Source organism: Ranitomeya imitator, chromosome 3, assembly GCF_032444005.1.
Source record: "Ranitomeya imitator isolate aRanImi1 chromosome 3, aRanImi1.pri, whole genome shotgun sequence".
NCBI lineage: Eukaryota > Metazoa > Chordata > Amphibia > Anura > Dendrobatidae > Ranitomeya > Ranitomeya imitator.
In genome coordinates this window covers 536,184,895-536,256,983 of record NC_091284.1, presented here as the reverse complement: position 1 = coordinate 536,256,983, position 72,089 = coordinate 536,184,895, and positions in this window count along the sequence as shown.

Here is a 72,089-nt window from a genome sequence, read left to right as displayed (position 1 = left end):
AATCACACAATAGACTACAGTACCTCAAAATGTGCAAGCTGAAGGTTTTACAATGACCCTCACAATATCTTAATCTAAACATCATTGAAGATCTATGGCTAGACCTCCAAAAAGCAGTGCATGCAAGACAATCCATTTTTCATTTTTTACATTCTTCACTCGTAATTGACAAGTGATTAATTCTTAACTTTAAATCAGTATTCCAGTTTTGTATTCTTAAATAAAAGGAATAAGGAATCATTTTGGGATGGTTTGTGACATAATTATTGCTACTCCATTTATCAAGGACCAAGGCTCACAAAATTTAGTTGTGCCTAAGAAATGCCACTGTCAGTCTGTAGTAAACAAAGATAGGAAGCTGCAGCCTGAGTTGATGTGGAATAGGGCAGTTCTGGATGGAGAAGACCAACCCCAAAAGTTTCTCATGTCAGGGAAAGGAAGAACATAGAGGTTTATGCCTATATGTAAAGTGTTCATCTAAGGCTGCTTTCACACATCAGGTTTTTCCTGTCAGGCTGGATCCGGTAAATTGTGAAAAATGGATGAAATGGATCAATTTTTCCTCTGGATCCGACTAGCGGAACTGGCAAGAAAACAGATCGGTTTCATCAGTTTTTCATCCGTTTCATCCGTTTTTTACGACAGAGCCTGTTTTTAAAAACACCCATGGGAGGCTCCCAAACGTGATTGGCTACTGGAAAGCTATATTGTGTATTCTACACTATACATGGAGCTACGAGGAAAGCCTGAGAAATTTTTCTCATATGTGCGGATGCAAATGGAGAACTTTGATTTATTGGTGGAACAAATTGGACACCTCATCAGAAGAAGTGACACATATTGCCGTTCCTCCACTTCACCGGCAGAGCATCTGATGGTGATTCTTCGGTAAGCTATTTTTATTGTATCTCCTACTGTTCAAGCTGACTTATAACTGTAATGTTGTTGCTGGTATTTTGTACTCATTTTTCCATTTCATCACTCCATTTCCAGTTCAGACTTGGGTTTTCCACCATCTCCGGAATTGTGAAGCACACATGCCGTGCATTATGGCAAATTTATACCACATACCACAATGGAGAATTGGCTGGAAATAGCAGAAAAGTTTCAACAAATCTGTCAGTTTCCCAATTGCTTGGGTGCAGTGGACACGAGAAACATATCCGCATCGTCTAACCTGCTGGATTTGGATCAGTATATTTTAACAAAAAAAGTCTCCATTGTGCTCATGGCCATTGCTGCCTCTGAATACAAATTTATAGCGGTCAATATAGGGGCCTATGGCGTCATCTCTATGAAAACACCTTCCAATTTCCACCCCCAAGACCTCTGCCTGAAACTTCTGGGCCACCAATGCCATTTGTTTGTGTTGGAGATGAAGCCTTCTAACTCTCGAAACACCTGCTGAAACCATACTCCAGTAGTGGATTGGTGACAACTAAAAGAATTTTTATTTACCGCCTCACATGAGCACGAAGAATGATGGAGTGCACTTTTGGGATTCTGACAGCCAAATGGCGAATTCTATTGACCGCTATCAACCTGAAGACTGACACTGTGGATGCGATGGTAAAAGCTTGTGTGGTCCTGCACAATTTTGTTATATGCAAGGAACAGATTTCCATTGATGACCACTCTGAAGAAACCATCTTGCATGATTACCACATTAAAGGGAACCTGTCACCTGAATTTGGCGGGACTGGTTTTGGGTCATATGGGCGGAGTTTTCGGGTGTTTGATTCACCCTTTCCTTACCCGCTGGCTGCATGCTGGCTGCAATATTGGATTGAAGTTCATTCTCTGTCCTCCATAGTACACGCCTGCACAAGGCAAGATTGCATTGCGCAGGCGTGTACTATGGAGGACAGAGAATGAACTTCAATCCAATATTGCAGCCAGCATGCAGCCAGCGGGTAAGGAAAGGGTGAATCAAACACCCGAAAACTCCGCCCATATGACCCAAAACCAGTCCCGCCAAATTCAGGTGACAGAGTCCCTTTAATTATAGAAGTTCTGTGCCAGCTTCCAGAATGAGGGACAAATTTGCTGAATACTTTATTTCATCTCAAGGAACAGTAGACTAGCACGATAACAGAGTTTGAAAAATTTGTCTTGGGCCTTGTTACCCAAAGTATTTGACCTTATTTCCCCAAAGTGTTGTACCTTCTTTACCCAAAGTATTGTACATGGTTGGGTATTACCCAAAGTATTTTACCTTCTTTACCCAAAGTATTGTACCTGGTTGGGTTTTCGCCAAAGTATTTTATCTACTTTACCCAAAGTATTGTACCTGGCTGGGTACTACCCAAAGTATTTTACTTTCTTTACCCAAAGTATTGTACCTGGTTGGGTTTTTCCCAAAGTATTTTATCTACTTCACCCAAAGTATTGTACCTGGTTGGGTATTACCCAAAGTACCATGCTGGTACGGGGCAGGATGCTGGCATGGGGTAGGATGCTAGCATTGTCTAGGAGGGGGAGGAGGGACAGTGGCTGGAGGGGGAAAGGTGGTGGAGGAAGTACCTTGGTGGGTGGAGGGGCTTTGGAGCTAACATGCTGTAGAGCAAGCTGGCACGATTGCATTACATGCATCTGCTGATTAGGAGATAGCTTGTCCATGTGCTCGAGGACTGCCTGGAAAAAGGAGTGGTTTGGTGATTTACTTGCACCTGAATGCATCCTATCCAGGCGTGTGTGCAACTCAAGAATACTGTTGCTGAGCAAATTAAATCCTGCAGTCATTTTCTCAGACAACAGTTTGAGACAGCTCTGGAAGGCTGCATTCAGATGCAAGAACTCGGGTGCATAGCTCTTTTCCTGACACCTCTGGTGCTGCTGCCCAGAACCCACAGGTGTTCTAGAGGTGGCAGCAATGTCAGAGGGATGGGGAAAGGAAAAGCTATATCCTCACCAGCAGCTTCATCTAACGCAGTCGGCCACGATGCTCCAGCGCTTGTGGATGGGACCGAGGGATCAGATGTGAAAGAAGGCTGGGAACGTGCAGATGGGCCAGGACTGTCGAAGTGTTCCTTGGTGGCGGACTCCTGAGGGATCACCCCAGAAGGGTTCAACACTGCAGGCTCCCGAGTGCTGCAGATGGTGATGAGGAATAAAAAAATATATATATAATTAATATATTGATATTGCATGGCCCTGGCTGAATGCAACATGAACCGAACTCGAGGATATCATACCTAGTAGAAGAAACCCTTTTATAGGATGTGCCCATTGCACTCCAACAAGGGGACAGGGACAAAACTCCCCTATAAATACACCTATAAGCAAAAAATGGAGCAAAATGTCCCACAAATACCAAATATAAAATGAACAAATTTTATTGACACAATGACATACAAAAAATATATTAATATGTATAACAACAGTAGAAAAGTGAGGATAAGGTGTCTGACACAAGGACAAACACACCAAAAAATGCGCACAAACTACAAATACAGGGTGTAGCAAGAAACATAGCATGGGACGAGAGTATGCCCCGTAACAATATAAAATGAGGTGCAACACATAGTATGCGCATAGAGTCCAGTAGTGACACAAAAGGTCAGGGGATACACAATAAATCAGTTAACCCTTAATAGGGGTAAACCCTGCCTTCATGAACACTCCACCCATATTGCAACCAGCCCATAGGTGCTGCACCATGAGGAAACATCCCTACCCCAGCCTGCTGCTTACCCATGTGCGAAAGTTCCGGTGTGTACCGTCCCACGAAAAGCCCCGACGCGCGTTTCGCGTACTGACTGCTTCCTCGGGGGGCTGTGTCAATGGCCCTGGCTGAAACCCTAAAAACGTGTTAGACATGTAAACATTTTTTATTAAATGGGGTGGGTAATATTTACCTTCTGCTCACCATCATTGACCGGAGGAACGACAGGGCCCTTGCATACTTGTACTTGCTCCTGCGTCCTCCCGATCCACTCGGGGCCTGCATCTCCTTGTTAAACTCCTTCTTGAAGTGATCCCTGATTGACCGCCACCGCTTCACAACTCTCACGCCTGAAAAGTGAAAGCACAAATTGGTTAGTATACAACACATTACATCCAGCAACATAATTGAACTGTGAATACTTACGCGCTTGATCCTGGGCCCGAACATTGAGGTCCTCCCAGTTGTCCACAACTTCATGGCACACTTGCTCTCAGAGTTGATGGGTCACAATGATATCGGCGTGGCGGCAATCCCCCATGTTCCACAGCGGCTCCCGCTCTCGAATTTGATCGATGAGGAGGTCAATGTTTAGTCCGCCCTCCTCATCGTCCGAGTCAGGAGCATGCTGTGAATGAAGCCTGTTACAAAAGACAAAAAAGCAAAGACATTAAACTCAAAAAACAACATAAATTTGAAAAAAAAAGATACTTACTCGATGGCGACTGCCCTGATACTCACACCAACGACCCTGGGAGGCGCTTTGAGGACCTCAAGATTGAGCTGCAGAATCAGAAGAGTAAAAAAAAAATGTGCTTGGATGTAGGCTGGGTGTTGTGCGTACGGTAATAATCTGTTTTGTGTTGTGTGTACTGTGATGTGTGTTATGATGTGGTTCTGCGATGCATGTAAACTTACCAATTGCGAGCCCAGGTATCTCTCCACACCTTATGTAACATAGTAACATAGTAACATAGTTAGTAAGGCCGAAAAAAGACATTTGTCCATCCAGTTCAGCCTATATTCCATCATAATAAATACCCAGATCTACGTCCTTCTACAGAACCTAATTGTATGATACAATATTGTTCTGCTCCAGGAAGACATCCAGGCCTCTCTTGAACCCCTCGACTGAGTTCGCCATCACCACCTCCTCAGGCAAGCAATTCCAGATTCTCACTGCCCTAACAGTAAAGAATCCTCTTCTATGTTGGTGGAAAAACCTTCTCTCCTCCAGACGCAAAGAATGCCCCCTTGTGCCCGTCACCTTCCTTGGTATAAACAGATCCTCAGCGAGATATTTGTATTGTCCCCTTATATACTTATACATGGTTATTAGATCGCCCCTCAGTCGTCTTTTTTCTAGACTAAATAATCCTAATTTCGCTAATCTATCTGGGTATTGTAGTTCTCCCATCCCCTTTATTAATTTTGTTGCCCTCCTTTGTACTCTCTCTAGTTCCATTATATCCTTCCTGAGCACCGGTGCCCAAAACTGGACACAGTACTCCATGTGCGGTCTAACTAGGGATTTGTACAGAGGCAGTATAATGGTCTCATCATGTGTATCCAGACCTCTTTTAATGCACCCCATGATCCTGTTTGCCTTGGCAGCTGCTGCCTGGCACTGGCTGCTCCAAGTAAGTTTATCATTAACTAGGATCCCCAAGTACTTCTCCCTGTCAGATTTACCCAGTGGTTTCCCGTTCAGTGTGTAATGGTGACATTGATTCCTTCTTCCCATGTGTATAACCTTACATTTATCATTGTTAAACCTCATCTGCCACCTTTCAGCCCAAGTTTCCAACTTATCCAGATCCATCTGTAGCAGAATACTATCTTCTCTTGTATTAACTGCTTTACATAGTTTTGTATCATCTGCAAATATCGATATTTTACTGTGTAAACCTTCTACCAGATCATTAATGAATATGTTGAAGAGAACAGGTCCCAATACCGACCCCTGTGGTACCCCACTGGTCACAGCGACCCAGTTAGAGACTATACCATTTATAACCACCCTCTGCTTTCTATCACTAAGCCAGTTACTAACCCATTTACACACATTTTCCCCCAGACCAAGCATTCTCATTTTGTGTACCAACCTCTTGTGCGGCACGGTATCAAACGCTTTGGAAAAATCGAGATATACCACGTCCAATGACTCACCGTGGTCCAGCCTATAGCTTACCTCTTCATAAAAACTGATTAGATTGGTTTGACAGGAGCGATTTCTCATAAACCCATGCTGATATGGAGTTAAACAGTTATTCTCATTGAGATAATCCAGAATAACATCCCTCAGAAACCCTTCAAATATTTTACCAACAATAGAGGTTAGACTTACTGGCCTATAATTTCCAGGTTCACTTTTAGAGCCCTTTTTGAATATTGGCTCCACATTTGCTATGCGCCAATCCTGCGGAACAGACCATGTCGCTATAGAGTCCCTAAAAATAAGAAATAATGGTTTATCTATTACATTACTTAGTTCTCTTAGTACTCGTGGGTGTATGCCATCCGGACCCGGAGATTTATCTATTTTAATCTTATTTAGCCGGTTTCGCACCTCTTCTTGGGTTAGATTGGTGACCCTTAATATAGGGTTTTCATTGTTTCTTGGGATTTCACCTAGCATTTCATTTTCCACCGTGAATACCGTGGAGAAGAAGGTGTTTAATATGTTAGCTTTTTCCTCGTCATCTACAACCATTCTTTCCTCACTATTTTTTAAGGGGCCTACATTTTCAGTTTTTATTCTTTTACTATTGATATAGTTGAAGAACAGTTTTGGGATTAGTTTTACTCTCCTTAGCAATGTGCTTCTCTGTTTCCTTTTTGGCAGCTTTAATTAGTTTTTTAGATAAAGTATTTTTCTCCCTATAGTTTTTTAGAGCTTCAATGGTGCCATCCTGCTTTAGTAGTGCAAATGCTTTCTTTTTACTGTTAATTGCCTGTCTTACTTCTTTGTTTAGCCACATTGGGTTTTTCCTATTTCTAGTCCTTTTATTCCCACAAGGTATAAACCGCTTACAGTGCCTATTTAGGATGTTCTTAAACATTTCCCATTTATTATCTGTATTCTTATTTCTGAGGATATTGTCCCAGTCTACCAGATTAAGGGCATCTCTAAGCTGGTCAAACTTTGCCTTCCTAAAGTTCAGTGTTTTTGTGACTCCCTGACAAGTCCCCCTAGTGAAAGACAGGTGAAACTGTACAATATTGTGGTCGCTATTTCCTAGATGCCCAACCACCTGCAGATTTGTTATTCTGTCAGGTCTATTAGATAGTATTAGGTCTAAAAGTGCTGCTCCTCTGGTTGGATTCTGCACCAATTGTGAAAGATAATTTTTCTTGGTTATTAGCAGAAACCTGTTGCCTTTATGGGTTTCACAGGTTTCTGTTTCCCAGTTAATATCCGGGTAGTTAAAGTCCCCCATAACTAGGACCTCCTTCTGGAAGTACCTCTTCTGCTTCAGCTTCCTGTTATTCAAAAATGATATGTATATATATATATATATATATAGTGAGATAGCGCTCACTAACAGTGGGTAGGGGAATACTCGCTTAGCAACGGGATTCAAGGTACACAGGAACACTTTTTGCACATAACTGTCTATGTTGTTTATTACAGAGTCATAAATTGTACCATGAACAGTCCATTACACACTGTATCAGGACATGACATTAAGTGGTGGTCACAAAACATGCTGGACCTCAGTCCGTCCAGTTACCATGAGTGACCGCACAGTTCATAAAGCTTCTTAGTATTCGGCTTTAATACGGAGTTTCTAAATACGCCTGACTTCTCTGCCCAGTTCCCACAGTAGACCACATGCCAAACAGTTCATTATATCCACTGGAGAAACTGCCTAATGGGGATCACCAACTTGCCTGACAGACATACCCCAGTCGGTTCCAGACCCACTGAAGGACAGTAGCTTCCCCCACACAGTAGCCTTCACCGGCTCTGCAGATCCATGGCCTCACCTAGTGCTCTTCAGGGATTTGGTCCACACACAGGACCTCCCAACACAGAGGCCACAGTGTGAAGCGTGGTTCATCAAGAGGATGTCGTCCCTTTCTGGAGAATAGCTGCTGGACTGAGGTAACCCTCTGTGACCCAGGGCTGGGAGTAGAACTGTCTTTTCATGTGCAGGAGGCTGGGGTGCTCACTGACTGTGACCTAGTGGACTTGGCTATGACTACCACCCCATGCCACTTTGTTACACCAGACTTCCACAAGTCGTGGCACTTAGAAGCGTAGGAGGTCACAGCATGATGCGCACCTGTGCAGAACCTTTCCAGACACTATAGCACCTTTAAACCTGGTACAGTGTAAGAGGACCAAAGATTCCAACGTGAGTGGCGGGAGATCAGAAGAAGTTGAAAGGAACGAACAGGTGGAGTTGAGTATCGGAGGAGCCAGAGAGGTGAGCTGAGGATGAATATAACATTTTTATTTGATTTTTTACATATCATGTTTATTATACTCTGGGGTCTGGATTGAAACCAGAGCATCCTAAGGGTTATTAAATTAGCTGAGAATAAATACTCTGTAAATTGAATTTTGCGGGAAAAATCACTTGAACGGGTAAATTCAAATTTGCCTCATCTGTTCATCTGCAGTCATTAGGGTTCTTTCTGCACACTTTTGACTATATGTAGGAAAGTCATTAGTCTGTGGCTGACCTCACTTTTATTAGATAGAAAGGGCAATCCGAAACCAGTGAATGGGTACTTTTTAAATATCTTTGAATAGCATTTAGCTTACTTAATTTTTCTCTTTTTTGGACAAAAAAAAACATCCTTGAGTAGGCTTAGTGTTGTCTATCACACATTCAGCTTAAATGTAATATTACAGTGGAACTGTTGAGTAAGCTCTCTTTATTTCATCATTAAAACAGCTCAGATTATTTTTCTTCATTATTTTACTGGACTTTTAATAGAGAAATGCATTGATGGTTATAGTTTAATTGGAACGAACTATGGTAATGGTCTCACAGAGTCTCATATCAATAATTTTCTGCTGAAGTTGAGTTTGCCTTTCTGAGCACATCATTCATCATCATAACCAGCAAGAATCCTTGGGAAAGACTAGAATATTTTCCTAGATAAATTGCTCATAGTCCACAGAGATTTACAATTTATATGCTCAACTTTACATCTAGAGTTTTAATTACTATGCACTTACTGGCTACATTGCAAAATGTGTATTTGTACAATCATTTGTTTTAATTCAGCCAAATGAATTTTGCACAGTCAGTTTTATATGAGTTTGCTTATGGATTGACAGCAGGGTTCTGTTTGTTTATGCTGCCTTGGGCCTTTTTGGATGAATTCATTCTAAAATAGTAATTGCACCCTGCATGCTCATGACGCATTGCCTTACAATCATTTTGATTGGATCAACAGGCAGCTGGCACACTGTAAAAAAAAAATCTAAGTATTATTAGAAGCATTTTCCTCTTTTCCATGGCTCTGCAGATCAAAGGTTATACCTAAATATACTATTAAACAATCATGTATATTAAATGCATAATGTCAGGATTTGTATAAATCATTTTTATTGGTCACAGCAATAAAGAACAAAGGCAAACGTTACAAACTGGTAAATCTGTGCAATGATAGGCAGTAATTTTAAGTCGAACAAGAGGAGCATAGTTACACCATTTATATCATATGATTTAACTTTTCTGATTAACAATGCTCCTGGCTATCCCAAAATCATGAGCTGATAACAATAAAAAAAAAACAGCCGGGATAATTGGTACCAATTGTTAGATTTCTTTGTGAATATTCAAAATACAATATGTATAATCAAACTAGTTATGAGGAGGACAAACATAGAAAGTAAGGAAGGGGAAAGAAAAGAGGGTGGGAAGAAGAAAAGGAGGATGGATGAGGGTGTGGGGAGTTCAGGGAAGGAGTGTGGCTGCCCCCGCATCCCAGCGGACAGGACGCATGCCGAGGAACGGCCCGGAAGCACACGAAAATAGGCTATATAGTGTGTCGGGTTCTGGAAACCCAGAGATCTAGTTCAGGAGTTTCCCTAAAAGCGATCCAAGGGGCCCATATGTTGTAAGTTTTCTCTGCGTTACGTGGTGACTGATTTATCAACTGCTCCATTCTATAGATGTTATTAAGTTCTGCCACAAAATCTGTACGGGAAGGAAATTTTTCTTGTTTCCAAAACCGAGGGATCAGATTTCTGACTGCGGTAAGAAAGTGTCTGAGGATGCCCTTCTTGAACCTAGATATTGACAAGTCGCATAGAGACAGCAAAGCTAGACCTGCTGAAGGCTGGATCTGTGTGATAGACAGTTTATTATGAAGTTTAAAGACGGCCAGCCACAAATCCCTTATGGGGGGGCAGTCCCACCAGATATGCATGTATGTGCCTATTTCCTTTAAACATCTCCAACAGACGTCAGGAGTCGTGGGGAACACCGCATGCACCATGGAGGGGCATCTGTACCATCTTGCTAGAATCTTATAGCTCCTCTCCTGTGATACTGCGCATAATGACGATCTGGAAGAGAAGAGAAGAATTTTTTCCCTATCTTCAGATGACAAGGGTCTTCCCAGATCGCCCTCCCATTTTGAGAAAAACAATGGCCAACCCTGCAGCGGAGCCCTCCCCTCTTGGAAGATTTTATAAAGCAGCGAGACAGTATGATCTGGGTGATTTGCTAATATGCAAAGCTTCTCAAAGGGAGTTAGCGGCCTGTTGATGTTGGCTTGTTTAGAAATTGAGTGGATATAACTTTTAAGTTGTTCATAGAAGAACCAGTCAACAGAGCATGATTCCTCCTCTGGGAATAGTTCCCTGAGGGGCTTCATCCCCGTTTCATTTAAATAGTCGTGGATGATGGGTTTTGAATCTTTCCTCTTATTTAGAAATGTCTCTCTATTCAGCCCTGCCGAAAAAGCAGAATTATCGTAAATTGGAATTAAGGGGCCCGGGAGGGTTGTGATCTGAAAGTCTTTATTTCGATTTTTGATAAGAAGCAACAAGTTTCTCGTAAGGAAGGGTATGTAGATGTCTGGCCCTAGCCCCTTGCCTCCTTTCCAAAGTACAATTTGGGAGTCGCGTCCATTAAGATCATTTTCTAAGTTGACCCACTTTTTGTTGCTTTTACTGTGATAAAGGTCTAGGATACAAGTTCCCATTGATGCATAACTATAAATCGCGAGGTCCGGGAGACCCAGTCCACCTGTCGATTTAGATCTACTCAATGTTGTATATGAAATACGTGCTCGATTATGAGACCAAATAAAACGAGTAATTATTTGTTTGAGGCGGGAAAAGAAGGAAGCTGGTAGGTATAGGGGAATTGTTTGAAAAAAATATAAGAGGCGAGGCAGGAGGTCCATCTTCACTGCATTGATCCTACCCAGCCAGGACAATTGTAGCATGTGCCACTTCTCCAAGTCTGAGTTTGTTTTCTGTAGGATTGGCGCAAGGTTGGTTTCAAACAGTTTAGACATTTTGTTTGTAATTTTGATACCTAAATAAGTAAGGGAATCAAAGCTCCATTTAAATGGGAAAGCCCTCCTTAATTGATCCACCAAGGGAAGTTGGAGTGATATGTTTAGGATTTCGGATTTATGGGAATTCATTTTGAAGTTACTTAGGTGGCCAAATTTATGTAGCTCCGAAATAATGTTTGGTAGGCTCGTAGAGGGGGACGTAATATATAGCAGGATGTCATCTGCAAAAAGTGCTAGCTTATGTTCTTCAGAGCGTAATTTTATACCATTAATTGATGGGTTATTTCTTAGGGCCACGGCTAAATGCTCCATTGTTAGGATATATAAGAGGGGAGAGAGAGGGCACCCCTGCCTTGTACCATTTCTGATCGGGAACATTTCCGATAGTGAGCCGTTTACCTTGACCTGAGCACTAGGAGAAGAATACAGGGCGGAGATCCTACGCAGCATGTTTTCTTTTAGGCCAATTTCCTCTAGAGTCTGGGAAATAAATTCCCAATGAACCCGGTCAAAGGCCTTTTCAGCATCTATTGACATGATACACAGGGGGTCCCCCTCTCTGCCCGCTCTGTCAATTAGAGAGATAGTTCGGATTCTGTTGTCCCTCGCCTCTCGCCCTGGAACGAAGCCCACTTGGTCCTGGTTTATTAGTTTTGGTAAAAGGGGACATAGTCTATTGGCTAACATTTTTGCATATATTTTAATATCTAGGTTTATTAAAGAGATCGGGCGGTAATTATCGCACGTAGAAGGGTCCTTGCCCGGCTTAGGGAGAACTGTTATGTGAGCGATGAGTGCCTGTGTAGGGAACAATCCCCCAAGAGAGACAAAATTACAAGCCTTCAGAAGTATTGGACTAAGCAGTGTGTTGAATGACTTGTAAAAGCCTGCTGAGTACCCATCAGGGCCCGGGCTCTTGCCCTGTTTCAAGGCGCCGATGGTCTCAGATACCTCTTCCACTGAGAATTCCTTTTCAAGATCAAGTAGATCACCTTCAGGCAGAGTGGGTAATTTATGTTCCTGTAAATAAGATTTGATTTTATTACGGAGAGAATGTAGTGGAGCCTCTTTATAGTGACCCGCTATGTTATATAGAGATTTGTAGTATTCGCTGAAGTTGTAAAGAATATCTCTGGTATTAAACACTTTCTTCCCCTCTTTGTTTTTAATAAAAGGAATGTAGGTATTGGGATTACGTTGATTAAGTGCTCTGGCCAAGAGTTTACCACTTTTATTGCCGAGCTGGTAGAAGCGGCTCTTGAGTCTTTCTCTGAGGCATTTGGATTTTTGGTCTATTATAAATAGCAGTTTTTGTCTGGCCGAGGAGAGTCTAGCAAATGTGCTGGCCTCAAGGTCTCGTTTATGTTTGTTTTCTAATTGGTGGATTTGTTCTGTTAAGCTAAATATTTCCGCCGCTCTTTCTTTTTTTAACCTAGCGCCATGGGAGATGAGGACGCCTCTTATTACACTTTTCAACGCCTCCCATTTTACAGTGGGGGACGTGGTGTCTTCCTCGTGGTCAGACAGGAAATTTGTGATTGTTTGATCAATCTTGGATTTACATATGGGATCTTGTAACAGGTTTTCATTCAGGCGCCAGGAGAAACCTGATCTCGAGGCAGAATGAAGCGAGATTGTTAGGTAAATAGGAGCGTGATCTGACCACAATATCGACCCCACGTCCGCCTTTACCTGCATATCAAGCAACTTATGTGAAACGAAAAAATAGTCTATTCTACTGTAAGTGTTATGTATTTTTGAGAAGAAGCTGTAGTCCTTAGTTGTTGGGTTAAGAACCCTCCAAACATCTACCAGTCTCATGCTGCGTAGCTGGGATCTTATTTTTTTAATAGAAGATGCAGGATATGAAGACTTACCCGAAGAGACATCCACCGCAGGGTTCATAGGAATATTAAAGTCGCCCCCAAGTATCACAGGAGAGGAACCAGCAAACTCCTCGAGACGTCTTTTGCATTCGGCTCCAAACTTCTGTTGCCCTTGGTTTGGGAAATATACGTTAGCAATTACAAGTTTATGTGCTGCCCATGTGATGAGTAGGAAGATATATCTGCCGTGTTTGTCAATTTGTGAGTCTAAGATCTCAGGCACAAAGGATTTGTGGAAGGCTATTGAGACACCTTTTGACTTTGAAAATGGATTTGAGCAGTGATACCATTTAGGATAATTTTTTGTGATACAGTGTGGCACCACACCAGTTTTGAAATGTGTCTCTTGGAGCAGTAGCACAGAGACCCTTTGTTTGTGGCTATCAAATAGGACCCGCCGTCTTTTTTCTGGTATATTTAGCCCCTTAACGTTGAAGGAGCAAAATTTAATTTCATCCATTATCAAATACCTCTACGCCACTCCGCGATATCATGCACCCCATCCGCCAGAACACGCGACAGCCAAGGGTAGTAGGGAAAAGACAATAGGAGGGAAGGGAAAAAGGCAGGGTAGAGAAGAGATAATAGAACATGTAAAACATAAAGGGAAGTGCGTTGGGATTGACGCACCAGGTCAGACTATGCATCTGTGTAGTTAGGGCAAAAGAATGGAGAAGGAGAAGTCTCCTCCCCTCCCTTCACCCGTGCACCTTAGGTGGATAAGGGAAGCCAAGGGAAACACCGACCCCCCCGGCCCCCCCGAACTTGGTAGGTCCCACAAACGAGAACTTGCAAACATGTAACGTCTAGTTAAACATAGTAATAGTCCTTGCACCAGCGAGATGTCCCGCATGCCATCAGAGAACACAGGGAAAAAAAATAAATAAATAAATAAATTGAAAAATTATATATATATATATATACACATATACATACACATACATACATAATTCCCCCTCCCCCCCCTTTTGGGGAGGGGAAAGAAGGACAAATTCACCGATGACAGGCAGGACACCACGCGCCCGGGTGCTCAAAGAATAGGATCAAACCTCCAAGGCGAGCCCATGGTGAGACAGACCGCCCCGCCAGGAGACTCAGCCGATTAACAATAAGTGTTCATGAGACCACTCAACTGCAGCGGAGTATATGAGAATATTGCAGCAATGAATAGAAACTAATTGAAACTAAAAAGAAAATGGAACAAGAGAAGAGAGAAAAGCTTCATGGAGGATCTGAGGAGCCTTCGGTGGTATGACGATTCTTGGAACGGGGAACCTTGAGCCACCTTGGAGGAGCATCTGGAAGTGTCGGAGCCAGAGGCCAATCCGGAAAATCTACTAGTGGAAGTTCAAACGTGCCTAGGAAGTTAGCCAGGTCCCCAATCCGGCGAAAGTATGCGCTTTTGCCACCTTTGAATGCTGTTAGTTGGAACCCCCACCTGTAAGGGATATCTCTTTCCTTGAGAACCTCCAGCAGGGGTTTCAGAGCTTTGCGCAAGAATAGAGTGCGCCTGGATAGATCTGACAAGAGTAGGATTGGATGACCTTCAAACTGGAGGGATCCCTTTTTCCTAGAGGCCATCATGATGGCCTCCTTAATTCTGAAATAATGCACCCTGCAGATGACGTCTCTAGGGCGCGACTCAGACGTGGGTTTAGGACCAAGGGATCTATGAATCCTGTCGAACTCGATGGTGTTGTCCTCATGGTCGCCGAGAATGTCCATAAATATTCTTTGAACTGTGCGGTCTAGGTCCTGAGGACTGACAGATTCTGGGAGGCCACGTATACGGATATTGTTACGCCTATTGCGATTTTCCAGATCCTCAAGGCCAGATGACATTTCCTCCAGTTTTATGGTGTGGTCCATTAAGATTTCTCTGTGTGCCTGAAGTTCCTGAGAGATATCTTCTTGTGTCTTTTCCACATCCTCTATACGCGATGTGAATTCAGTCTGTAAATTATGTATCTCCTTTTTGTACGAGTTCTCAAGCCTACACGCAAAACTTTCCAGATCCGATTTGGTTGGAAGGGCTTTAATATATTTACTCAGTTCAGCTATGTTCATGTCCTCAGGCATGTCTCCATCTCCATCACTGCTGTCTATTTTTTTTTAGGAGAGATATGTGAGGTCTGTGGCTCTTTTGAGGAGGAACTATTTTTATGCGGGGTTTGCGACATTGTTGATCTGGTGTTCCTTGTTTGGAGTGGCTGATTTAAGAACCGTTCCATGTCCTCTGTAGAAGGCTCCTTATGTAAGCTTGTGGGTTGCCCAGAAGTCTTCTTAGTTTTACCCATATATGTCTGCTGCTATTAATTGCCCGTGGTAGTGTTCAGGGGAACATGGGGGGTGCAGCGATCACCACATTAGGCACAGTCCCCCATTAGCAAGCCCCCTCCGAGGTGCATTTGATTATGATCTTAAAGTTAGTGGGGCATATACAATGTCCTGAGCCAGGAAAAATGAACCTCTAGGTGTTATACCCGATCCCAGCACTAGGTGTCGCCAGAGGTCTGGGTTTGTAGATTATATGCTTGCTAAGTAGTATGCTGGGATTCTGTTCTCCAGCACCAATGGAGACCAGGCACTGTGACAACTCAACAAAGGGCAATGGCAGGGTGACTGTCCCACCTCTGCAGTAAGGATAATAAGCAGGGCAATATGCAGGAGTGCCTCTCCACGAGGGGATCCGTCCCCAAGATGGCGTCCACCCTCCCACTGGCGGGAAATGATCAGCGCTGGGGGCACTATGGCGGGCGGCCTGGGGGGTCCTCTGTCTCACCAGCCCCAGTCCTACCTTGTTCACCTTCCTCCTCAGTGGAGCGCAGTCTGCGCACTCCCCAGGGTTTTCCCTGCAGGAGTTCCGGCCGAGCGCTCCCGCGGATCTTGTTATAGTTTACCCTCCTTTACCCTCCTCTGTTATGTGCCCCCTCTTGGACAATAAGTGCCGATAGGTAGCGCCTCTCTTTCCACTGGTCCTCAGCGTGCACCTTTCAATATGGCGCCAGATTGTGGCGGGAAACTCCCAGCACCGTTGCAGCCCCGGGCCCGGCCAGCCGGCAGCCCGTCACGATCAGAGGAGAGAATGGAGGGCCATAATGTCAGGATTTGGTTGAAAATTATAACAAGTAATACCAATATATTTATACAAATATATTGAAATAATTTTCTGACCAAATTGTAGAAGATTTGAATATATTTATAGGAACATTAAAAATGCTAATGAAGATATCAAAGCAGTAGTAAAAAAATACAGTATTAGTGAGCAAAAAATAAAAAAGTGGTTATCAAACACATGGAGTTGAAAAGCAATCATCAAAATTTACGATACAATAAGAATTATCCATAAGCCATTTTTGTGGTGAATCTGGATTGTGAAAGGACTTACCGTATATAGTCGAGTATAAGCCAAGGCACCTAATTTTACCACAAAAAACTGGTAAAACTTATTGACTCGAGTATAAGCTGGGTATGTATTGCCCCATCGTCCCTATGCTTGTATTCGTGGCTCCTCATTCATTTCCTGGTATGCATGGCTCCTCATCCCTATCCTGGTATGCATGGCTCCTCATCCTTATCCTGCTATGTATGACAGCTCATCCTTATCCTGGTATGCATGGCTCCTCATCCCTATCCTGGTGTGCCTGACTCCTCACCCATATCCTTGTATCTATGGCTCTTCATCCCCATCCTGGTCTGCAGAGCTCCTCATCCCTATCCTCCTCTGCATGGCTCCTCATCCCTATCCTTGTGTAAACATATAACCCAGACCCATAACCACACACTAGGGATGGGTAAACACTCGACTCAATCACTAAACATACTGATCCGCTAAGAAGGCAAAAACTGCATGCTGAACCAAAGAGTGTTTAATAAAAAGTTATAATTTTATTAACACAAAACAATACAAACGATAAAACAATGCCTCAAAACCATGCAGGTAAATGATGTTAAAGCAGACAGGCGTGAATAAAATTCTCATAGTTACGAGAAAGCACCAGGTAATAAACACATTCATAGGTTTATAAACTTTAGCACTAGAGCATGCTGAGAAAATACTTCTACTAGACTTTCATGTGAAAAATCACAATATTCAATTTAGGTATAGTATAACACACTTAGGTAGATAAATAATGGCCACTTTAACCAATCAAGATACCAAAGATCACAGTATAATTTAATTACACTATTAAAGAAACAGCTGCTCCAAGTTGCAATTCCAGTTAGTGCCGCAGCGGCTGTAAATATGATAGTATATTCGTTACGCTATTATATGACCAACTGCTCAAAATCATAAGCCGCAACCGCTATATATACTCAGTACTGTTAATTTACACTTTATACTATGCGGAATAAATACTCATAAGATATCTGTTAACCGATTTTAGCCACATAGCATACGAGAATATTCTGTGGAATCAATCCAACCATCAAAGTACCGGCACGTCACTCTATAAAGCCAATATACATAACCGCTACAATAATTTACTAAGCAAAGCAAATGGTATCTATGTCAGGACTCTATGCAGTAAATAAAAAATACAATCTATGCCCGGACCCTATATAGTGCTACAATACCAGCCTCGCACATTAATTAAACCTGCAAATACATTCCAAGCAGCTGATACCTGTGTATATACGCGGAAATGGTATGCGCCCAAAGATTGGTCTAAAGCAAGCCCGACTAGTTTTACAAACAATTGTCCACATGCTACTATATGTGCCTAAGCACTAGATAAGTAGAAACCCATAAATATACGTGTTACCTGAATCGTAAGGTGCTCCCGATATCAGCCGCACATGGCACGCCACTATCCGCCAAACCCCATCCCTATCCTTGTATGATTGGCCCTCATCCCTATCCTAGTATGCATGGCTCCTCATCCTTATCCTTGTAAGCATGGCACCCTCATCCCTATCCTGGTATGCATGGCCCCCATCAAAAAACAAAAAAAACTTTCCTTTCTGCACTCCCTCACAGCATCTTGTTCCAGTACCAGCAGCTGCTTTATGCTTGTAAGCAGTGCATGGCAGCAACATCATGTGCCGCTTACAAGCAGAGCACAGCTGCTGGAATACTCACTGCTCTCCACGCTGGCGCTATGTGTGTGGAGGGCAGTGATTATTCATTGCTATTACTTAGTGCACACAGTGTTAGCCGCAGCCGTCGTGCGGTCACATGACTGCCTGACAGCTGCAGGGAGCCAGTGACTGCGTCTGACACTGTGCACGCTATTACAGAGAAATGAATATTCACTGCCAGTACGGTGAATATTAAGTTCTCTTTAGCAGGTGGCACAGGCTTTAGCCGCAGCAGCCGGCTCCTGCCTCTTGTGACCCACTGCCGCTCCCCCTGCATCTTCTGGACCCTCACTCTAGTATAAGCTGAGGGGGCATTTTCAGCACAAAAAGTTGTGCTAAAAAACTTGGCTTATACTCGAGTATATACCGTAATAGGTTACCATTAGTGGTGGGCGAGCACTAAAATACTCGGGTGCTTGTTACTGGAAATGAGTAAATCGTAAATTTCGAGTAACGAGCATAATGGAAGTCATTGGAAAGCATTTTTCTGGCAGACCCTACCAGGAAATCTGGGGAGAGAAAAAATGCTGAAATGGATGGAAACATCGCTGAAATTCAATGGTAAAAGCATGGGGAAGACCCATGGGTGCATCTTTGAATCCAACTAGGAACAATGTTGTCAGAGTATTATGCCACTTTTACGGACTTACAATAGAACATACAAAACCAAAGATAAATGGATTTTACAGGAAAAGATGTTGGTAAACATTTTTCCTGTATAATGACTTGTATATAAGACAAAATATACAAAGAGAAGAAAAACACAAAAAAACGCTATCTCTTATTGTATTTCTCTGTTGTTTTTTGCAATAAATACCGTATATACTGGAGTATAAGCCGACCCGAGTATAAGCCAACCCCCCTAATTTTGCCACAAAAAACTGGGAAAACTTAATGACTCGAGTATAAGCCTAGGGTGGAAAATGCAGCAGCTACTGGTAAATTTCAAAAATAAAAACAGATACCAATAAAAGTAAAATGAATTGAGACATCAGTAGTTTAAGTGTTTTTGAATATCCATATTGAATCAGGAGCCCCATATAATGCTCCATACAGTTCATGATGGCTCCATAAGTTGCTCCATATTAAAATATGCCCCATATAATGCTGCACAAATGTTGATTATGACTAGTGTTGAGCATTCCGATACCGCAAGTATCGGGTATCGGCCGATATTTGCGGTATCGGAATTCCGATACCGAGATCCGATATTTTTGTGATATCGGGTATCGGTATCGAATCAATAGGGATGTGGAAAATAAAGAATTAAAATAAAAAATATTGATATGCTCACCTCTCCGGCGGCCCCTGGACTTCACGCTGCTATCCGGGAGGCTTCTTTGTTTAAAAAGCGCGCCTTTCGGACCGGTGAATGACGTCCCGGCTTCTGATTGGTCGCGTGCCGCCCATGTGACCGGCACGCGGCCAATCAGAAGCCGCGACGTCATTCTCGTTCACAAAACTGCTAATTATAGGAATTGAGGACCTGCGAATGACGTCGCGGCCTCTGATTGGTCGCGTGCCGGTCACATGGGCGGCACGCGACCAATCAGAAGCCGGGACGTCATTCACAGGTCCGAAAGGCGCGCTTTTTAAACAAAGAAGCCTCCCGGTTAGCAGTGTGAAGTCCAGGGGCCGCCGGAGAGGTGAGCATATCAATATTTTTTATTTTAATTCTTTATTTTACACATCCCTATGGATCCCAGGGCCTGAAGGAGAGTTTCCTCTCCTTCAGACCCTGGGAACCATGAGAATACCTTCCGATACTTGATGTCCCATTGACTTGTATTGGTATCGGATATCGGTATCGGCGATATCCGATATTTTTCGGGTATCGGCCGATACTATCCGATACCGATACTTTCAAGTATCGGACGGTATCGCTCAACACTAATTATGACCCCATAAGATGCTCCATACAGACATTTGCCCCATACAGTGCTGCACAAATGCGGATTATGGCCCCATAAGATGCTCCATAGACACATTTGCCCGGGATAATGCTCCACAAATGTGGATTATGGCCCCATAATATGCTCCATAGACACATTTGCCTCGTATAATGCTCCACAAATGCGGATTATGGCCTCATAAGATGCTCCATAGAGATATTTGCCCCATATAATGCTGCACATGGCCCCATAAGATGCTCCATACAGATATTTTCCCCATATAATGCTGCACATGGCCCCATAAGGTGCTCCATACAGATATTTGTCCCATATAATGCTGCACATGGCCCCATAAGATGCTCCATACAGATATTTGCCCCATAAAATGCTGCACATGGCCCCATAATATGCTCCATACAGATATTTGCCCCATATAACGCTGCACGTCTGTTCCCTAGCGCCGGCAGCTTCTTCCTGTAGTGAGCGGTCACACGGTACCGCTCATTACATTAATGAATATGCAGCTCCACCCCTATGGGAGTGGAGTCCATATTAATTACTGTAATGAGCTGTACCATGTGACCGCTCACTACAGGAAGAAGCTGTCAGCGCCCGCAGAACCAGGGACATCCAGGGACCACGCCAGGAGCAGGTGAGTATTATTAGACAGCTGCCGCTCTCCCTCCCCTGCCGACCCCGGGGTATGACTCGAGTTTAAGCCAAGAGGGGCAATTTCAGCCTAAAAAAATGGGCTGAAATTCTTGGCTTATATATATATATATACGGTATATTTAAAAAATGATAAATAAATAAATGATGTGGGGTTTCCCCTATTTTTATTAACCAGCTAAGACAAAGCAAACAACTGTGGGCTGATGTTATCAGGCAGGGAAGAGCCATGGTTGTTGTCCCTTTCCCAGCCTAAAATTACTAGCCTGCATCAGCCCCAAACTGGCATATCACATTTGGTGTGCCAATTCTGGCTCGATGTTTCAGCTCTTCCCTATTGCCTTAGTGCGGTGACAATTGGGGTAATGGGATTTGTGGTTGATTACATCTGTGACTTGTCAAAAATTACAGCTGGCATCAACCCCTGGGATTAGTAATGGAGCGGTGTCTGTCAGACACCCCCATTACTAACCCAGTAAGAAAACAAAAAAAAAACACACACTAAAATCCTTTGTTCACGAAAACACTTCCAGACATATGCCCTCATTCTCTCCATGCTAAAAAAAATCCCATGCAACTCTTAAGTAGTCCAATGATTCCACAATATCCTATGTCGTCTGAAGCGTATGGAGTGCCGTAACGAAGCTCCATAGGCTTTCGTAGCTGCGACATCTAAGCTCGCTACTCCGTGATTACAGCCTGGCTGTGAACTGACCTTAGTGATGTCAGTAAGGCCACATCAGTTCACGTGATCGGCAGTCCGGCAATCCGTGTGACCTTGTGGAATCGCTTTAGCACATCGGATTGCCAGACTTCCACCATGTCACGCAGAGCACAATCCGGCAGTCCGAAGTATTACTGCAATTCCGGCAGATCACGTGCTCTGTGTTACCCAGTGACTGTGAGGTCCAGTAACCTTAAGGGAGCCTTCAAGGGAGCCTTTCAGATTACTGGAGTTTCCGGCTTCTGGGATACCTGGAGGCTGTGAACTAAGGTTACCAAGGCTCACAGCCTTCAGGTATTCCAGCAGCTGTGAAGCAGCTGTGAACTTCAGGAACCTTAACGTCCCTCTTAAAGGCACCCTTAACTTTTTCTGGCCCCACAGCTGCCAGGAGACTCAATGATTGTGAACTCTTGTAACAATACCAGAGTTAACAACCACCTGGTCTCTCGACCGCTGACACCAAACCCAGTGGTTAGTAATGGAAAGGTGTCAGTCACACCCCCTATTACTACAGAAAATACAGAAAAGACCTTTAGTTAAAAAAAATACTCCCAGACAAATCTCGTCTTTCACCAATTTATTACCCAAACACCCCCTTTACAGGTCCAATGTAGCCCACATCGAAGTTCCATGACGATCCAGGACTCTGCTAGATCTGGCAGCTGTAAAAGGAAGGGTTACAAAGCCAAATGGGTACAGTGAGTACAGCCAGAACATAACAGAGCTGACGGAAGAAGTATTCCCCTGGGAAGCTAGAGGGAATGGGGTACAGAGGGGCACTGTATTAACCAGTATTGGATGTTTAGAAAACTCCTATTCTGACCAGGAGAGGACACATAGTACCATGGAGAATAAAGAAAGTACTCTGTCACTTAATGCCATTAATGTCAAAATGCTGTGTGTGTTGCCTCTGTGTGATACAAAAGAGATGTATCAAAAGTATTGTGCCTGCTATCATTAGTTAGAGTTCTACGTAAACGGGTTGTCCACTACTAGCGCAACCGCTGATCATCCTGAATATTTACCCCCATTAAAATAAAAACACCTACTGTATACTCACCTCCCGTGCTGCAGCCATTCCAGTGATGTCAGCACTTGTGTTCCTGTGAGATTTTTATGTCACGTGAGCCCTGCGCCTTTTCAGCTCTGGCGCAGGGCTCACATGACATAACAACCTCACGTGATCCCTGGGAATGCGAGTGCCGACTCTGCTGTAACAGCACCGCCTTAGGAAGTGAGTGTAGGTGGTTTTATTTTAATGGGGCAAGCATTCAGAATGAGAAGTAGTTGTCCTAGTAGTGGAGAAACCCTTTAAGGAATTCCAGAGAAGATGTGCTTATCTTTTTTATTAGGGATGCTGGTCTCACTGATCCATTGAGTATATTGAAGGTCCCCATACTATCAAACCACTTGTGGCCTGAATAGGGGTAAGCCTAAGCAGCAAACCCCCATGTCGCACACACAAACTCATGGGCATGGGGTCTGGTTCTAAAACCAGGCAGGTCTTATTCACCTTCTCCTATACCTCCTCCTCGTTCTCCTCAATGGACATCTCCTTGTCCCTAACAACAACAAGGCTTAGTTTCATCCACTCCCTGCCATCAGTCTTTTTGTTGTAATTTAAAATGCCTTACAACTTATGAGAATTGTTGACAAAAGGCGTTCAGAAGAAAAGCTGCTCCTCTGCATCAAGCAGCAAATATCACACTTCACGTCTCTCCATCAACTACAACTGGAAAAAATTGTAAGTGGTAATACCAAAAACATTGTGGCTGCTCAATTTAAACAAACTAACACATACTACCTGTATGGTGAAGTCCTAACTTCGATCATGCAAAATTTATAAAGAAATAATACCCACTTTAAGGCCGGGTTCCCATTAGCGTATGGCATCTGATGATTCTTTCATGTGAGCGCATTGGATGCGATATGCTAATGACACTCGGCTCCTGCCCTGCTGCGAGCTGGAGTCGAGTGTCAGTGCTCTGTGCTTCGATCTTCTCACATGAGAGAATCAGAGCACAGCTGATGAGGAAACGGAAAAAAGTAATTTCTCCGTCTCCTCTGCAACCGGAATCTGGGGGAATCGCACTGCACTCAGGTAATATCCGAGTGCAGTGTTATGTTACACATGCACCCATAGACTTATGTAGACTTATGTGGATGCCTGTGATCCGATTCTCGGGTACAATCGCAGCATGTTATGATTGTTTTCACATGCCGAATCGGCCTGAGAAAATAATCGCAGATGTGTGCTGCAACATAGAGAAACACTGGGGCGAGTGCATTCCAATTATTTATCGGATTGAACTCATCCAAATGGATCATAAGTGGAAATGAGCCATAAGAAGGACATCCACATAAACAGGTGAGTGTCTGGTTCTCACTTTGCAAGACATTGCCTTCATAACAGTACAATCTGCTTCAGCTGCGCCTGACTTGTGAAATTGCAACACGACGGAATTCAAAACTGTGTCTGATTATGTCACGTAGCAGACAAATTGAAGCTTTAGTTACTTTGATTTGGATCACTGGCACCTGATGAAGAAGTCAGTGTCACCTACTAACTCCCTACGAAGAGGCTACTATATTTCTCAGTAGGGTCAACTGTGTCATCAACAATGTCATCTCCCTCCTCACAAGGCTGCAACAAGGGTTAGAGGACAAACAGCCACATGTTTATCACTTCCCTGAGGATGTTGGCTGACACTCATTGACAATTTTACAAGCAGAAGGATATGAAGATGGAGTAGGTGCAGTTGCAGATAAATATAGAGAGGGACATTGAGTTATCTCACATGCAGACAGGGGACAAGGTTGACAGTTAATGTGAAATTGATGACGACAACGATGCTGGCTATGATGATCACCAGCACTGGGAGACAGAAAGTGAACCACCCGGGCCCTTGATAATGCTGGCAAGCTGCATGTTTGATTGCTTGTGATCTAATAGGCATATCGTTAGCATCATGAAAAGGGATGACTATTGGATAGCCCTGCTTTTAAACGTGCTATAAATGTAAAATGGGATACTTTTCCCTAATTCAATATGGGAATCAAAATTGGCATATTACCATGATAAGTTTACTTTTCTGCTCTTTGAGCTTTTGCTGAGCTGACACCCAGGGCGGACTGGGACATGGCCCCATCCCTTTCCTGGTATGCAGGGCCCGATCCGTATCCTGGCATGCAGGGCCTGATCCCTATCCTGGCATGCAGGGCCCCATCTCTTCCTAGTATGCGTGGCTCCTCATCCCTATACTGGTAGGAATGGTACACCTCATCCTTATCCTGACAAGAATGATCGCTCTCATCCCTATACTGGTATGCAGGGCCCCCATCTCGTCCAAGTACGCATGGCCCCATCCCTATCCTGGTATGCAGGTCTCCATCCTTTACCTGTTATGATTGGCCCCCATCCCAGTCCTGGTATGCATGGCCACATCCTTATCCTGATATGATTGATCCCATGCTTTCCTTATCCAGGTATGCATGGCCCCATCAGAAAGATTAAAAAAACAAACCATTGCACTTACAGTATCTTCCCAGCGCTCCATCACAGCATCTTGTTCCAATGCCAGCAGCTGCTTTATGTTTTTAAACAGCGCATGGCAGGGACGTCATGCGCTGCTTTCAAGCTTAAGGGCAGCTGCCAGAATACTCAGTGCTCTGTACCCCGGACTGTTCATCACAGAGGGCAGTGAGTATTCATTGCTCTTCAGTAGCACGCACAGTCTCAGCCGGAGCCTTCCTGCTGCTGCCGGCTGTACATCCGGACTATAAGACGCCCCCCCATTTTCCTCCACATTTTGGGAGGAAAAAGTGCATCTTATAGTCTGAAAAATATGGTATTTTTTATTTTCCCATAGTATTCTTGAAAGTAATGAACTAATATTAATCCTCCCAAAGACCAATGTTTCCACTCCGACAACAGGACAGGAGTGGTACTGTGCAGTGTGTATGTATATACATTATATATATATATATGTATGTATATATATATATATATATATATATATATATATATACAGTTAGGGCCAGAAATATTTGGACAGTGACACAAGTTTTGTTATTTTAGCTGTTTACAAAAACATGTTCAGAAATACAATTACCGTATATACTCGAGTATAAGCCGAGATTTCCAGCCCAAATTTTTGGGCTGAAAGTGCCCCCCTCGGCTTATACTCGAGTCACGGTAGCGGTGGGGTCGGCAGGTGAGGGGCTGAGGGCGCTGAGGCATACTTACCTAGTCCCAGCGATCCTCGCGCTGTCCCTGCCGTCCCACGGGCTTCGGCGCTGCAGCTTCTTCCTCTCTTCAGCGGTCACGTGGGACCGCTCATTACAGAAATGAATAAGCGGCTCCACCTCCCATAGGGGCGGAGCCGCTTATTCATTTCTCTAATCAGCGGTGCCGGTGACCGCTGATAGAGAAAGAAGCTGCGGCACCGAAGACAGGAGGGGACAGCGCGAGGATCGCCAGGACTAGGTGAGTATGTTATATTCACCTGTCCTCGTTCCAGCCGCCGGGCGCCGATCCATCTTCCCGGCCGGCGCCTCCATCTTCCCGGCGTCTCTGCTCTCTGACTGATCAGGCAGAGGGCGCGATGACGCATATAGTGTGCGCGGCGCCCTCTGCCTGATCAGTCAGAGCAGAGACGCCGGGAAGATGGAGGCGCCGGAACGAGACGCCGGGAGCTGCAATCAAGGGAGGTGAGTATGTGTTTTTTTTTCTTTATTGCAGCAGCGGCGGCACAAATTTATGTGGAACATCTATGGGGCACAGTGAACGGTGCAGAGCACCGTATATGGCACAGCACAGCTATGGGGCACAGTGAACGGTGCAGAGCACTGTATATGGCACAGCACAGCTATGGGGCACAATGAACGGTGCAGAGCACCGTATATGGCACAGCACAGCTATGGGGCACAATGAACGGTGCAGAGCACCGTATATGGCACAGCACAGCTATGGGGCACAATGAACGGTGCAGAGCACCGTATATGGCACAGCACAGCTATGGGGCACAGTGAACGGTGCAGAGCACCGTATATGGCACAGCTATGGGGCACAGTGAACGGTGCAGAGCACCGTATATGGCACATCTATGGGGCACAATGAACGGTGCAGAGCACCGTATATGGCACAGCTAGGGGGCATAATGAACGGTGCAGAGCACTATATGGTTCACACCTATGGGGAAATATGAACGGTGCAGAGCACTATATGGCACAGCTATGGGGAAATAATGATCTATTTTTATTTTTGAAATTCACCGGTAAATGCTGCATTTCCACCCTAGGCTTATACTCGAGTCAATAAGTTTTCCCAGTTTTTTGTGGCAAAATTAGGGGGGTCGGCTTATACTCGGGTCGGCTTATACTCGAGTATATACGGTATATATATAATATGGGCTGAAAGTGCACACTCCCAGCTGCAATATGATAGTTTCCACTGTTGTGAATTCTGTGGCTGAATTCACTCCTGTGGTCACAAGTGGTACTGCAGCTTCTGAGCTTCCTCCCTCAGGTGTTCTGGTGAGCTCGTTAACTGCTTCATTACTTAACTCCGCCTGATGCTGCTATCCTTGCTCCTTGTCAATGTTTCAGTGTTGGATCTGAGCTTCTCCTGATTGTTCCTGTGACCTGCTGCTCTGTATAGCTAAGTGCTTTTTGCTTTTTTGTTGCTTTTTTTCTGTCCAGCTTGTCTTTTGTTTTGCTGGAAGCTCTGAGACGCAAAGGGTGTACCGCCGTGCCGTTAGTTCGGCACGGTGGGGTTTTTTTGCCCCCTTTGCGTGGTTTTGCTTTAGGGTTTTTTGTAGACTGCAAAGTTCGCTTTACTGTCCTCGCTCTGTCCTAGAATATCGGGCCCCACTTTGCTGAATCTATTTCATCCCTACGTTTTGTCTTTTCATCTTACTCACAGTCATTATATGTGGGGGGCTGCCTTTTCCTTTGGGGAATTTCTCTGGGGCAAGTCAGGCCTATTTTTCTATCTTCAGGCTAGCTAGTTTCTTAGGCTGTGCCGAGTTGCCTAGGTAGTTGTTAGGCGCAATCCACAGCCGCTTTTAGTTGTGTTTAGGATAGGATCAGGTGTGCAGTCTACAGAGTTTCCACGTCTCAGAGCTCGTTCTTGTATTTTTGGGTATTTGTCAGATCACTGTGTGCGCTCTGATCGCTAAGCACACTGTGTTTCTGGATTGCCTTCATAACACCTGTCATTAGCAAACATAACAGTACAAGGAGCCAAACTAATGATTCTCAATAGAGGGAAAGAAAAAGTTCTGACATCATTTTTTTTTTTTTTCTGCTCTGTGTTCACTTTTTTTTTTTTCCCCTAGACATTTGGGTGATTCTGGACACAGGTGTGGACATGGATATTCAGGGTCTGTGCTCTTCAATGGATAATCTCGTTATAAATGTACAAAAAATTCAAGATACTATTGATCAGAAATCTATGTTAGAACCAAGAATTCCTATTCCTGATTTGTATTTTGGAGATAGAACTAAGTTTCTAAGTTTCAAAAATAATTGTAAGCTATTTCTGGCCTTGAAACCTCATTCTTCTGGTAATCCTATTCAACAGGTTTTGATTATTATTTCTTTTTTGCGCGGCGACCCTCAAGACTGGGCATTTTCTCTTGCGCCAGGAGACCCTGCATTGAGTAGTGTCGATGCGTTTTTCCTGGCGCTCGGATTGCTGTACGATGAGCCTAATTCAGTGGATCAGGCTGAGAAAAATTTGCTGGCTTTGTGCCAGGGTCAGGATGATATAGAAGTATATTGTCAGAAATTTAGGAAATGGTCAGTACTCACTCAGTGGAATGAATCTGCGCTGGCAGCTTTGTTCAGAAAGGGTCTCTCTGAGGCTCTTAAGGATGTCATGGTGGGATTTCCTATGCCTGCTGGTTTGAATGAGTCTTTGTCTTTGGCCATTCAGATCGGTCGACGCTTGCGCGAGCGTAAATCTGTGCACCATTTGGCGGTACTGCCTGAGGTTAAACCTGAGCCTATGCAGTGCGATAGGACTATGACTAGAGTTGAACGGCAGGAATACAGACGTCTGAATGGTCTGTGTTTCTACTGTGATGATTCCACTCATGCTATTTCTGATTGTCCTAAGCGCACTAAGCGGTCCGCTAGGTCTGCCGTCATTGGTACTGTACAGTCCAAATTCCTTCTGTCCATTACCTTGATATGCTCTTTGTCGTCGTTTTCTGTCATGGCGTTTGTGGATTCGGGCGCTGCCCTGAATCTGATGGATTTGGATTATGCTAAACGTTGTGGGTTTTTCTTGGAGCCTTTGCGGTGTCCTATTCCATTGAGAGGAATTGATGCTACACCTTTGGCCAAGAATAAACCTCAATACTGGGCCCAGCTGACCATGTGCATGGCTCCTGCACATCAGGAAGTTATTCGCTTTCTGGTGTTGCATAATCTGCATGATGTGGTCGTGTTGGGGTTGCCATGGCTACAAACCCATAATCCAGTATTGGATTGGAATTCCATGTCGGTATCCAGCTGGGGTTGTCAGGGGGTACATGGTGATGTTCCATTTTTGTCGATTTCGTCATCCACCCCTTCTGAGGTCCCAGAGTTCTTGTCTGATTATCAGGATGTATTTGAAGAGCCCAAGTCCGATGCTCTACCTCCGCATAGGGATTGTGATTGTGCTATCAATTTGATTCCTGGTAGTAAATTCCCTAAAGGTCGATTATTTAATTTATCCGTGCCCGAACACGCCGCTATGCGCAGTTATGTGAAGGAATCCCTGGAGAAGGGACATATTCGCCCATCGTCATCACCACTGGGAGCAGGGTTCTTCTTTGTAGCCAAGAAGGATGGTTCGCTGAGACCGTGTATTGATTACCGCCTTCTTAATAAGATCACTGTTAAATTTCAGTATCCCTTGCCATTGTTATCTGACTTGTTTGCTCGGATTAAGGGGGCTAGTTGGTTCACTAAGATAGATCTTCGTGGTGCGTATAATCTGGTGAGAATCAGGCAAGGAGATGAATGGAAAACTGCATTCAATACGCCCGAGGGTCATTTTGAGTATCTAGTGATGCCGTTCGGACTTGCCAATGCTCCATCTGTGTTTCAGTCTTTTATGCATGACATCTTACGTGAGTATCTGGATAAATTCCTGATTGTTTACTTGGATGACATTTTGATCTTCTCAGATGATTGGGAGTCTCATGTGAAGCAGGTCAGAATGGTTTTTCAGGTCCTGCGTGCTAACTCTTTGTTTGTGAAGGGATCAAAGTGTCTCTTCGGTGTGCAGAAAGTTTCATTTTTGGGGTTCATCTTTACCCCTTCTACTATCGAGATGGATCCAGTTAAGGTCCAAGCCATCCAGGATTGGATTCAGCCGACATCTCTGAAAAGTCTGCAAAAGTTCCTGGGCTTTGCTAATTTTTATCGTCGCTTCATCTGTAATTTTTCTAGCATTGCCAAACCATTGACCGATTTGACCAAGAAGGGTGCTGATTTGGTTAATTGGTCTTCTGCTGCTGTGGAAGCTTTTCAGGAGTTGAAGCGTCGTTTTTGTTCTGCCCCTGTGTTGTGTCAGCCAGATGTTTCTCTTCCGTTCCAGGTCGAGGTTGATGCTTCTGAGATTGGAGCAGGGGCGGTTTTGTCACAGAGAGGTTCTGATTGCTCAGTGATGAAACCATGTGCTTTCTTTTCCAGGAAGTTTTCGCCCGCTGAGCGTAATTATGATGTGGGCAATCGAGAGTTGCTGGCCATGAAGTGGGCATTCGAGGAGTGGCGTCATTGGCTTGAAGGAGCTAAGCATCGCGTGGTGGTATTGACTGATCATAAGAACTTGACTTATCTCGAGTCTGCCAAGCGCTTGAATCCTAGACAGGCCCGTTGGTCGTTATTTTTTGCCCGCTTCGACTTTGTGATTTCGTACCTTCCGGGCTCTAAAAATGTGAAGGCGGATGCTCTGTCTAGGAGTTTTGTGCCCGACTCTCCGGGTTTATCTGAGCCAGCGGGTATCCTCAAGGAAGGAGTCATTGTGTCTGCCATCTCCCCTGATTTGCGGCGGGTGCTGCAAAAATTTCAGGCGAATAAACCTGATCGTTGTCCAGCAGAGAAACTGTTCGTCCCTGATAGGTGGACTAATAAACTTATCTCTGAACTTCATTGTTCGGTGTTGGCTGGTCATCCTGGAATCTTTGGTACCAGAGAGTTAGTGGCTAGATCCTTCTGGTGGCCATCTCTGTCACGGGATGTACGTACTTTTGTGCAGTCCTGTGGGATTTGTGCTAGGGCTAAGCCCTGCTGTTCTCGTGCCAGTGGGTTGCTTTTGCCCTTGCCGGTCCCAAAGAGGCCTTGGACACATATTTCGATGGATTTCATTTCTGACCTTCCCGTTTCTCAAAAGATGTCAGTCATTTGGGTGGTCTGTGATCGCTTTTCTAAAATGGTCCATCTGGTGCCCTTGGCTAAATTGCCTTCCTCCTCTGATTTGGTACCTTTGTTCTTTCAGCATGTGGTTCGGTTGCATGGCATTCCTGAGAATATTGTTTCTGACAGAGGTTCCCAGTTTGTTTCAAGGTTTTGGCGAGCCTTTTGTGGTAGGATGGGCATTGACCTATCCTTTTCCTCGGCTTTCCATCCTCAGACTAATGGCCAGACCGAACGAACCAATCAGACCTTGGAAACATATCTGAGATGTTTTGTTTCTGCAGACCAGGATGATTGGGTGTCCTTTTTGCCGTTGGCTGAGTTCGCCCTTAATAATCGGGCCAGCTCGGCTACCTTGGTTTCTCCATTTTTTTGCAATTCTGGGTTCCATCCTCGTTTCTCTTCAGGACAGGTTGAGTCTTCGGACTGTCCTGGTGTGGATTCTGTGGTGGATAGGTTGCAGCAGATCTGGACTCAGGTAGTGGACAATTTGATCTTGTCCCAGGAGAAAGCTCAACTTTTCGCTAATCGCAGACGCCGTGTGGGTCCCCGACTTCGTGTTGGGGATCTGGTTTGGTTATCTTCTCGTCATATTCCTATGAAGGTTTCCTCTCCTAAATTTAAACCTCGTTTTATTGGTCCGTATAGGATTTCTGAGGTTCTCAATCCTGTGTCTTTTCGTTTGACCCTCCCAGACTCCTTTTCCATACATAATGTATTCCATAGGTCGTTGTTGCGGAGATACGTGGCACCTATGGTTCCATCTGTTGAGCCTCCTGCCCCGGTTTTGGTGGAGGGGGAATTGGAGTATATTGTGGAGAAGATTTTGGATTCTCATGTTTCTAGACGGAAACTCCAGTATCTGGTTAAATGGAAGGGTTATGCTCAGGAAGATAATTCCTGGGTTTTTGCCTCTGATGTTCATGCTTCCGATCTTGTTCGTGCCTTTCATGCGGCTCATCCTGGTCGGCCTGGGGGCTCTGGTGAGGGTTCGGTGACCCCTCCTCAAGGGGGGGGTACTGTTGTGAATTCTGTGGCTGAATTCACTCCTGTGGTCACAAGTGGTACTGCAGCTTCTGAGCTTCCTCCCTCAGGTGTTCTGGTGAGCTCGTTAACTGCTTCATTACGTAACTCCGCCTGATGCTGCTATCCTTGCTCCTTGTCAATGTTTCAGTGTTGGATCTGAGCTTCTCCTGATTGTTCCTGTGACCTGCTGCTCTGTATAGCTAAGTGCTTTTTGCTTTTTTGTTGCTTTTTTTCTGTCCAGCTTGTCTTTTGTTTTGCTGGAAGCTCTGAGACGCAAAGGGTGTGCCGCCGTGCCGTTAGTTCGGCACGGTGGGTTTTTTTTTGCCCCCTTTGCGTGGTTTTGCTTTAGGGTTTTTTGTAGACTGCAAAGTTCGCTTTACTGTCCTCGCTCTGTCCTAGAATATCGGGCCCCACTTTGCTGAATCTATTTCATCCCTACGTTTTGTCTTTTCATCTTACTCACAGTCATTATATGTGGGGGGCTGTCTTTTCCTTTGGGGAATTTCTCTGGGGCAAGTCAGGCCTATTTTTCTATCTTCAGGCTAGCTAGTTTCTTAGGCTGTGCCGAGTTGCCTAGGTAGTTGTTAGGCGCAATCCACAGCCGCTTTTAGTTGTGTTTAGGATAGGATCAGGTGTGCAGTCTACAGAGTTTCCACGTCTCAGAGCTCGTTCTTGTATTTTTGGGTATTTGTCAGATCACTGTGTGCGCTCTGATCGCTAAGCACACTGTGTTTCTGGATTGCCTTCATAACACCTGTCATTAGCAAACATAACATTCCACATCCAAATCGGAGAAAGGGTTTAGGAATCATAGCTCTGTAATGCATAGCGTCCTCTTTTTCAAGGGACCAAAAGTAATTGGACAATGGACTCTAAGGGCTGCAATTAACTCTGAAGGCGTCTCCCTCGTTAACCTGTAATCAATGAAGTAGTTAAAAGGTCAGGGGTGGATTCCAGGTGTGTGGTTTTGCATTTGGAAGCTGTTGCTGTGAGCAGACAACATGCGGTCAAAGGAACTCTCAATTAAGGTGAAGCAGAACATCCTGAGGCTGAAAAAAAAGAAAAAATCCATCAGAGAGATAGCAGACATGCTTGGAGTAGCAAAATCAACAGTTGGGTACATTCTGAGAAAAAAGGAATTGACTGGTGAGCTTGGGAACTCAAAAAGGCCTGGGCGTCCACGGATGACAACAGTGGTGGATGATCGCCGCATACTTAATTTGGTGAAGAAGAACCCGTTCACAACATCAACTGAAGTCCAGAACACTCTCAGTGAAGTAGGTGTATCTGTCTCTAAGTCAACAGTAAAGAGAAGACTCCATGACAGTAAATACAAAGGGTTCACATCTAGATGCAAACCATTCATCAATACCAAAAATAGACAGGCCAGAGTTAAATTTGCAGAAAAACACCTCAAGAAGCCAGCTCAGTTCTGGAAAAGTATTCTATGGAGAGATAAGACAAAGATCAACCTGTACCAGAATGATGGGAAGAAAAAAGTTTGGAGAAGAAAGGGAACGGCACATGATCCAAGGCACACCACATCCTCTGTAAAACATGGTGGAGGCAACGTGATGGCATGGGCATGCATGGCTTTCAATGGCACTGGGTCACTTGTGTTTATTGATGACATAAGAGCAGACAAGAGTAGCCGGATGAATTCTGAAGTGTACCGGGATATACTTTCAGCCCAGATTCAGCCAAATGCTGCAAAGTTGATTGGACGGCGCTTCATAGTACAGATGGACAATGACCCCAAGCATACAGCCAAAGCTACCCAGGAGTTCATGAGTGCCAAAAAGTGGAACATTCTGCAATGGCCAAGTCAATCTCCAGATCTAAACCCAATTGAGCATGCATTTCACTTGCTCAAATCCAGACTTAAGACGGAAAGACCCACAAACAAGCAAGACCTGAAGGCTGCGGCTGTAAAGGCCTGGCAAAGCATTAAGAAGGAGGAAACCCAGCGTTTGGTGATGTCCATGGGTTCGAGACTTAAGGCAGTGATTGCCTCCAAAGGATTTGCAACAAAATATTGAAAATAAAACTATTTTGTTTGGGTTATGTTTATTTGTCCAATTACTTTTGATCTCCTAAAATGTGGAGTGTTTGTAAAGAAATGTGTACAATTCCTACATTTTCTATCAGATATTTTTGTTCAACCCTTCAAATTAAATGTTACAATCTGCACTTGAATTCTGTTGTAGAGGTTTCATTTCAAATCCAATGTGGTGGCATGCAGAGGCCAACTCGCAAAAATTGTGTCACTGTCCAAATATTTCTGGCCCTAACTGTATATATATATACAGGACAGGACAGGAAAAGAGGTACTGAGCAGTGTATACATACAGGATGGGAGAAGTGGTACTTTGCAGTTTATATATACCGGATAGGAGAAGTGGTACTGTGCAGTGTATATATACAGGACAGGAGGAGTGGTACTGTGCAGTGTATATATACAGGACAGGAGAAGTTCTACTGTGCAGTGTATATATACAGGATAGGAGGAGTGGTACTGTGCAGTGTATATATACAGGACCGTAGGAGTGGTACTATGCAGTGTATATATACAGGACAGGAGAAGTGGTACTGTGCAGTGTATATATACAGGACAGGAGAAGTGGTACTGTGCAGTGAATATATACAGGATAGGAGGAGTGGTACTGTGCAGTGAATATATACAGGACAGGAGGAGTGGTACTGTGCAGTGTATATATACAGGACAGGAGAAGTGGTACTGTGCAGTGTATATATACAGGACAGGAGGAGTGGTACTATGCAGTGTATATATACAGGACAGGAGAAGTGGTACTGTGCAGTGAATATATACAGGACAGGATGAGTGGTACTGTGCAGTGTATATATACAGGACAGGAGAAGTTCTACTGTGCAGTGTATATATACAGGACAGGAGAAGTGGTACTGTGCAGTGAATATATACAGGACAGGAGGAGTGGTGGTACTGTGCAGTGTATATACAGTTAGGTCCATATATATTTGGACAGAGACAACATTTTTCTAATTTTGGTTATAGACATTACCACAATGAATTTTAAACAAAACAGTTCAGATGCAGTTGAAGTTCAGACTTTCAGCTTTCATTTGAGGTATAGAGTATAATGCAGCCACCCCAGAGTATAATGCAGCCACCCTATAGTATATAACACAGCCTCCCCCGTAGAATATAATACTCCCACAATAGTATATAACACAGCCACATAGTATATAACATGGCCTCCCCCATAGAATACAATATACCCCCATAGAATATAGCACAACCCGCATAGCAGATAACACAGCCCACGTAGCAATATACAGTACAGCCCAGGTAGCAGTATACAGCACAGCCCACATAGTATACAGCAAAGCCCATGTAGTATACAGCACAGCCCACATAGTATACATCACAGCCCACTTAGCAGTATACAGCACAGCCTACACAGTAGTATACAGCACTGCCCACACAGTAGTATACAGCACTGCCCGCACAGTAGTATACAGCACAGCCACATAGTAGTATACAGCAGAGCCCACACAGTAGTATATAGCACAGCCCACACAGTAGTATATAGCACAGCCCACATAGTAGTATATAGCACAGCCCACATAGTAGTATATAGCACAGCCCACATAATATTATATAGCACAGCCCACACAGTAGTATACAGCACAGTCCACATAGTAGTATACAGCAGAGCCCACACAATAGTAGAATAGCAGAGCCAACATAGGAGTATACAGCACTGCCCACACAGTAGTATACAGCAGAGCCCACATAGTAGTATAAAGCACAGTCCACACAGTAGTATACAGCAGAGCCCACATGGTAGTATATAGCACAGCCCACGCAGTAGTATACAGCAGAGTCCACATAGTAGTATATAGCACAGCCCACACAGTAGTATACAGCAGAGCCCACACAGTAGTATATAGCACAGCCCACATAGTATACAGCAGAGCCCACATCTCTCCTCCCTCCCTAGAATGGCCCCACAGTCCAGTAAAAAAAAACCACACTCCTCACCTCACCTCGTGCCCACGTTGCTCCCTGCTCCTGTCTCGGCGGCTGCTGCTGCACTGCCTGGGACACAGTGAGTGCGCACGCACCCGCAGTGTCAGAGGCAAAGCAGGGAATGATGGGAGAGGGAGCGTCAGGTGACGCTCTCTCCTCCATCATTGCATTCAACTGTACTGGTGTCATAGACGCCGGTATAGTTGAGTGCGGCGGCGCTGGGGGGAAGGGTGAGTCAGCGCACAGCGGCCCATTACTGGCACCGGCCCTCCTGGCTTTTGCCCGATGGCCAATCCAGCCCTGTATGCAGGACAGGAGAAGTGGTGCTGTGCAGTGAATATATACAAGGCAGGATGAGTGGTAATGTGCAGTGTATATATACAGGAGAGAAGGGGTGGTACTGTGCAGTGTATATATACAGATACTTAGATTTACACCATGCAGGCAATATACACTGCTTAAAAAAATAAAGGGAATGCTAAAAAACCACATCCTACATACGAACAATATTGCACGCCCCACATTTCAGTTTTTGAATTACCGCAAAAATTTAAAATAACCAATAAAGTTCATTCAACTTCACAATTGTGTTCCACTTGTTGTTGATTCTTCACCAAAAATGTACATTTGGTATCTTTATCTTTAAAGCAGGATATGTGGGAAAAGGTTGAAAAGTTCCAGGGGGCCGAATACTTTTGCAAGGCACTGTATCACTGAATGAAATATTTTAGTTGTAAATTTTTATTCATTACATAGTGGAATGTATTGAGAACAATAAATCATAAAAATGATCGATGTAAATCAAAATTAATATTCCATAGAAGTCTGGATTTGGAATGATACTCAAAATCAAAGTGTAAAATCAAATTACAGGCTGGTCCAACTTCAGTAGAAATGCCTCAAGACAATGAAATTATATTCTGTTGTGTGTGTGTGGCCTCTACGTGCCTGTATGACCTCCCTATAACGCCTGGGCATGCTTCTGATGAGGCGGCGGAAAGTCTCCTGAGGTATCTCCTCCCAGACTTGGACTAAAGCATCCGCCAATTCCTGGACAGTCTGTGGTGCAATGTGACGTTGGTTGATGGTGTGAGACATGATGTCCCAGATGTGTTCAATCAGATTCAAGTCTGGGGAATGGGCAGGCCAGTCCATAGCTTCAATGCCTTCATCTTGCAGGAACTGCTGACACACTCCAGCCACATGAGGTCTGGCATTGTCCTGCATTAGGAGGAACCCAGGGCCAACCACACAAACATATGGTTTCACAAGGGGTCTGAGGATCTCATCTCGGTACCTAATGGCAGTCAGGCTACCTCTGACGAGCACATTGAGGGCTATACGGTCCTCCAAAGAAATGCCACCCCACACCATTACTGACCCACTGCCAAACCAGTCATGCTGAAGGATTTTGCAGGCAGCAGATCGCTGTCCATGGCATCTCCAGACTCTGTCACATGTGCTCAGTGTGAACCTGCTTTCATCTGTGAAGAGCACAGGGCGCCAGTGGAAAATTTGCCAATCCTGGAGTTCTGTAGCAAATGCTAAGCATCCTGCACGGTTTTGGGCTGTGAGCACAACCCCCATCTGTGGACGTCGGGCGCTCAGACCATCCTCTCCTGGTAGTGCCTCCAGACTCTGGGCGCTACGCTGACAGACACAGCAAACCTTCTTGCCACAGCTCGCAATGATGTGCCATCCTGGAGTCACTTGTGTGTGTTGTAGAGTCCATCTCATGCTACCATAAGAATGAAAGCACAACCAACAGTCAAAAGTGACCAAAACATCAGCCAGAAAGCATTGGTACTGAGTAGTGTTGAGCGATACCTTCCGATATCGGAAAGTATCGGTATCGGTTTGGATCGGCCGATATTCAAAAAATATCGGATATCGCCGATACCGATACCCGATCCCAATGCAAGTCAATGGGACCAAAATATCGGAATTAAAATAAACCCTTTCTTTCCTTGTAGGTTCATTCTACATGAAGGAAAACAACTAAGAATAATGTAGGATGTATGGGGGAGGTGGCGGAGACATTAAAGGCAATGAGGATTAGTCCAATCAAATAGAATAGCATGTTTTTTTTTTTTTTTAAAGACGTTCGGATTGAAAAAGATATTGACTATGTAAATTTTTTTTATTTTGTCAGATATTGATGTTTCACTATTCCACGCCCTTCCCCTTCTTTTTTTTCTTTTTTTTTTTTTCTTTTCCCACACTTTCATCTTCATCATCATCAGCATCTTTGACATCAACTTCTTCACCTTATTCATCTTCTTCTTCATCTTCTACCTATTTTTTTTTTTTTTATTACATTCTTCATATTCATTTTCTTCAACTATTATTATTCTTCCTATTCTACATATTCTTTTTATTCCACTGTTATTATTCTTCCTATTCTACTTCTTCATCATATTCTCATTTGTGACAGGCATTCCCGTAGTTGTTATCTATAAAAGTTGGAAGATTACACCTTCCGTTCTGCCAGTCACAAAAGTTACATTTGTCCGCGTTCAGTTTGGCCTGCAGCATCAGGCTTTATCCAGGGGCACCACGAGGAGGAACGGACTCACCCCCATACACTGCTTAGTCTTCTTCTGCATATAATTTAGATAATATCTTTTGCTCTGATATTAAGTCTTATGCTTAATGTTCTTCTGCTCTTTGTTCTGCAGCCTCTTGTTCTTCTGCTTCTCGGTCTTCCATGTTGTCGTCTCCAGGGTCGTCGTCTCCAGTGTCGTCATCTCCGCCGTCGTCGTCTCAGCCGTCGTCGTCTCCGCCGTCGTCGTCTCCGCCGTCGTCGTCGTCGTCATCGGGGTGGTCTTCCGGGTCGTCGTCATCGGGGTGGTCTTCCGGGTTGTCGACGTTAGGGTCTTCAACTTGGAAATGTAGCAGAAGGTACAAGAAGGCTGAGAAAATGCCAAGAACCAGCTGATGGAACTGGAACTCGGATGGCTACCCGAAGGTTCAAGAGCCTATGGAACTACCGAGGACCAGCTGACGTTACTGGAACCCGGTTACTAAGCAGGAGGTACCCGTGCTAAAAAGCACTACCAAGGACCGCCTGACGTTGGCGGAACTCGGATACCCAGAAGGAGGCACCTAAGCCAAAGGCTCTGCCCGGAACCAGCTGACGTTACTGGAACCAGGATGGGGAGCAGAAAGTACAAGAGCAAAAGACACTGCCGAGAACCAGCTGACGGTACTGGAACCCGGATGGGTAGCCGAATGTCCAAGAGCCAATGGAACTACCAAGGACCAGCTGACGTTACTGGAACCCGGTTACTAAGCAGGAGGTACCCGTGCCTGAAAGCACTACCAAGGACCACCTGACATTGGTGGAACTTGGATACCCAGAAGGAGGCACCTAAGCCAAAGGCTCTGCCCGGAACCAGCTGACGGTACTGGAACCAGGATGGGGAGCAGAAGGTACAAGAGCAAAAGACACTGCCGAGAACCAGCTGACGGTGCTGGAACCAGGTGGTGGACCCGAAGGCCCACAGGAGAGGAGAGAACAGCTAGGCCGCGAGGCAGCCGCAGTTACCGAACCCCAACAGTCCTACAGGGGGAGCTGGGCCTACTGGCACTACAGAACCAGCCTTGACTACCAGTTCACGCAGCCCACATAGGAAGCTCCTAAACTGGAGGCACCCTGGAGTTGGCTAACTCGACCGCCCCACGACGGGGCAAGCATAGGCGTCTCAGTGAAGTTGACACAACCCGGAAACAGCTGACGGTGCTGAAACCAGGCTTGGCACGAGGGAGTACCTGTGACAAGAACACTGCCGAGAACCAGCTGGCGGTGCTGGAACCCGGATGCGTTGCCCCAGTGTGCAAGAGCCAATGGCACGACCGAGGACCAGCTGACGGTGCTGGAACCCGGTTACTAAGCTGTAGGTGCCCGCGCTTAAAAGCACTACCAAGGACCGCCTGGCGTTGGCGGAACTCGGATACCCAGGGGGAGGCACCTAAGCCAAAGGCTCGGCCCGGAACCAGCTGACGGTGCTGGAACCAGGTGGTGGACCCGAAGGCCCACAGGAGAGGAGAGAACAGCTAGGCCGCGAGGCAGCCGCAGTTACCGAACCCCAACAGTCCTACAGGGGGAGCTGGGCCTACTGGCACTACAGAACCAGCCTTGACTACCAGTTCACGCAGCCCACATAGGAAGCTCCTAAACTGGAGGCACCCTGGAGTTGGCTAACTCGACCGCCCCACGACGGGGCAAGCATAGGCGTCTCAGTGAAGTTGACACAACCCGGAAACAGCTGACGGTGCTGAAACCAGGCTTGGCACGAGGGAGTACCTGTGACAAGAACACTGCCGAGAACCAGCTGGCGGTGCTGGAACCCGGATGCGTTGCCCCAGTGTGCAAGAGCCAATGGCACGACCGAGGACCAGCTGACGGTGCTGGAACCCGGTTACTAAGCTGTAGGTGCCCGCGCTTAAAAGCACTACCAAGGACCGCCTGGCGTTGGCGGAACTCGGATACCCAGGAGGAGGCACCTAAGCCAAAGGCTCGGCCCGGAACCAGCTGACGGTGCTGGAACCAGGTGGTGGACCCGAAGGCCCACAGGAGAGGAGAGAACAGCTAGGCCGCGAGGCAGCCGCAGTTTCCGAACCCCAACAGTCCTACAGGGGGAGCTGGGCCTACTGGCACTACAGAACCAGCCTTGACTACCAGTTCACGCAGCCCACATAGGAAGCTCCTAAACTGGAGGCACCCTGGAGTTGGCTAACTCGACCGCCCCACGACGGGGCAAGCATAGGCGTCTCAGTGAAGTTGACACAACCCGGAAACAGCTGACGGTGCTGAAACCAGGCTTGGCACGAGGGAGTACCTGTGACAAGAACACTGCCGAGAACCAGCTGGCGGTGCTGGAACCCGGATGCGTTGCCCCAGTGTGCAAGAGCCAATGGCACGACCGAGGACCAGCTGACGGTGCTGGAACCCGGTTACTAAGCTGTAGGTGCCCGCGCTTAAAAGCACTACCAAGGACCGCCTGGCGTTGGCGGAACTCGGATACCCAGGAGGAGGCACCTAAGCCAAAGGCTCGGCCCGGAACCAGCTGACGGTGCTGGAACCAGGTGGTGGACCCGAAGGCCCACAGGAGAGGAGAGAACAGCTAGGCCGCGAGGCAGCCGCAGTTACCGAACCCCAACAGTCCTACAGGGGGAGCTGGGCCTACTGGCACTACAGAACCAGCCTTGACTACCAGTTCACGCAGCCCACATAGGAAGCTCCTAAACTGGAGGCACCCTGGAGTTGGCTAACTCGACCGCCCCACGACGGGGCAAGCATAGGCGTCTCAGTGAAGTTGACACAACCCGGAAACAGCTGACGGTGCTGAAACCAGGCTTGGCACGAGGGAGTACCTGTGACAAGAACACTGCCGAGAACCAGCTGGCGGTGCTGGAACCCGGATGCGTTGCCCCAGTGTGCAAGAGCCAATGGCACGACCGAGGACCAGCTGACGGTGCTGGAACCCGGTTACTAAGCTGTAGGTGCCCGCGCTTAAAAGCACTACCAAGGACCGCCTGGCGTTGGCGGAACTCGGATACCCAGGAGGAGGCACCTAAGCCAAAGGCTCGGCCCGGAACCAGCTGACGGTGCTGGAACCAGGTGGTGGACCCGAAGGCCCACAGGAGAGGAGAGAACAGCTAGGCCGCGAGGCAGCCGCAGTTACCGAACCCCAACAGTCCTACAGGGGGAGCTGGGCCTACTGGCACTACAGAACCAGCCTTGACTACCAGTTCACGCAGCCCACATAGGAAGCTCCTAAACTGGAGGCACCCTGGAGTTGGCTAACTCGACCGCCCCACGACGGGGCAAGCATAGGCGTCTCAGTGAAGTTGACACAACCCGGAAACAGCTGACGGTGCTGAAACCAGGCTTGGCACGAGGGAGTACCTGTGACAAGAACACTGCCGAGAACCAGCTGGCGGTGCTGGAACCCGGATGCGTTGCCCCAGTGTGCAAGAGCCAATGGCACGACCGAGGACCAGCTGACGGTGCTGGAACCCGGTTACTAAGCTGTAGGTGCCCGCGCTTAAAAGCACTACCAAGGACCGCCTGGCGTTGGCGGAACTCGGATACCCAGGAGGAGGCACCTAAGCCAAAGGCTCGGCCCGGAACCAGCTGACGGTGCTGGAACCAGGTGGTGGACCCGAAGGCCCACAGGAGAGGAGAGAACAGCTAGGCCGCGAGGCAGCCGCAGTTACCGAACCCCAACAGTCCTACAGGGGGAGCTGGGCCTACTGGCACTACAGAACCAGCCTTGACTACCAGTTCACGCAGCCCACATAGGAAGCTCCTAAACTGGAGGCACCCTGGAGTTGGCTAACTCGACCGCCCCACGACGGGGCAAGCATAGGCGTCTCAGTGAAGTTGACACAACCCGGAAACAGCTGACGGTGCTGAAACCAGGCTTGGCACGAGGGAGTACCTGTGACAAGAACACTGCCGAGAACCAGCTGGCGGTGCTGGAACCCGGATGCGTTGCCCCAGTGTGCAAGAGCCAATGGCACGACCGAGGACCAGCTGACGGTGCTGGAACCCGGTTACTAAGCTGTAGGTGCCCGCGCTTAAAAGCACTACCAAGGACCGCCTGGCGTTGGCGGAACTCGGATACCCAGGAGGAGGCACCTAAGCCAAAGGCTCGGCCCGGAACCAGCTGACGGTGCTGGAACCAGGTGGTGGACCCGAAGGCCCACAGGAGAGGAGAGAACAGCTAGGCCGCGAGGCAGCCGCAGTTACCGAACCCCAACAGTCCTACAGGGGGAGCTGGGCCTACTGGCACTACAGAACCAGCCTTGACTACCAGTTCACGCAGCCCACATAGGAAGCTCCTAAACTGGAGGCACCCTGGAGTTGGCTAACTCGACCGCCCCACGACGGGGCAAGCATAGGCATCTCAGTGAAGTTGACACAACCCGGAAACAGCTGACGGTGCTGAAACCAGGCTTGGCACGAGGGAGTACCTGTGACAAGAACACTGCCGAGAACCAGCTGGCGGTGCTGGAACCCGGATGCGTTGCCCCAGTGTGCAAGAGCCAATGGCACGACCGAGGACCAGCTGACGGTGCTGGAACCCGGTTACTAAGCTGTAGGTGCCCGCGCTTAAAAGCACTACCAAGGACCGCCTGGCGTTGGCGGAACTCGGATACCCAGGAGGAGGCACCTAAGCCAAAGGCTCGGCCCGGAACCAGCTGACGGTGCTGGAACCAGGTGGTGGACCCGAAGGCCCACAGGAGAGGAGAGAACAGCTAGGCCGCGAGGCAGCCGCAGTTACCGAACCCCAACAGTCCTACAGGGGGAGCTGGGCCTACTGGCACTACAGAACCAGCCTTGACTACCAGTTCACGCAGCCCACATAGGAAGCTCCTAAACTGGAGGCACCCTGGAGTTGGCTAACTCGACCGCCCCACGACGGGGCAAGCATAGGCGTCTCAGTGAAGTTGACACAACCCGGAAACAGCTGACGGTGCTGAAACCAGGCTTGGCACGAGGGAGTACCTGTGACAAGAACACTGCCGAGAACCAGCTGGCGGTGCTGGAACCCGGATGCGTTGCCCCAGTGTGCAAGAGCCAATGGCACGACCGAGGACCAGCTGACGGTGCTGGAACCCGGTTACTAAGCTGTAGGTGCCCGCGCTTAAAAGCACTACCAAGGACCGCCTGGCGTTGGCGGAACTCGGATACCCAGGAGGAGGCACCTAAGCCAAAGGCTCGGCCCGGAACCAGCTGACGGTGCTGGAACCAGGTGGTGGACCCGAAGGCCCACAGGAGAGGAGAGAACAGCTAGGCCGCGAGGCAGCCGCAGTTACCGAACCCCAACAGTCCTACAGGGGGAGCTGGGCCTACTGGCACTACAGAACCAGCCTTGACTACCAGTTCACGCAGCCCACATAGGAAGCTCCTAAACTGGAGGCACCCTGGAGTTGGCTAACTCGACCGCCCCACGACGGGGCAAGCATAGGCGTCTCAGTGAAGTTGACACAACCCGGAAACAGCTGACGGTGCTGAAACCAGGCTTGGCACGAGGGAGTACCTGTGACAAGAACACTGCCGAGAACCAGCTGGCGGTGCTGGAACCCAGATGCGTTGCCTTGCCTATTAAAGATTGTCTTCCTAGAGCCCCAACTAGCGGTGTTGGAGCAAAGGGTAAGCAGGGGGAGATGAGTGTAGGCCGAAGCCTGCACTGGAGGCAGCTTTGTGTCTGCGTTGCGTTTGCAGGACACTTTGCCGGCTACACACTGGGGGAACAGCTGGCGTTGCTGAACCCCACTAACACAATGGCGTGTGTTTTTATCTGTGCAGCTAGCACTTGCGGGCAAAAACTAGCGATGTTAGAGCCCGTGTTGAAGCAGGAGGAGGAGGAGAGGAGCAGAGTGTAGGCCGAAGCCTAGTTGAACCAATTTCAAAGGAAACCTTTAACCCCCCCCTCAGGTGTTACAAAGTACAAGAGACACACCTTGTGCAGTATTAATGCTGCACAAGTGAAAGGTTGCTCTATTAATTTGTCTACTTGCACACGCTGAATGAAAGACATACACAATTTACCCCATTCTACAGTCAAACTGTAGTGGATGCGTGACTTGGTTTTTTGATGAGACGCAGCACAGGTGTCCAAAATAACGCCTTGGTGCTTGGCGCAGCTTCCTGAGCGTTGTTATTTGCTGTACAGGAGTCTGCGCTCTTGTGTTATCCCTTGGCAATGCCCTGTTAGCGCTGCCCATCTTATGACATCATTTCATGTTGGCCGGTGCGGTTAACGATGGCCATAAATCCCAGACCCACAGTGTCTTTTCATAAAGCCACACTGCGGTGCTGGGATTCGTGGCCTTGAGCAGTAAATATTTTGGCCGCTCACACACGTCCTTACACCTGCTTCAGACTGGGCGGCCTCTGCTGATCCCTTCTCGCATGCCGCGGCCATGAGGCTGCACAGTCTGAAGAAGGCGGAAGGAGATGAGTTAAGACAGGCGAAGATATGCACTGCTCGTGCCCATCAATCACACCCTCGCAGTCAAAATAATTAAGACAACGAGGAGCATTTTATTCAGGCAGGGCGGACGAACAGGCGCAAGTAGCCAACCAATGATGTCAGAAGACGGGAAGCGCTACCAAGGGGGGTGCTGCGTATCATTAGAAAGGAAAGTCACACCTCAGGGACAGTGGAATGGTCTCAAAGAGACACATTTTGTACGTGTTGAGTTCCACGTGGGCAAGGAGAAAACATCAGCCACCTTGTACAAATGCAGCAGTACTGCTGTACAAGGTGGCTGTTATACATAGAAACACCTGGGGGTGGGGGCCAGGCTCCCTTCAATTTCAGTTCATGTGCCTGCGTGGCGTTTGCAGGTCACGTTGCAAGCTGCACAGCAGGGGAACAGCTGGCGGTGCTGAACCCCACTAACACATTGGCTGGTGTTTTTCTCTGTGCAGCTAGCATTTCCGGGCAAAAACTAGCGGTGTTTGAGCCCAAGGTCAGCAGGAGGAGGAGGAGAGGAGCAAAGTGTAGGCCGAAGCCTGCACTGGTGGCAGCTTTTGGTCGGTTGTGCCAGCGTGGCTTGTGCTGGACACGATGCCGGCTACACAGCGGGGGAACAGCTGGCGGTGCTGAACCCCACTAACACATTGGCTGGTGTTTTTCTCTGTGCAGCTAGCATTTCCGGGCAAAAACTAGCGTTGTTAGAGCCCAGGGTCAGCAGGAGGAGGAGAGGAGCAGAGTGTAGGCCGAAGCCTAGTTGAACCAATTTCAAAGGTTACCTTTAACCCCCCCTCAGGTGTTACAAAGTACAAGAGCCACTCCTTCTGCAGCATTAATGCTGCACAAGTAAAAGGTTGCTCTATTAATTTTTCTACTTGCACAAGCTGAATGCAACACGTAGACTATTTAGCCCATTATACTGTTAATCAGTAGTGGAGGCGTGACTTGTCTTTTTAAAGAAAAGCAGCACAGGTGTCGAAAACAACACCTTTTTGCATGGGCGCAGCTTCCTGAGCGTTGTTAGTTGCTGTACAGGAGTCTGCGCTCTTGTGATCCTTTGGCCATGCGCTGTGAGCGCTTCCTGTCTTATGACCTCATTTCATGTTGGCCGTTGCGGTTAGCGATAGACATGAATCCCAGACCCACAGTGTGTTTTTAAAAAATCACACTGCGGTGCTGGGATTCGTGCCCTGGTGCACTAAATATGTTTGCCGCTCACACATGTCCTTACACCTGCTTCAGACTGGGCGGCCTCATCTGATCCCTTATCGCCTGCCGCGGCCATGAGGACACCCAGTCTGAAGAAGGCGGAAAGAGATGAGTGAACACAGGCAAACATATCCACTGCACATGCCCATCAATCACACCCTCGCTGTCCAAAAAAATAAGACACCGTGGGGCGTTGTTTCGAGCAGGGGAGATGCACAGGCGCAGCCAGCTAACCAATGATGTCAAAAGACGGGCAGCGCTAACAAGGGTGGTGCTGCGTGTCATTACAAAGGAAAGTCACACCTCAGGGACATTGTAATGGTCTCTAATGAGACACATTTTGTACGTGTTGAGTTCCACGTGGGCAAGGAGAAAAAGTCAGCCACCTTGTACAAATGCAGCAGTACTGCTGTACAAGGTGGCTGTTATACATAGAAACACCTGTGGGTGGGGGGCAGGCTCCCTTCAATTTCAGTTCATGTGCCTGCGTGGCGTTTGCAGGTCACGTTGCAAGCTACACAGCAGGGGAACAGCTGGCGTTGCTGAACCCCACTGACACATTGACTGGTGTTTTTCTCTGTGCAGATTGCATGTCCGGGCAAAAACTAGCGGTGTTAGAGCCCAGGGTCAGCAGGAGGAGGAGGAGAGGAGCAAAGTGTAGGCCGAAGCCTGCACTGGTGGCAGCTTTTGGTCGGTTGTGCCAGCGTGGCTTGTGCTGGACACGATGCCGGCTACACAGCGGGGGAACAGCTGGCGGTGCTGAACCCCACTAACACATTGGCTGGTGTTTTTCTCTGTGCAGCTAGCAGTTCCGGGCAAAAACTAGCGGTGTTTGAGCCCAGGGTCAGCAGGAGGAGGAGGAGAGGAGCAAAGTGTAGGCCGAAGCCTGCACTGGTGGCAGCTTTTGGTCGGTTGTGCCAGCGTGGCTTGTGCTGGACACGATGCCGGCTACACAGCGGGGGAACAGCTGGCGGTGCTGAACCCCACTAACACATTGGCTGGTGTTTTTCTCTGTGCAGCTAGCATTTCCGGGCAAAAACTAGCGGTGTTTGAGCCCAGGGTCAGCAGGAGGAGTAGAGGAGCAGAGTGTAGGCCGAAGCCTAGTTGAACCAATTTCAAAGGTTACCTTTAACCCCCCCCTCAGGTGTTGCAAGGTACAAGAGCCACACCTTGAACAGCATTAATGATGCACAAGTCAAAGGTTGCTCTATTTAATTTTGCTCCTTGCACACGCTGAATTAAACACGTACACTATTTAGCCCATTATACTGTCAAACAGTAGTGGAGGCGTGACTACTAGTCTTTTTAAGGAGACGCAGCACAGGTGTACAAATTTACACCTAGGTGCTGTGCGCAGATTCCTTACCGTTGTTATTTGCAGTACAGGAAACTGCGCTCTTGTGTTATCCCTTGGCAATACCCTGTTAGTGCAGGCCGTCTCATGACCTCATTTCATGTTGGCCGGTGCGGTTAACGATGGCCATAAATCCCAGACCCACAGTGGCTTTTCCTAAAGTCACACTGCGGTGCTGGGATTCGTGGCCTTGTGCAGTAAATATGTTCGCCGCTCACACATGTCCTTACACCTGCTTCAGACTGGGCGGCCTCAGCTGATCCCTTATCGCATGCCGCGGCCATGAGGCCGCACAGTCAGAAGAAGGCGGAAGGAGGGGAGTGAAAACAGGGGAACATATGCACTGCTCGTGCCCATCAATCACACCCTCGCAGTCAAAATATATGAGACAACGGGGGGCGTTGTGTCGGGCAGGGGAGACGCACAGGCACAGCCAGCCAACCAATGATGTCAGGAGACGGGCAGCGCTAACAATGGGGGTGCTGCGTGTCATTAAAAAGGAAAGTCACACCTCAGGGACATTGTAATGGTCTGTAATGAGACACATTTTGTACTTGTTGAGTTCCACGTGTGCAAGGAGAAAAAGTCAGCCACCTTGTACAAATGCAGCAGTACTGCTGTACAAGGTGGCTGTTATACATAGAAACACCTGGGGGGGTGGGGGGCAGGCTCCCTTCAATTTCAGTTCATGTTCCTGCGTGGCGTTTGCAGGAAACGTTGCAAGCTACACAGCAGGGGAACAGCTGGCGGTGCTGAACCCCACTAACACATTGGCTGGTGTTTTTCTCTGTGCAGCTAGCATTTCCGGGCAAAAACTAGCGGTGTTTGAGCCCAGGGTCAGCAGGAGGAGGAGAGGAGCAAAGTGTAGGCCGAAGCCTGCACTGGTGGCAGCTTTTGTTCTGTTGTGCCAGCGTGGCTTGTGCTGGACACGTTGCCGACTACACAGCAGGGGAACAGCTGGCGGTGCTGAACCCCACTAACACATTGGCTGGTGTTTTTCTCTGTGCAGCTAGCATTTCCGGGCAAAAACTAGCGGTGTTTGAGCCCAGGGTCAGCAGGAGGAGTGGAGGAGCAGAGTGTTGGCCAAAGCCTAGTTGAACCAATTTCAAAGGTTACCTTTAACCCCCCCCTCAGGTGTTGCAAGGTACAAGAGCCACACCTTGAACAGCATTATTGATGCACAAGTCAAAGGTTGCTCTATTTAATTTTGCTCCTTGCACACGCTGAATTAAACACGTACACTATTTAGCCAATTATACTGTCAAACAGTAGTGGAGGCGTGACTACTAGTCTTTTTAAGGAGACGCAGCACAGGTGTACAAATTTACACCTAGGTGCTGTGCGCAGATTCCTTACCGTTGTTATTTGCAGTACAGGAAACTGCGCTCTTGTGTTATCCCTTGGCAATACCCTGTTAGTGCAGGCCGTCTCATGACCTCATTTCATGTTGGCCGGTGCGGTTAACGATGGCCATAAATCCCAGACCCACAGTGGCTTTTCCTAAAGTCACACTGCGGTGCTGGGATTCGTGGCCTTGTGCAGTAAATATGTTCGCCGCTCACACATGTCCTTACACCTGCTTCAGACTGGGCGGCCTCAGCTGATCCCTTATCGCATGCCGCGGCCATGAGGCCGCACAGTCAGAAGAAGGCGGAAGGAGGGGAGTGAAAACAGGGGAACATATGCACTGCTCGTGCCCATCAATCACACCCTCGCAGTCAAAATATATGAGACAACGGGGGGCGTTGTGTCGGGCAGGGGGGACGCACAGGCACAGCCAGCCAACCAATGATGTCAGGAGACGGGCAGCGCTAACAATGGGGGTGCTGCGTGTCATTAAAAAGGAAAGTCACACCTCAGGGACATTGTAATGGTCTGTAATGAGACACATTTTGTACTTGTTGAGTTCCACGTGTGCAAGGAGAAAAAGTCAGCCACCTTGTACAAATGCAGCAGTACTGCTGTACAAGGTGGCTGTTATACATAGAAACACCTGGGGGGGTGGGGGGCAGGCTCCCTTCAATTTCAGTTCATGTGCCTGCGTGGCGTTTGCAGGTCACGTTGCAAGCTACACAGCAGGGGAACAGCTGGCGTTGCTGAACCCCACTGACACATTAACTGGTGTTTTTCTCTGTGCAGATTGCATGTCCGGGCAAAAACTAGCGGTGTTAGAGCCCAGGGTCAGCAGGAGGAGGAGGAGAGGAGCAAAGTGTAGGCCGAAGCCTGCACTGGTGGCAGCTTTTGGTCGGTTGTGCCAGCGTGGCTTGTGCTGGACACGATGCCGGCTACACAGCGGGGGAACAGCTGGCGGTGCTGAACCCCACTAACACATTGGCTGGTGTTTTTCTCTGTGCAGCTAGCATGTCCGGGCAGAAACTGGCGTTGTTTGAGCCCAGGGTCAGCAGGAGGAGGAGAGGAGCAAAGTGTAGGCCGAAGCCTGCACTGGTGGCAGCTTTTGTTCTGTTGTGCCAGCGTGGCTTGTGCTGGACACGTTGCCGACTACACAGCAGGGGAACAGCTGGCGGTGCTGAACCCCACTAACACATTGGCTGGTGTTTTTCTCTGTGCAGCTAGCATTTCTGGGCAAAAACTAGCGGTGTTTGAGCCCAGGGTCAGCAGGAGGAGTAGAGGAGCAGAGTGTAGGCCGAAGCCTAGTTGAACCAATTTCAAAGGTTACCTTTAACCCCCCCCTCAGGTGTTGCAAGGTACAAGAGCCACACCTTGTGCAGCATTAATGCTGCACAAGTAAAAGGTTGCTCTATTTGTTTTGCTCCTTGCACACGCTGACTAAAACACGTACACTATTTAGCCCATTATACTGTCAAACAGTTGTGGAGGCGTGACTTGTCTTTTTAACGAGACGCAGCACAGGTGTCAAAATTTGCACCTAGGTACTGGGCGCAGCTTCCTGAGCGTTGTTATTTGCTGTACAGGAGTCTGCGCTATTGTGATCCCTTGGCCATGCGCTGTGAGCGCTTCCTGTCTTCTGACCTCATTTCATGTCGGCCGTTGCGGTTAGCGATGGACATGAATCCCAGACCCACAGTGTGTTTTTAAAAAATCACACTGCGGTGCTGGGATTCGTGCCCTGGTGCACTAAATATGTTTGCCGCTCACACATGTCCTTACACCTGCTTCAGACTGGGCGGCCTCATCTGATCCCTTATCGCCTGCCGCGGCCATGAGGACACCCAGTCTGAAGAAGGCGGAAGGAGATGAGTGAACACAGGCAAACATATGCACTGCACATGCCCATCAATCACACCCTCGCTGTCCAAAAAAATAAGACACCGAGGGCCGTTGTTTTGAGCAGGGGAGATGCACAGGCGCAGCCAGCTAACCAATGATGTCAAAAGACGGGCAGCGCTAACAAGGGTGGTGCTGCGTGTCATTACAAAGGAAAGTCACACCTCAGGGACATTGTAATGGTCTCTAATGAGACACATTTTGTACGTGTTGAGTTCCACGTGGGCAAGGAGAAAAAGTCAGCCACCTTGTACAAATGCAGCAGTACTGCTGTACAAGGTGGCTGATATACATAGAAACACCTGTGGGTGGGGGGCAGGCTCCCTTCAATTTCAGTTCATGTGCCTGCGTGGCGTTTGCAGGTCACGTTGCAAGCTACACAGCAGGGGAACAGCTGGCGTTGCTGAACCCCACTGACACATTGACTGGTGTTTTTCTCTGTGCAGATTGCATGTCCGGGCAAAAACTAGCGGTGTTAGAGCCCAGGGTCAGCAGGAGGAGGAGGAGAGGAGCAAAGTGTAGGCCGAAGCCTGCACTGGTGGCAGCTTTTGGTCGGTTGTGCCAGCGTGGCTTGTGCTGGACACGATGCCGGCTACACAGCGGGGGAACAGCTGGCGGTGCTGAACCCCACTAACACATTGGCTGATGTTTTTCTCTGTGCAGCTAGCATGTCCGGGCAGAAACTGGCGTTGTTTGAGCCCAGGGTCAGCAGGAGGAGGAGAGGAGCAAAGTGTAGGCCGAAGCCTGCACTGGTGGCAGCTTTTGTTCTGTTGTGCCAGCGTGGCTTGTGCTGGACACGTTGCCGACTACACAGCAGGGGAACAGCTGGCGGTGCTGAACCCCACTAACACATTGGCTGGTGTTTTTCTCTGTGCAGCTAGCATTTCCGGGCAAAAACTAGCGGTGTTTGAGCCCAGGGTCAGCAGGAGGAGTAGAGGAGCAGAGTGTAGGCCGAAGCCTAGTTGAACCAATTTCAAAGGTTACCTTTAACCCCCCCCTCAGGTGTTGCAAGGTACAAGAGCCACACCTTGTGCAGCATTAATGCTGCACAAGTAAAAGGTTGCTCTATTTGTTTTGCTCCTTGCACACGCTGACTAAAACACGTACACTATTTAGCCCATTATACTGTCAAACAGTTGTGGAGGCGTGACTTGTCTTTTTAACGAGACGCAGCACAGGTGTCAAAATTTGCACCTAGGTACTGGGCGCAGCTTCCTGAGCGTTGTTATTTGCTGTACAGGAGTCTGCGCTATTGTGATCCCTTGGCCATGCGCTGTGAGCGCTTCCTGTCTTCTGACCTCATTTCATGTCGGCCGTTGCGGTTAGCGATGGACATGAATCCCAGACCCACAGTGTGTTTTCAAAAAATCACACTGCGTGGCTGGGATTCGTGGCCTTGTGCAGTAAATAGGTTTGCCGCTTACACATGTCCTTACACCTGCTCCAGACTGGGCGGCCTCAGCTGATCCCTTATCGCCTACCACGGCCAGGAGGCCGCACAGTCTGAAGAAGGCGGAAGGAGATGAGTTAAGACAGGCGAACATATGCACTGCTCGTGCCCATAAACCACACCCTCGCTGACAAAATAAATATGACAACGAGGGGCGTTGTTTCTAGCAGGGCGGATGCACAGGCGCAGCCAGCTAACCATGATGACAATAGACGGGAAACGCTACCAAGGGGGGTGCTGCGTATCATTACAAAGGAAAGTCACACCTCAGGGACAGTGGAATGGTCTCAATGAGACACATTTTGTACGTGTTGAGTTACACGTGGGCAAGGAGAAAAAGTCAGCCACCTTGTACAAATGCAGCAGTACTGCTGTACTAGGTGGCTGTTATACATAGAAACACCTGGGGGGGTGGGGCCAGGTTCCCTTTTAATTTCAGTTCCTGTGCCTGCATGGCGTTTGCAGGTCACGTTGCCGGCTACACAGCAGGGGAACAGCTGGCGTTGCTGAACCCCACTAACACATTGGCTGGTGTTTTTCTCTGTGCAGCTAGCACTTCCGGGCAAAAACTAGCGGTGTTTGAGCCCAGGGTCAGCAGGAGGAGGAGAGGAGCAGAGTGTAGGCCGAAGCCTGCACTGGTGGCAGCTTTTGTTCTGTTGTGCCAGCGTGGCTTGTGCTGGACACGTTGCCGACTACACAGCAGGGGAACAGCTGGCGGTGCTGAACCCCACTGACACATCACCTAGTGTTTTTTCTGTGTAGACAACACTTCCAGGTGGCAACTGACAGTGTTGAAACCCAGGGAATCAAAGAGGAGCAGAGTGTAGGCCGAAGCCTGCAGTGGAGCAAGTTGAAAGGGAACCTTTAACCCCCCCCCCCCCAGGCATTTGTTGCTGAAAGAGCCATCTTGTACAGCAGTAATACTGCACATGGAAAATGGTGGCTCCGAAAATTATGCTCCTTGCAAACGCTGAAGTACACACTCATATAATGTGTCCCCTCACACCGTCAAACCATCCCGGAAGTGGGACTTTCCTTTGTAATGTGACACAGCACAGCCGTCATTCCAACCCCCTTGGTGCCGGGCACCACCTCCTCAACGTTGTTTGGTTCTGTCACGGAGCCCGCACTGTAATGTTATCCCTTGGCCATGCACAGTTAGCGGTGCCCGTCTTCTGACATCATGTAGGTGTCAGGCTGGCAGTGCCTGTGCGTCCAAGCTGCCCGAGATCCAACCTTGCAGTGTCATCTAATGTAGTCCCACTGCGGGCCAGGGATCCATGGGCATGCGCAGTGCATATCATCGCCTCTCACTCACCTCCTTCCTGCTTTTTCAGACTGTGCGGCGTCACGGCCGTGGCATGCTATTAGGGATCAGCTGACGCCGCCTAGTCTGAAGAAGCGTGAAGAAGGGGAGTGAGAGGCTAGTATATGCACTGCGCATGGCCATGGATACCAGGCCCACTGTGGGATCACATTAGACGACACTGCGAGGTGTGATTTCGGGCAGCGTGGACGCACAGGCGCAGCCAGGACGACAACAAATGATGTCAGAGGACGGGCAGCGCAAACTGTGCATGGCCAAGGGATAACATAACAGCGCAGGGTCCATGACGGAATCAAACAACGCTAAGGAGGCAGCGCACGGTGCCAAGGGGGTAGCAATGACGGCTGTGCTGCGTCACATTACAAAGGAAAGTCCCACCTCCGGGACGGTTGGACGGTGTGAGGGGACACATTACATGAGTGTGTAGTTCAGCGTTTGCAAGGAGCATAATTTCAAGAGCGACCTTTCCCTTGTGCAGTATTAGTGCTGCACATGGTGGCTCTTTCAGTAACAAACGCCTAGGGGGGGGGGGACAGGTCCCCTTACATTTTAGTTGTGCCAGCGTGGCGGTCGCATGACACGTTGCCGGATACACAGCTGGGGATCAGCTGACGTTACTGAACCCCAATAACAGAGGAGCGACTGTTGACTGTGCACACAGCACTTCCAGGCACCAACTGGCGGTGTTAGAGCCCAGGGACAGCAGGAGGAGCAGATTGGAGGTATTGCCGCACACACAGCTGGGGATCAGCTGACGTTACTGAACCCCAATAACAGAGGAGCGACTGTTGACTGTGCACACAGCACTTCCAGGCACCAACTGGCGGTGTTAGAGCCCAGGGACAGCAGGAGGAGCAGAGGAACAGAGTGTAGGCCGAAGCCTGATTGGAGCAAGTTGAAAGGAAACCTTTAACCCCCCCCCCCCCCCAAGACGTTTGTAGCTGAAAGAGCCATGTTGTGCAGCACTAAGGATGCAAAAGGAAAAGGTTGCTCTTTTAATTATGCTCCTTGCAAACACCGAAGTAAACACTAAAAATGTGTCCCTTTATACCGTTAAACCGTTCCGGAGGTGCGAATTTCCTTCGTAATGGGACACAGCACAGCTGTCATTCCTATCCCCTTGATGCCGTGCGCTGCCTCCTCAGCGTTGTTTTAAGCTGTCACGGAGCCTGCGCTGTTCTGTTAGCCCTTGGCCATGCCCAATTAGCGCTGCCTGTCTTCTGACATAATTTGGTGTCAGGCTGTCAGTGCCTGTGCGTCCACGCTGCTCCAGATCCCACCTCGCAGTCTCATCTAACGTAATCCCACTGCGGGCCTTGGAACCATGGGCATTCACAGTGCATAACCTCGACTCTCACTCCCCTCCTTCCCTCTTCTTCAGACTGTGCGGTGTCACGGCCGTGGCATGCTAGGGATCAGCTGACGGCGCACAGTCTAAAGAAGGCGGAGGGAAATGAGCGAGAGCCCGAGGGGAAGATATGCACTGCGCATGCCCATGGATCCCAGGCCCGCAGTGTGACTCAATCAGAAGACACTGCGAGGCGGGATCTCGGGCACCGCGGCCGCACAGGCGCAGCCAGCCTGACACCAAATTATGTCAGAAGACAGGCAGCGCAAATAGGGCATGCCCAAGGGATAACAGAACAGCGCAGGCTCCGTGACAGCTTTAAACAACGCTGAGGAGGCAGCGCATGGCACCAAGGGGGTAGGAATGACGGCTGTGCTGCGTCACATTACGAAGGAAAGTCCCAGCTCCGGGACGGTATAACGGTATCAGTGAACACATTTTATAAGTGTTAAGTTCTGCGTGTGCAAAGAGCTAAAAAAAAAGAGCTACCTTTTCCTTGCGCAGCATTACTGCTGCACAAGATGGCTCTTTCAGTAACAAACGACGGGGGGGGGGGGGACAGGTTCCCTTACATTTAGGTTGTTGTGCCAGCGTGGCGGTCGCAGGACACATTGCCGGCTACACAGCTGGGGATCAGCTGACGTTACTGAAACCCAATAACACTGGGTCGTATGTTTTTACTGTGCAGCCTGCACTTCTGAGCCGCAACTGGCGGTGTTGGAGCCCAGGAATAGCAGTTCAGGTGGTAGAAAGATGAACACAGCAGGAGACCTGGATGACACCCAATTACTTAATCAGGCAGAGGAGTGGCAAATTCCTGCGAGATCCAGGCCTGGTTCATTTTCAGGAAAGTAAGCCGGTCAACGTTATCGGAGGATAGTCGCATGCGACGGTCTGTTAGTACACCACCTGCGGCACTAAAGACACGTTCCGATAAGACACTAGCCGCAGGGCAAGCCAGCACCTCCAATGCATACTGGCTTAGCTCTGGCCATGTATCCAGCTTAGAGACCCAAAACTTGAACGGGGAAGAGCCGTCTGGGAGTACAGTAAGAGGGCAAGCCATGTAGTCTGTCACCATCTGACGGAACCGTTGCCTCCTGCTGACTGGAGCCGCCGGTGATGGTGTAGACATTTGGGGCGGGCACACAAAAGTGTGCCAGAGTTGTGCCATACTGGGCTTGCCTTGGGCAGAGGCACTGCTTCTGCTCCCTCTTTGGGCAGAGCCTCCCCCACTGCCTCGACGCACTGAGCTGCTTTGTAAAGCACTAGCAGCACTCCTCTCAGTTGGACAGGAGAAGATGATGGAATTCACCAGTGTGTCGTGGTACTCCCGCAATTTACGCTCCCGGGTCAACGCAGGGATGAGGTTTTGGACGTTGTCCCGGTAGCGAGGATCGAGGAGGGTGAACACCCAATAATCAGGCATGTTGAGAATGTGGTCGATGCGGCGGTCGTTTCTCAGGCACTGCAGCATGAAATCCACCATGTGCTGCAGAGTGCCAACCGGCCCAGAAACGCTGTCCCCTGCTTGAGACATGATCTCTGCCCGCTCGTCATCACCCCACCCTCGCTGTACACACTGACCACTGGACAATTGTGTCGCTCCCTCCTCTGGACGGAGCTCTTCCTCCTCCATTGACTCCTCCTCATCCTCCTCACAAATTGGCCCCTGCGTACCCCTTTGTGAGGAACCACGTGGCGCTGACTCTCCAGAAGCTGATGGAAAAGGTGACTCCTCATCCTCCACCTCTTCCACCACATCATCCCTTAACCCTTGCAAAGTTTGCTGAAGCAGGCAGATAAGGGGGACAGTCATGCTGACTAGTGCATCATCTGCACTTGCCATCCGCGTGGAATAATCAAAAGGACGCAAAACCTGGCAGACGTCCTTCATAGTGGCCCACTCTGTGGTTGTGAAGTCTGATCGGCGCTGACTGCGACTTCTTTGCGCCTGATGCAGCTGGTACTCCATAACTGCTTGCTGCTGCTCACACAACCGCTCCAACATATGTAACGTGGAATTCCACCGGGTAGGTAGGTCACATATGATGCGGTGTTCCGGAAGGCGGAATCGGCGCTGCAGAGCAGCAATGCGGGATCTGGCCAAGCTGGAACGCCGCAAGTGAGCACACTCTAGGCGGACCTTGTGCAGCAGGGCATCAAGATCCGGATAGTCCCTCAGAAAACTCTGCACAACCAAATTGAGCACATGTGCCAGACATGGGATGTGAGTGAGGTTGCCAAGGGCCAAAGCTGCCACCAGATTTCGGCCATTGTCACACACTACCATGCCTGGCTGGAGATTCGCTGGCAGTAACCACACATCGCTCTCCTGCTTGATGGCATTCCAGAGCTCCTGCGCTGTGTGGCTTCGATGTCCCAATGAAACTAGTTTCAAGACGGCCTGCTGACGTTTGGCCACGGCTGTGCTCATGTCGGTCATAGGTAAACGTTCACGGGTCCATGTGGGGGTGGACTGTGACGGATCCTGCAGAGAGGAATCAGAGGAACTGGTGTAAGAGGAGGAGTCGATGCGTACAGACTGGATTCCTGCAATCCTTGGAGTGGGCAGGACACGTCCTGCGCCACTCGCACGATCTGTACCTGGCTCAACAACATTAACCCAATGGGCAGTGAGGGAAACATATCGCCCCTGTCCATGCTGACTGGTCCACGCATCGGTGGTGAGGTGGACCTTGCTACTGACGGCGTTCAGTAGCGCATGTTTTATGTTTGCCTCAACATGCCTGTGCAGGGCAGGGACAGCCTGCCTGCTGAAGTAAAAGCGGCTGGGCACCTTGTACTGTGGGACTGCCAATGCCATCAAGTCACGGAAGCTGTCAGTCTCCACCAGCCTGAACGAGAGCATTTCCAGGGACAACAGTTTGGCAATGCCTGCATTCAGAGCCTGTGCTCGGGGGTGGTTGGCCGAGAATGCCCGCCTTTTCTCCCATGCCTGTACTACCGATGGCTGTAGAGTAGACTGGGAGTGTGAGGATGACTGGGAAGGTGGTGCTGTGGGTGGAATTACACAAGGTCTCTGGGAGGAAGCCAAACCAGCTGTGCGTGAGCTGGAGGAAGAGGCAACACGAGCTGAAGAGGTGGTAGCTGCCGCTGTTGGTTGGCCTACATCTTCAGTGTGTTTCTGTAACTCCACCGCGTGCCTGGTCCGCACATGTTTCCACATATTTGTGGTATTGAGGTTGCTGACATTTTTCCCTCTTTTTACTTTATGATGACACAGCTTGCATTTGACAAAACAAATGTCATCTGCAACTGTGTCAAAAAAGGACCAGGCACTGCAAGTCTTGGGAGCGCCCTTTTTGGCTTTGGAAAGAGACAGGCTCCTAACGGGTGCCAAAGTGGAGGCTACAGGCTCCGCAGTCTTCCCCCTCCCTCTCCCTCTTTGGCCCGTAAGAGGAAGCTCTTCCTCTGAGCTGCTCCCACCAGCTTCCTGTTCCTCACGCCACGATGGGTCAAGGACCTCATCATCTCCACTACCCTCTGCCACCAACTGCTCCTCCTGGGTAGTCTCAGCAGCACAGTACGCACGAGAAAGCGGCACCTGAGTTTCATCATCAGATGCGTACTGCGCTGTGGTCACCGGAGGCACTGGCCCACCTGCCTCTTCAGAGTCAGAGAGAAAAAGGTGTTGGGCATCACTGCACACTGCCTCTTCTTCCATTTCTCCAATGCTGCTTGGCTGGCCCCCTGTTTCCAAGCCAAGAGATTCAGAGAACAGAAGTAGAGACGGCTCCTGTCCTGGGCTCTCTGACTGCCTGGCCAATTTGGCAGGTGGTGAAGAGACAGATGGCTGCTCTCCAGTGCTCTGTGCCTGAGAGGATGTGGCACTAACTGAAGTCGATGCCGAGGCGTTAGCTGCCATCCACCCGACAACGGCTTCAATTTGGTCTTCACGCAGCAGCGGTGCACGGCGCTCTCCGACAAAGCTGCGCATGAAGGACTGTTCCTTGCTGAAACTGAGTGACGACGAGTCACCGGCGCCCGCAGCAGGCACAGAATCACCACGTCCTCTCCCTGCTCCTCTCCCTGCTCCGCGCCCACGCCCACGTGCCTTACTCCCTGCCCTCTTCATCTTGGTTGACAGATAAAGATAAGCAGAAAAGTACTAAGGCCTTAGTGTGCTTATTCCTGTAATGCTCCTCCTAACAGGTGTAAGAAACACTAATGTTGTAAATTGTGGACTAAACTTTATTATTTTTCAAATGTGGCCTACACAAGTGTAAGTTGTGTTTGGTGAACTTAACCTTTTTTTTGGTGCAGATCGGGCTACAGAGCTAGTTTAAATCACACGGAGACCGTGCAGACAGCCGTAAACGGCGCTGCAAGGCCAAGAAACCCTCCTCTAGGTTATCCTATATAGTGTTTTTCCACTATTTAGCTGGATACAAGTGGAAAGACACTAATAGGAATTTTTTTTTTCAAATTTTAAACTGGCTGCACTATTTGAAAAAAAGGAAATTGTTTTTCAAGGTATGAGGCAGTAACGCACCCTGAGCTGAATCCAACCGGCTATGGCTGCACACAGACTACAGGGCGAGCTGCGCTCACACAGAGACCGTGCAGACAGCCGTAAACGGCGCTGCAAGGCCCCAAAAAAACCCTCTAGGTTATCCTATGTAGTGTTTTTCCACAATTGAGCTGGAGACTGGTGGAAAGACACTAATAGGAATTTTTTTTTTTTCAAATTTTAAACAGGCTGCACTATTTGAAAAAAAGGAAAATTTTTCTCAAGGTATGAGCCAGTAACGAACCCTGAGCTGAATCCAACCGGCTATGGCTGCACACAGACTACAGGGCGAGCTGGGCTCACACGGAGACCGTGCAGACAGCCGTAAACGGCGCTGCAAGGCCAAAAAACCCTCCTCTAGGTTATCCTATATAGTGTTTTTCCACTATTTAGCTGGATACGAGTGGAAAGACACTAATAGGAATTTTTTTTTTCAAATTTTAAACAGGCTGCACTATTTGAAAAAAAGGAAAATTTTTCTCAAGGTATGAGCCAGTAACGAACCCTGAGCTGAATCCAACCGGCTATGGCTGCACACAGACTACAGGGCGAGCTGGGCTCACACGGAGACCGTGCAGACAGCCGTAAACGGCGCTGCAAGGCCAAAAAACCCTCCTCTAGGTTATCCTATATAGTGTTTTTCCACTATTTAGCTGGATACGAGTGGAAAGACACTAATAGGAATTTTTTTTTTCAAATTTTAAACAGGCTGCACTATTTGAAAAAAAGGAACATTTTTCTCAAGGTATGAGCCAGTAACGAACCCTGAGCTGAATCCAACCGGCTATGGCTGCACACAGACTACAGGGCGAGCTGGGCTCACACGGAGACCGTGCAGACAGCCGTAAACGGCGCTGCAAGGCCCAAAAACCCCCCTCTAGGTTATCCTATGTAGTGTTTTTCCACAATAGAGCTGGAGACTGGTGGAAAAACACTAATAGGAAATTTGAGAAAAAATGTGCAGCAGGCTGCACTAAGAGCAAAAAAGAACAACTGTGTGAGGCAGTGTGAACCCCCCCTGAGCTGAATACAACCGGGTATATGGCTGCACACAGACTACAGAGTGAGCTGCACACACACACACACACAGAGACCTTGCAGAACGCTGTTAAAACAGCGCTGCAAGGCAAGAGCAAGGTGAACAGTGAAGAACACACAGCGTTTTGCTAAATTAGCCTTTGGAAAGGAAAATAAAGCAATTAGCAAGCTCAACTGGCCCTCAGTTAGAACACAGCGTCCTGTCCCTAACTGAAATCACAGCAGAGTGAGCGCAAAATGGCGGCAGCGCTTTTTTATAGTGCAGAGTGACATCATTTCAGCAGCCAATCCAAGCCTTGCCAGTACTTACATGCCCACCATGCTAAACAGGATGTGCCCACACTTTCATTCATTCCTCATTGGCTGCTGCGTTCAATTTGAATTCTGGGAACTTCCGATTCCGGTATCCGATACGCGGGAAGTATCGGAATTCAGTATCGGAATTCCGATACCGCAAATATCGGCCGATACCCGATACTTGCGGTATCGGAATGCTCAACACTAGTACTGAGATGTGGTCTGTGGTCCCCACCTGCAGAACCACTCCTTTATTGAGTGTGTCTTGATAATTGCCAATAATTTCCATCTGTTGTGTATTCCATTTGCACAACAGCATGTGGAAATTGATTGCCAGTGGAGGTTGGCACCCTAGCAAACAATACGAGACTGGCGCCAACTAATGCCAGCACTGTGTGTTATTTTTGTCTTAAGTCTGCCTTCTGTTGTCTAATATGGCCACCCCATTTGGATTTATCATATGGCATGTTTTGTAATGGTATTAGTTGAATTTTAGGGCTTCCAAGGGAGAGTCCGGCAAGCGCCTGTGTGGGGGGCGCCATATCCGCTGAACAGCAGAGTGCCAACCCCACAGTCAGGCAGGACTTTGCATTAGTAGGGAACAGTATAGCGATGTATTATATGTGTATTTGCACTTCTGCACTTTGTTTTTTGTGTTGTTCACCCTTTCACATGAATCTAATATTGCCATCTGCCATTTATCATCCTCTACTGGCAATCCCTATCTTTCTACATTTTTCTTGTGATGTATAAATGGTGGCCCATCTGAGACATCTGTTCAGGGTGCACCTAGGAGATCTAGGGACAGCTGTTTAGGAGCGGGGGCATCAGTCTCGTATTGTTTGTTAGGGTGCCAACCTCGGCTGACAGGCAGTTTCAATCAGGCTATAGTGGTAGGGTTATTAAGTCAGCACAGTTGCTTGTATGTTGACTGTGGTTGTCTCATGGTTTTAAAGTGATAAATTAAAGGGTAATTTTATCTGTAATATCATTGGGATATAAGGTTATTCTTGCTGTTTTTCTTGATTTTTTTACCTTAGTTGAAACAATCTTCTTCAGTTTTTTGACGTTGTACAATTCTAGGACAACTCCTTAAATGTTCAGCCCTGATAAATCAATAAAGCCTATACTCATCTCCTGTGCCGATGCCATTCCCTCAGTGTCTGTGATGACTCCCCGGGACTGTGAAGTGCTGTTGCGACACGTGATGCCCGGCGCCAATCAACACTGCCATCACTGTCTCCATTTTCGGACAAACTGAACATGAAGAGGTCCGAGATTAAGCAGTTCATCCTGGGCTTCCGCTTCATGTTCAGTTTGTCCAAAGGTGGAGACAGTGACACCAGCATTGATTGGCACAGGGCATCACGTGTCACAACAGCACGTCACAGCCCCGGGGAGTCATCAAAGACACTGTGGGAACTGCACCGGCACTGGAGGTGAATATAAGCTTTATTATTTTATCGGAGTCGAACATTTAGTTTAAGACAAGGTTGTCCTAGTGGGAGACAATCCCTTTAAGCAGTGGACTCTTTATTAGACCATGTGGCAACATTTCAGCTTTATATCAGAGAAATGTTCTGTAATTGATCCAAAACATTGCCACATGGGCCAATAAAGAGTCCACCACTTTTATCACAATTAATCAGAGTGCTTACACATTCACACATACATACATACGGTATATACACACACATAATATAGGTGAAACTGCGATTGCGGTATGTACGTTATATAGGTGATACTACTTTGTGTAATATACTGCAACCGCTGAATATGGCCTATATAGGGCAGGCGCAGTGTGTGTGTGTGTGTGTGTGTGTGTGTGTGTGTGTAAGTATGTATGTCATAGAATCATAGAATGGTAGAGTTGGAAGGGACCTCCTGGATCATCTGGTCCAACCCCCTGCTCAAAGCAGGATTCACTAAATCATCACAGACAGATGTCTGTCCAGCCTCTGTTTGAAAACTTCCATGGAAGGAGAACTCACCACTTCTCGTGGCAGCCTGTTCCACTCATTGATCACCCTAACTGTCAAAAACTTTTTTTCTAATATCTAATCTGTGTCTCCTCCCATTCAGTTTCATCCCATTACTTCTAGTCTTTCCTTGTGCAAATGAGAATAAAGATGATCGTTCTACAAGGTGACAGCACTTGAGATATTTGTAGACAGCTATTAAGTCTCCTCTCAGTCATCTCTTTTGCAAGCTAAACATTCCCAATTCCCGTAACCGTTCCTCATAGGACATGGTTTGCAGACCGGTCACCATTCTGGTCTCTCTTCTCTGAACTTGTTCCAGTTTGTTGATGTCTTTTAGAAAATGTGGTGCCCAAAAAACTGGACACAGTATTCCAGATGACGTCTGACCAAAGAGGAGTAGAGGGCAATCATGACTTTGCATTATCTAGACTGTATGCTTCTGTTAATACATCCCAGAATTGCATTTGCCCATTTTGCTGCTGCATCACACTGTTGACTCAGTTCAGTTTATGATCTATTAGTATACCCAAGTCTTTTTCACACGTGCTGTTGCTTAGCTCTATTCCTCCCATTCTGTATATTCTTTTTTTTCATTTTTATTGCCCAGATGTAGTACTTTGCATTTTCCCTTGTAAAAAACCATTCTGTTAGTTGCTGCCCACTGCTCCAGTTTATTTATATCTTTTTGAATCCTCTCTCTCTTCTCTAGCATTAGCTATCACTCCTAGCTTTGTGTCATCAGCAAATTGAATTAGTGTACCCTCAATTTCTTCATCTAAATCATTGATAAAGATGTTGAACAATACAGGGCCCAGGACAGAACCCTGTGGTACCCCACTTGAGACCTTCTCCCAACTGGATGTGCAGCCATTTACGACTACTCTTTGGGTCCGATCACTAAGCCAGTTATGAATCCATCTAACAGTTGTATGTATATACAGTATATATATATATATATATATATATATATATATATACAGTACAGACCAAAAGTTTGGACACACCTTCTCATTTAAAGATTTTTCTGTATTTTCATGATTATGAAAATTGTACATTCACACTGAAGGCATCAAAACTATGAATTAACACATGTGGAATTATATACTTATCAAAAAAGTGTGAAATGGCCCTGGTCAGCGCGTGCACTGAGAGAGTACGTGCACATCAGGGCCTGTGCAGAATATTTAAAGGGCCGGAGGCCCATTTTGAAGCTCAGAGCCGCCGGCCCAGCTGGCATTTGCCCCCATGGGCAGAGTGTCAATCCTGGCCTGATCCATACCCTTAAACCACATCGGTGGTACCTGAACTGTTTCCTGAGATCAGTGGTGTGTCTAACCTGTTTCAGTGAGCACAGTCTGAACTTGTCCCTGCCTGTGGCCATCCTGTCGGCATAGTTTAAACTTGTTTCAGTGGATGTCCTGTCCATGGCTTAGAACCTTGGAATCAGCTGCTGCTAACAGCTGGGAGGCATTTAATAATGTGTTCACCTGCAAGGTGTCTCTCAGCCAATAACTGGGAGACCTCTTGTATAAAAGGCACCCTCCCAATAGGAAGTTAGGAAAGCTGAAGAAGAGAACACTTGCCATGGGACATTGGAAAAAAGTGATCAGAGCACGCAGATTATGGGTACAGTACTATATATGTATATATACAGTGGGTGAAATAAGTATTGAACACAGCACCAATTTTCTAAGTAAATATATTTCTAAAGTTGCTATTGACATGAAATTCTCAACAGATGTCAGTAACAAGCCATTCAGTCAACACAGGCAAAAACATCAAACCATGTATGTCCATAAATTAAGTTATGTGTGATAATAAGGAATAACATAGGGAAAAGGTTTTGCACACGTGAAGAAAGAGAGGTGCAAAAAGCCATGGAGATTCCTGACTTCAGCTAAAATCTTCCAGTAATTAGAAAACAATCCTGCCACTTAGGGAAAAATAATATCAAGTGATTCAATTGATAGCCTATAAACAGGTATCTTATTACCAATTTGCCACACACAAAATATGTAATGATAGGTAAAACCAGTGAGCTGTCTCAAGACCTTCACAAACTTATTGTTCCTAAACATACTATTGGCATTGGTTACAGAAGAATTTGGAATACATCTGAAGGTTCCAGTTTGCACTGTTGGGACCACAATTTGAAGGTAGAAAGAACAAAATTTCATCATAAATGATGATGATCCCAAATACACAGCTAAAGAAACACTCAATTGGTTTCAGAGAAAGAAAATAAAGCTACTAGAACTAAATTTCTAGTAAGTGTGTTCAGTACATTTCCCTGTGTCATTTCTTGTTATTACACATAATTTAATTTATGGACATCTATGGATTGATTTCTTTGCCTGTATGTATTTGATATGTTGTTGCCAACATCTGGTGAGAGTTTAATGTCAAGAACTCTTTTAGAAATATATTTACATAGAAAATTGGTGACGTGTTCAAAACTTATTTCACCCACTGTATATATGTATACACACATAATTTATATAAATATATATAGTGTGTTTGTGTGTATACATATTTACTTATTCAACTCTATGTTATAATAACTACTTGACTTTACAAAAAAAACAAAGTTCAACAATTTTGAATTTATTTGGACAAAATAGACTATGTTTTAATACCCATGGGTAATTTTTCAGAAATGATAAAATGATAACATTGCTCTGTATTCAATAATGGCATCATGCTGAGAGAGCATCAAAGGGTTATGCCTGCTTCCAAAAAAAGGTATCACTTTGATACAGGAGCTAACAGCAGCACAATCTGCTTACTGCAGAGAAAATAAAATGAATAGTTTCACCCAGTGTGACACAATGCATGTACTCTTCAGTTCATTTCACCTCCCCTGTTCAAGCCACATTATTCTGCAGAGATATTTTCTATTTAAATTTGCATGGCTTTCATTTTATTTTGCAAAGAATATTTACCTAATGAGGATGTGATATGCAAAGACCGAAACAAAACAGTTCATGGAATCTAAGTTTAGCGATGATAAATGTATACTAATGTGTATTCCCATGCAGTATAAATTCTTGAAAAGTGAATGTAAAGTAATTTAACCCCATAATGACTGCGCCTGAAAAGTCCTTAATGGCCATTTATTCACTTACTTAGTTATTTCGTAAGAGGTCTTTAAGAGGAGTCATATTAACGTCTTGGTGCTCTTTGGGGAAAGTGGACAAGTATTTAGACGCTTTGCTCAGTATTGAGTAGAAGCACCCTTTTGAGCTAGTACAGACATGAGTCTTCTTGGGACTCCTGAATTTGGGGATCCCCTGCCATTCTTCCTTGCAGATGCTCTCCATTTCCGTCGGGTTGGATGGTGAACATTGGTGGACAGCCATTTTCGGGTCTCTCCAGAGATGCTCAATTTGGTTTAGATCAGTGCTCTGTCTGGGCCAGTCAAGAAGGGTCTTTATAAAAGACTTTTGTTCACAGACTCAATTAATCATTCAGACTCTAACCTTTACCACATGGGCAAGACCACAGAGCTTTATAAGGATTTCATGGACAAGATCATAGACCTGCACAAAGTTGGAATGAGCTGCAAAAAAAGTAGGATGCTGCGTGAGGAGACAACTGTTGGTGCAATAGTAAGAAAATGGAAGAAATACAAAATGACTGTCAATCGACATCGATCTGAGGCACCATGCAAAATCTCAACTCCTGGGGGTATCCTTGATCATGAGGAAGGCGAGAAATCAGCCTAAAACTACACAGGGGGAACTTGTTAATGATTTGAAGGCAGCTGGGACCACAGTCACCAAAAAATCCATTGCAAACACATTACGCCGTAAAGGTTTAAAATTCTGCACTGCTCCCAAGGCTCCCATGCTCAAGAAGGCACATGTGCAGGCCCATCTTAAGTTTGCCAATGAACACCTGGATGATTCTGTGAGTAATTGAGAGAAGGTGCTGTGGTCAGATGAGACAAAAATTGAGCTCTTTAGAGGAAGAGAAATGCTGCATATGACCCAAAAAACCACTGTCCCCACTGTCAAGCATGGAGGTGGAAACATTATGTTTTGGGGGTGTTTCTCTGCTAAGGGCACAGGACTACTTCACCACATCAGTGGGAGAATGGATGGAGCCGTGCACCATAAAATCCTGAGTAACAACCTCCTTCCCTCCGCCAGGACATTAAAAATGGGTCAAGACTGGGTCTGCAAGCAAGACAATGACTCAAAACATACTGCCAATGCAACAAAGGAGTGGCTCAAAAAGAAGCACATTAAGGTCATGGAGTGGCCTAGCCAGTCTCCAGACCTTAATCCCATAGAAAATTTATGGAGGGAGTTGAAGCTCCGAGCTGCCAAGTGACAGCCTCAAAATCCTAATGATTTAGAGATGATCTGCAATGAGGAGTGGACCAAAATTCCTCCTGACACGTGCGAAAACCTCATCATCAACTATAAAAAAGTCTGACTGCTGTGTTTGCCAACAAGGTCTTTGCCACCTTAAAATAAAAAAAGCAATTACAAAAATATAATTTATTTGTGAGTCTCCTCAATATTACTGGCAGGAGCTAAAGCTACGAGCTACAGCTTCTAGTGATATAATGGGACGAATTTTGTATATTTTTGTATATTTGATCTGTAGTGCAGGCAGGCAGATTGTACTGCTACATTGAACACAGCAGTGTGTTTCTATCTATTTGTATTAAAGAAGGAGAATAAAATTGTTTTTGTTCATCTTATAAAATTATTAATTATTAATCGAAAACACTTAATCATTAAAAATATTTAGAATTGAGAGTCCTCAGTGGTTGATACCTTTTCCTGTATCATTAAAAATAGTAATTTTTAATGCATTTTTTTAAATAATAAACATCACAAATAAGCAAATAATAGGCATGTCAGGTGTCCCTTTAATCTTAACAACCCATACAACACAGCGATAAGATTATTTATGGGGATCGCAAAATAGCATAAAAAAATAGTGTGATTGATATTTTTTCTCTATTAAATCCAATAAAAAATGAAAAAAAAAAGTAATCCTGATGCCGTGTTCACATGTAACATAAACGCTGCATTCTTTCTTCTGCCTTTTTTCTGCAGGTATACTCTCGACACAACACAATAACAATCTTCTCTGATTATTGCATGTTTGCTGCATTTTTTTTTTAAATTCCTTTTCACCATGTTTGATGCGATTTTGGTGCATATATGAAGCAGACTTTTTAACGCTCTTTTAATATTACAGATAAGCTTTGATTATGCTTTTAAAAATGCAACAGCGTTTCTTTTTTCATGCGTTGTTTTCAGAAGAAGCTTCTAGAGAAAAAATTCAAAAGACAAAACGCAAAGTTCAGCAGCGTATTTAGGCTATGTGCACACGTAGGAAAAGAGGTGCAGAATTTTCTGCACAAAATCCGCATCTCTAGGCAGAATCTGCAGCTGCGGATTTGCCGCGGTTTTTATGTGGATTTTGTGCATTTTTTATGCGGAATTGATGCGGTTTTGTGCGAATTTTCTGCGTTTTTGGCCACTGCAGATTTTTAACATGGAGGGGTGCAGAAACGCTGCAGATCCACACAAAAGAAGTGACACGCACTTCTTTGAAATCCGTAGCAATTCCGCACTGATTTTTCCGCACCATCTGCACAGCTATTTTTTATCCCATTGATTTACATTGTACTGTACATCACAGTGCAGATCTGCAGCGTTTCTGCGCTGAAAAATCCGATGCGGATCCGCATCGTGTGCACATAGCCTTAGATGCACCGAGGGCAGGAGACTTAATAATAAATAATAAATAATCTTTATTTTTATATAGTGCAAACATATTCCTCAGCACCTTACAGTTTTGCACACGTTATCATCGCTCTCCCCGATGGGGCTTACAATCTAAATTCCCGATTTCAATGTCTTTGGAATGTGGGAGGAAACCTGAGGAAACCCAGGCAAACACAGAGATAACATACAAACTCCTTGCAGATGTTGTCCTTGATGTGACTTGAACCCAGGATTCCAGTGCTGCAAGGTTGCCGCGCTTACCACTGAGGCACCGTGCTACCCACTGAGTCACCATGCTGCCCTTCCACTGGAGGCATTTCCACTGAAGCTGGATCAGCCTGTAACTTAATTTTCCACTTTGATTTTGAGCATCATTCCAACTCCACACCTCCGTGGGATATTATTTGTGATTTACGTTGATAATTTTTAGTTTTTATAGTACTCAACACATTCCACTATTTAATGAATAAAGATTTACAACTGGATGTGAGATTTTAGTGTTCCCTTTATTTTTTTTGAGCAGTGTATATATATATATATATATACAGTATATATAGATTGTATAGATGTTTTCATGAATATTTGAGGCTATGGATCCATTATATGTCCATTTTGCAAGTCGGTGAGAAACTCTCGCCATACAGATGCCACACGGATGCTTAGATGCGAGAAAATTGCATCCTCGCATTGCACACGGATGACATACAGGTCACTGTTCAGGAAACATTTGTGCGATTCTCGGCCGTGAAAAATGGACCGATTTTTTATAGGTTATGTGTGATTCCAGCCTAAGGAGGTAGACCAGACTTCAAGTACCTGTATTGAGGCGGGTCCTGAACTGTTGAGGTTGCATCCTTTGTTTCCCGAGGAAAGGCAAAGAGGACTGGACCTGGGCTCTGACCTGAAAGCTGGGGGCGTGGTTATAAGTAAATGCGCGTGCAGCGTTGGGCAGCTTCCTGCCAGCGGTGACAGAGGTAAGGTGCATGCACAGCGGGCTCTGAGGGGTGTGCAGCCGGGCCGCAAAGACATGATCCGATCCAATGCTGGGACACTGCTGGAACCTACTGCAGTAATAAGGAAAGAGCCGCGAGCCCTGTTCAGCTAAGCACCGCACGCCAGCCTAAGAGCCAGGGTAGAGTTTAGGACTGTTCTCTGCTGCCCTCATCGCTGGACCATTGTCTACAGAACATTTTTTGGGGGAAACATCATGCCAGCTGTTGTCGGCACTTCAGTCTTGGTGGGAACAGGCAGCACGCAGCATATAGAGAAGTGCAGCATGCCCACTAGCTTGCAGAGAGCAAGGTGCCATGTGCTTCGTGATCGTGAGTGCAGCGCAAGTGCCGCACAGAGAGAACCAGGTAATGGACAGACGTTTTCAGCCCACCTTACAAGCATATCACTTTCAGCCCACAGGAGACCCTGATTGTGCTGTGGCCTTGCTTGCTCCGGCCGCATATGTTCATGGACTAGGGGCTCAACGGAAGGTACCAGACCCCGACCGCTGCTGACCAGAAGACAGACCACTGTTACCAGCTGGACCTTCTTGTACAAGCACCGCGCCAGCCTTTGTTGGCGCTATTGAGCTCCCATTAGAATTCACACTCTGGGGAGCGACTGCCACATTAAGTTGTTCTAACATGAACTGCCACTATATTTTCCCTTGTGTTCATTGACCCTGCACTTCTTTTTGCACCTGAACTGTTTTTGTTCTCCCTTTAACTGTTTGCCTTCCTGCATGGAGTATTCCCCTGTTAAGTAAACTTGTAAACCCTTGCTCTGCCTCCTGTTCTTCACTGCATCTGGCAACCTGCTCACATAAGTCTAATAAATATGAAAGAACAAAGATCCTCCAGACAGGAATCATAAAATGACAAAATCTTCCTTTAAATTTATATTAATAATAATGATAATAAAAAAAAAACTTTGTAAAAATTTTTTTGTTGGAGATGGAGACCAATCATGCAGAAATGGAAAAAGTAAAACACTTGACAAATGATAAGCACTTAAGTCTGAAGAGAATAGATATTACCTAAAACACTTCATAAAATGATATATGTATATATATATATATATATATATATATATATATATTATATATACAGTATATATATATACTGTATATATATTATTATTATTTATTTATATAGCACCATTAATTCCATGGTGCTGTACATGAGAAAGGGGTTACATACAGGGTTATAGATATCGTTTACAGTAAACAGGTTTACAGTGACAGCAATAACAACGAAAAATTGGAGTTGATGTCCATAAATATTAACAATTTTTATTGGTTTACACAAATTACAACCTAACCATAACAATATTGACGAATCATACTTCAATATACATTAAATATAACAAAAAAGAGGGATGAAGGTAGCAAGAAGATGGAAAAACACGGCGTGGATACTCCTAATGCCAAATATATTACTCTAAAGTGCATAGTGCAACTAATAAATGGGCCCAGGACAGATAGGATGCTCCACGCCGTGGCCCCGGGGTGGAGCATCTTATCTGCCATTATTTGGGTAAGGACAATAGGCGTACTCTTTTCCCGTAGTTTTCTCTGACTGTCGGTCTTTGAGCCTGTGCGCAGGGCTCGGCGTACCTGTCTATAGTAATTGACTCATGATTTTTTGTGGAAGCATTACAGTGCTTTGGTCCTGGGCCCATTTATTAGGGCTCACGCAAAACTCGCCACACGTGCAAAATTCACCTCATGGAAAACTCGCCACATGCAAAACTTGCACACGCGAAAAAATTGCCACATGCACAAAAGTTGCAACACATGCAAAAGTTGCCTCACACAAAACTTGCACATACTCGAAACACACCACACATAAAACTCGCCACGTGCAAAACTCGCCATGTGCAAAACTTGCTGCACACATCTTGCTACACTAACCTGTCACATGCAACTCAACACACAAAAAGTTGCTACACGCATGTCACCACACAAAACTCATCTCACAAAAGTCGCTATATGCGTGTCGCCACACGCAACTCAACACACACACAGCTTGACACATGAAACTCGCCCTAAAACACACACAAGTCTGGTATTATCCTTCAAAAATAAAAAACTGATTAATAAGCAAACTACAAGAGCAACAAATGTACCATATAGGAAATACGGCAGCTGTCAGTCACATGACCTGTCTATTATGTGTATCTGTGAGCTAATATATACTGCCAGGGGGAGGGCTTCTGTTGGCTGGGGATTTATTAGGCTGCCAATAGCAACCATCACAGCTCAGCTTCTATTTTGCTACAGTGAAGTAATCTGAGCTCTGATTGGTTAATATAGGCAACAAAGGACATTCTCAGTAGAACAAAGCTTGTGTGAGGTAACAACATGTCAGTTAGGGTGTTGGTAGAAAGGCTGATGTCAGTCACATTACCTCTATGTGAGAGGATATAGAAACTGCCAGTTACAGACTATTTTTACCACAATAATGTCTCATAAGAAAAGGAATTCAATGGCACGAATGTCAGCTGGTGCGAAAAGAAAAGCTGCATTAGGGGCCAATGAAAAATTTGAAGAAACAAGGCTGACACACATGAGAAAAGCAGCTGCTTCCTCAAGAGCCAATGAAATTTCTGAGCAGAGGGAAGCGAGGCTTGCAGACTGGAGAACAAGAGCTGCTTCCTCATGGGCCAATGAACTTTCTGAGGAGAGGGAAGCGAGGCTTGCAGACATG